We start from the raw sequence: 72,089 nt of genomic DNA on the forward strand, positions 1-72,089 counted from the left end.
TTAGATTCTTTGTTTCATATAAAAATCCACCACTTTCAAGTAAATTTAGAATATAGTATAAATGATTTACTTATTTTTAAAATTTTCAGTTGAGATTTACATCAAATTGAGATTTAAATCTGTCCTTGAACATAAACACATTAGCAGATGGGTTTACTTTGGCATCCGCCACCCCTGTATATTATAGAAACAGCATATTATAGAAACACATTGAAGTATTTAAGTGAGCTTGTCCGTTTTAAGTGTGTAGCCGCTGATTGAAGCAGTTAAATCCAGGCTGCCCGGCAGCACAGTGGTGAGCATGGTGCCGAGGATGTGCAGACTTTGGCCACGCTAAATTGCACCAGAATGTCATGTTGTTATTGTTGAATGGAAGCCGACGTATAAGCCAATGCAGTGAGTTTAAACTGCACTAACATCGCCATGAAGCTCCATATATATCTGTCAGAGATTTTCCACAGTAGACCTTCCACATGAGTCCGTGTCCGGGGAAAATTAATATTTTTTAACAACCTTACAGCGTTGTGCAAATTGGATACACAGCGGACTGGATTCTCCACTATCCCAGCCGCGTGTTTCTCGGCGGCGCGCCGTTCTTTGGCGGCGGGATTTTTCACTCCCGCCGCTTGTCAATGGGATTTCCCATTGAAGACACCCCACACCGCCGGGAAACCTCTGGGTGGGAGTGCGCTGACGGCGGGAAAAGTGTATCTTAACACAGGAATTACAAGAGCAATTAATGCTGTTATTAATTACTTTTGTTTGGGGGGGGGGGGGAGGAACATTCTCACAAGCTGAGATTTACTCATTCTGTGGGAAACTTGCTTTGTGAATACTGTTGCATAAGCGGCTCAGAAATGCTTTCATATATAACCACGTCGTGTTAAATTAGTATTTCTGTGCAATGTTTCTACTTTCTTTTTGTCGTCACTAATTTTGCGCAAACCCATTCCATATTTTTATTTTTGCTGTATGCCAGGCAGTGTTCAGCAACATTTTCAGAATTGTTTCTTCATTCCCTTCCTCATCTCGGGCATTCTGCTGAGTCCTATGCCGATGAGTCAGTTCAGTTCCTCGCTATTCAAAATGAGTCTCTTAAGTTGAAGTTTTTAACCTCTAACTATTAATAACAATCACCGACACTCGTCCCTGCACTGATATTGATGTTACTGTCAAGTTAAGAACAGGCATCTTATGGAATAATATGTTGTCGGCAAATAGGGAAATAATTTTCCAACTATAATCACAGCAGTGTCATACGTAGGGTATCTTGCATCTCATTAATAGACACTTTAAATTTGTCACCAGTATTAACATCAAAAACAGAGTGAACACGGATTGTAACTCCAGACTGAGGTCGTTTTAAAATGTTCAGCTGCGGCTTTTGTGCAGACACAGCAGACTGGAATTGAAATTCGAGTTCAACTGATCCGGCTACAAATAGTTAGAATAGATTGTACCGCAGTCCTGGATGCCTGTTAAGTTGCTGACTCCAGCTGTAGTTACTGCCCACTGAGCACACCCTCAGGTTAGGCAAAGCTGTATCTAAATGGAACCGCTGTGTGCCTGGTCTGCGGTACAGTGAACTGTTTTAGCACCTTATTCTGGGTAATTGGATTGTTGGACACGGTGTATTAATATTGTAAATGTGGAAATTAAATTAAGCTGGAGCCAATGTTACTTTAACCATTATCAGTATGATTAATATCAATTACAATCTCGAATATGTTCCAAAACATAAATGGACATCTGTCTGTTTGTCTAACAATGAGGATTTTCCAGCCTCTCCACAGAGATTCCCTATTTCACGCGGGTTTCTGCAGAATGTAATGAGAACCTGTTCCTCAATCTCTTTGCACCTGCTCCATCGTCTATTCGTAAAACACGTGTGAAGCATTTTGTATCTTCACCTTCCACTGAAAGATCCCATAAAATTTTATCCGGTCCCGGAATTATAACATACATAACGGGTTACATTCTAAACTCACATCCAGTACGAGTTCATTTGGTGTGATGTAACTTTATGAAATTGAAGTTGCACTTTTCACACATATTCTGGGCCCGCTGACAATTATTTCTTTTAACCTATAATCAATATTTGTTTTAATAATTCTGCTCGTATCATTTAAATTTATTTCTGACAACTCTCCAATTCACGTGCCATAGTTTAAAATAAAATATTATTATTATCGACACATAGAACAATCCGCCATGGGAAGATACATTTACATTAAAATGCGCAAGAAATATTCTGACCTTCACATCCCGCCTGTATTTAACGGTAAATGTTTCTGAGTCGGCTTATTCACCGGCAGCGGAACACGTTGTATACGGACAAGCATAGTGAGGTTAAGGAGGGATCATTCCCGATATAGGAATGTCGATATAGTTCCCAGGCCGCATTGCAGCTGTCTTGCATTTCTTGGTGCTCCCACATGTCTGCGGCCCGTGTTTTTCTGGGCGGTAGAGGTCCGGGGTTTGGAAGCAGCTGTGGAAGTATGTCTGACGCTTTGCTACAGTTTACTGTTTAAAATCCACTTACTGCATGAGGGTGTCGCTGGCAAGACCTGCGTTTATTGTCCAGCCCTCCTTGCCCTTCAGAGGTTGGTGGCGATGTGTCTTTATGCACCTCTGCAATCCCTGATGTTTATGTACATCCACCGTGCTGTTTGGCTGGGGGAGGCGTTTGTAGGTTTTTACCGAGCTACAGTGAAGGAATGGTCCACATCTTTCCCAGTTCGGATGGTGAATGACTTGGAGAGGGTCTGCCAGGTGTCGCTGTTCCCAGGAATCTACTGCTGACGTTCTCCTCGATGGTCGTGGTCGTTGGTTTAGCGGGAATGTCTCAGGGACGTGGCAAGTTTAATGAAACCGCTGACATGTGCCTTGTAGGTGATTTGCAGTCTTTACTGTGTCAGGAGTTGAGGGCGAATTGACTGAATTCGTGATGCTTGGGCCTCCGGTGCAGGCCGGGATGAATCACCCACGGGGCACTTCTGTCTGATAATTGTTGTCATAACTTTTGCACAGTTGTTGCTGGGGTCCTGCATCGCTGTGGATTGGGATATTTGTGTATACTCATTTGTCAGTGCGTTGTTTAATTGTCCAGCACCATTCAATGTATTTTTGCAGATGACACACTGACAAGTAAGTTCATGGGTGAGCTGCCCATCGATAGAAATGTGCTTTTATCTGGAGGTTCCCCTAATGATTCTGTTTTATGGCTTGTCATTGTCTGTGGCAATGCGCTTTTAGAGCAAACTAATGGAAAATAACTGAGGAAACATTACGAAGATTAACTCGGAAAAGGATTGTTTATAACTGGAGCAGGACAACAAAAGACGGAATGGAGTAAATACGTTTCGTATATTCCATTGAGACCATTGTGGCTGTGACATTCCTGAGTAGCTATTGGAATATGTTCCATAAGTCAGGCAATGGGTATCAAAAGATGGATTTATAGGCAGTATAACTATCAGGTTGAGTTCTTAAGGATGACTGAGGATTTCCAGGATCGGCCACACTTGACGAACACTCGATATTATAGAAAGCGGAGATACAGGATTTACATTATCGTTGTTAATTTTGGTATCAAGTGCCAAATTTCGGCAAACCAACAGCACCGAGGAATCTCTATCCAGTTTTAATAGTTTTTCATAGTTTTAATAGTGTATATACGAGCGGTTGGAAGCAATCAGGAGATTTGACAGACATGCTGGCTGACCAGTCTGCGAATATATATTTTTATTTTTTAAAATAAATTTAGCGGACCCAATTCATTTTTTTTCCAATTAAGGGGCAACGTAGCGTGACTAATCTACCTATTCTGCACATCTTTGGGTTGTGGGGGCGAAATCCACGCAAACCCGGGGAGAATGTGCAAAATCCACGCGATCAGAGACCCAGAGGCGGGATCGAACCTTTGACCACTGCACCGTGAGGCAGCAAGGCTGACCCAGTGCGCCACCGTTCTTCCCGTCTGGGAGTATATAAAGGAAAAATGAATAGTATTGAGCGAGCACGTAGAATGTGACCATGATTTATGGAGTCCCCAACATCATGGGGGGCGCCATTTTGAATAGTTAGCCGATTCGTGAGATTGTCAACATAGACCGACGGTATTGCAGGGTGACTATGGCAAATGTCATGATGATCTGTGGGAGACAATGACCTCAGGAATATTGGGAGCAGCTCACCATTTTGGCAGTTAAAACAATTCTGGGTAAATGTTGACACGTTACTGATATTAGCCATGTTACAATCGATTTAATCACAATTCCCGATGTTCCTTCTACCTGACATTCATGAAATTCAACCAGAAAGAAAATGTCGGATCCTGGATTTCGGTGAAATATTTTATCATTAGGTGTGAATTATGGTGGTGAATTAATAAAACAAATCACTGTGTTGCCTTTGTTTGTATTATTTTAAATTTAGAGTACCGAATTATTATTTTCCCAATCAAAGGACAATTTAGCGTGGTCAATCCACCTACCCTGCACATCTTTGGGTTGTGGGGGTGAAACCCACGCAGGCACGGGGAGAATGTGCAAACTCCACATGGACAATTACCCAGGGATGGGGTTCGAACCCATGTCCTTAGCGTCGCAGTCCGAGTGCTAACCACTGCACCACACGCAGCTCCAGGTTTGCCTTTGTGATGCTTGATTTGGACAGTTTCATTCATGTCGTGTTCCAGTGAGCACTAATTCTCAACTATTTCTTCCAGGCAGATCCGGGAGCAGCCAGGCTGATTCAGCAGGTAATCGCTTTCATTCTCATAGCTGATATTTTCCTGCCCAACGCATCCAACTGAATGTTAAATCTGTGAGACAATCTCAGTGCTTTTCTGTTTAATTATTGACACGTTATCAATTAATTCCTGTTGCGAGATTAATGCTGGATATTTCAGAGCGACAATTGATTGTGTCCGTGGGCTTAGAGAAAAATCAGACACAGCTGTCGGTCTGAAACAGATATTCAGTTCCCGAATTGCCAGCCAGCGCTGACATATCGTGGAATTTTACGGTCCTTCCGCCGTCGACATCATCCGGTTCCACCGAAGGCAGTGGGTTCACCGCATTTTCCCCTCCCGCCCCCTCCCTGAGCGGGCAGCACATTACATATCTGTCCCTTCTAGCGGTGAGCGGGAGGACGCAGCTGGCTCGGCGGTGATGGCAGATATCTTGTAATCCGCACTAGGATTGGAATCTCACTGTGTTCGGCCAATCCGTGTGATAGACCGCTGACTATTCCAATCTTGACCTGTGTAGAGAAAATAAATTCTTTGTTTAATATAAATTTACAGTACCCAATTCATTTTTTCCAATTAAGGGGCAATTTAGCGTGGCCAATCCCCCTACCCTGCACATCTTTGGGTTGTGGGGGGTGAAACCCACGCAAACACGGGGAGAATGTGCAAACGCCATACGGACAGTGACCCAGAGCCGGGATCGAACTTGGGACCTCGGCGCCGTGAGGCAGCAGGTCTCACCCTCTGCGCCACCGTGCTGCCCTGAGCGAAGAAATTCTGAGCCGATGCACACTCCAGGCTGACGCAGCCGGTAGGATTGTTTTTAAATATCCCACTATTCGCCCCGTGTTTATACCATTTAGAAAGATTCTCTCTTACATTTGCAATGTCTAATATTTGCTGCGTGTTTGTTGAGCTCCTGTAAACGGCCCGATGCTACCAATGATTCCGATATTTCCCGCTGCATCGGGGACCAATAACTGCATTTTATTTCTGTATTTTACAGAGGCGGTGAAGCTGAGACTGAGCAATGTGGGCAGTCGGTGCGCTGGGAGAGTGGAGATTCACTATCGGGGACAGTGGGGGACAGTGGATGATTATGAATGGGACAAAAAGGACGCCGCTGTTGTGTGTCGGGAGCTGGGCTGCGGCACCGCGCGCGCTGCACCGCGCAGCGCTTACTTTGGTGAAGGCTCCGGACCCATTGTGACGTGGCAGGTGCAATGCAAAGGGAGCGAATCCGCTCTGCGGGATTGTCCTTCAGAACGTTGGGATGCCTATTCCTCGCCGCATTCCAATGATGCCGGAGTAATTTGTTCAGGTAAAAATCTTTCTTTGTCTATTCTCTACCGAATGGAATCTGTTCACTGAAAATAGTGGCAGTGAATTTCAACTTATAGGATATCCTGATTAATAAAATGGGTTACTTCACCATCCAAGGCCTGCATCCTGTGCTGGGTTAACGGTGCGGGTAAACGCCCATTCGCTTTCATGTGCAGGGTGAAATTCGCGGCTCCATCAGCGGCAACATTTCGACCTTTAGTTTCTGAAGTAGAAAATGGACGTGAGAAACAGGGAATAGAGCCAGCGCTGCTATTGGTAGGTCAGGGATTACTTCCCCTCAATTTGGCTTTCTATCAATCAAGACGTCAACGTTATCACACTGGTGATAAAGTGCGTGTTTGCAACATGACACTGACGGTCTCTTTTAGACACACGGACAATTAAGTTTATCTGAAAGGAAAAATTATGGTCGCGAGAGAAGCAAAAACATTTGGTGGAAGGAGGTAAGTTGCTTGATTCGTGATGGAGCGGAAATGAGCCAATGTCCAAACTAATCGTGACAGATTCTCATTCAGCAGATGTGTACAGATTTGTAAATCATTTGTATCATTGTAATCTATTGTTGCTCAGCCCACAGATTTCCCAGATTGGTATCCCAAGGTGCACAGTGCGCTGGAAGACTGGAGATCCAGGTCGGTATAACCTGGGGAACAGTTTGTAACCTTGACTGGGACTGGAATGATGCCATGGTAGTCTGTGCTCAACTTCAGTGTGGAGTCGCCGTGTCTGTGAGAAGAGGGGGTGATTTTGGAGAGGGCACTGGACTGATACACAGCGATAGATTTCAATGCATAGGCAACGAGACAAGCCTGGTGGACTGTCCTCTTGTTCCAGTAAATCGGACCCAATGCACTCACAGCAACGATGTCAGTGTGATCTGTTCTGGTGAGTGTTGAATTATGAATAATAGATCATTTTTGTCCAATATTTCAGTAACTGAGCAAAAGACAATCCAAGTCCGAGATATTCAGTTCTAATCACTTATTTAGAGATCACGATGCCCGGCCAATCAGTGATTAATTTCATATTTCTGGCGTGAGCTTAAAAAGTAAGCACGGATATTGATAATGGTAAATGTCTATATTTTAATTGATCTTGTGAAAACGACAAATTATCATTGCTAATTGCACATTGATGTATCTTCTATATCGAACACTTCAATAGACAAGCTCTGTCTCCCCAGTCATGATCCACTTTATGGACTTTAACAATAGGTAATTTAGTAATTAACGGTGTTTACATTGTTAATAGAGAAAGATCTAGGGTATTGACAAAAGGAAAAAGGTGAAGAGGTATAACCATACAGTAATAGAATTGAAGTGTAGAAGGAGGCCATTCGGCCCATCACATTACCACCGGCCCTTGGACATAGCACCCCACTTAAGGCCGCAACTCCGCCCTATCCCCGTAACCCAGTAACCCTTCCTAACCTGGTTTGGATACTAAGGGCAATTTATCATGGCCAATCCACCGAACCTGCACATCTTTCCACTATGGGGGGGGGAACTGGAGCACCCGGAGGAAACCAATGCAGACAGGGGGAGAACGTGCAGACTCCGCACAGACAGTGAACCAAGCCGAGAACCGATCCTTGGACCTGTAGCTGTGAAACAACGGTTCTAACCATTGTGGTATCGTGCTGCGCCTAAAGTATATACGTCATTTTTTGCTGCCGGTAGAAATTAATGAAGTTAGCTCTGTAACATAATTGCAAATGCCCGGTTAACATTCGGATACCAGCACTTGAAATGGATAGTTTTCAAGCAGTGGAGTATAGAAATGAACAATACATGGAGAATTTTCCAATAACGTCATATCCCCAAGAATTAAAACTATTACGATAAACGGCCTCTTTCTGCATTTCCCGATCAGCGCCCTGTCTAAACATTGAAAGTCCTTCAACATTTTAAACATAATTCAGTCAACTCTGGACTGAGTCTGTACGATACGTTTTTCAAACAGGCCTAATCATGCAAAGCTTAATTAAACAGCTTATACTGAGTTGGAATCTATACAATGTCGCCTTTAAACCCTCTATAATCGGCAATATTCCATCAGGTTGATTTTCAGGATGAACACTCACGTTTGAGTTGAGGCAGCTACTTAAAAGTGTCCCGCACCATTTTAACTCCTTTAAAATGATTATTTGGTGAACGTGAGCAGTGGGTATAGGTGCCTTGGTATAATTTACTTTCCTTACTTTTGACGTGTGACTATTCTAATGGATATCTACAAGTTACGTGGGTCCGTGTTTATATCCGAAACAGGGCAACATGGTCCCCGATTGGTTGGTGGCCAGGACAGGTGCTCAGGACGGGTGGAGGTGTTACACGGAGACCGCTGGGGGACGCTGTGTGATGTTTACTTTGGTTTAGAAGCCGCCAGTGTGATCTGTGAGCATCTTCAGTGCGGGGCGGTAAAGAACATCACGAGAGGTGCTCCCTTTGGAAAGGGAAACGGCCCAGTGTGGAAGGAGAACTACAGGTGCGGCGGGAACGAGTCCAGGTTGTGGCAGTGTCCGCTTTCATCCGTGGACGATTTTAGCTGCTCCCATGGAAATGAAGCCAGTGTCATCTGCTCGGGTGAGTGCCCTCAATCCAGATAATCAGAGCAAAGTAAAATGTGGTACAGCAAGCGTTTTGGAAATGTAACTCACCTCATCGCAGCCCTGGAGTGCCCTCGCAGACTGTATTATTTCCCTTCCACATAATTGATCAATTCTCTTTTCAATGACATGATTGATCTCCACCTCCATTAGACCCACACTGTCCATTTCCGATCCAAACCACTCACTGCCTATGAAAGTACTCTGAGGTCACAATTGTTATTTTGTCAAGTATCTTAAATCTGCCACTCCTCCCATCCTCGCCCTATGCCGACGGGAACATTGCGTCCATATCTGTGTTACACAGAACTCTCGGGATTCTGAACACCCGGTCAAATCGGGAAGTAAAAAATCCTCAGCACTACATTGAGGGTAATTAGAGGAGAAGTCCCGCGTGTCCACTCCTGTATTTTCTTTCACTCAATATCACACAGTACAGATTATTGGCCACTCTCACATGGCTGTTTGCGGGACTTTGGTCTCCTCCTTAATGTCTCTATTTTTTTTAATTTTGCATATTCCAGCAGCTGTTTGAGACAATTCACCGTTGCAATGGCAGAATAATAGTTCTCGGTATTCGGCACTGCAGGCAAATTCTTTCCCACACTCTGAATTTACATCCCTAGACTGTAAGCATAATTTCAAAGGAGTTACATTCTCTTCTCATGTAATCCCAGTTAATGCCGCAATATCCCCTCCTCTCGTGCTAGCTGCCCGTACCGATTCTCTGCACGCGATTGATTTCCCCTAATGTTACCTCATAGCTCCAAAATGTTTTCCAAATCTGTCCTGACCATACCGATGGAACGAGCCAATTGAACTGGAAGGATATGGGACGCAACTGCGTTCAGCTGCAACCTATCCCAACATTCCCTGATCCCTCTTCCGCAGAACTGTTGCCCATATTGGAGGAAATTTATGTCCAAACCCCAGCATCTAATCTCTAGCTAGGTGTACATGCGTTTGCTAATGTTAAAAAAACAGAGTTGCATTTGCTGCAGTACCTAATAAGGATCTTTCTCCATATACCGGCCAACGTGCGAGCGAACTCTGGCTTTCGATAAACAGTATTTGCATGACTCTATCCCTCTTTGTCATTGTTTCTGACACGGACCACGAATGCTGACTGTTCAGCTTCCTGCCTGACAGTGCTCAGCATCCGCTCAGTCACACCCTTCACTCTTGCACCAGAGAAGCAGTCCGGGGTAAAGATGATCTAAATCTGCGTTAATTCGTTTCACTGTTACCATTGTTCTCAACGTCTCACTTCACACAGATGAAAATTGGTCACTGAGATTGATGAATGGGGGTAGCAGGTGTGATGGCCGAGTGGAGATTTACTACAACCGCAGCTGGGGCAGAGTCCAGGACAGCCTCTGGGACCTGAATGACGCGAACGTGGTCTGCAGACAGCTGGGATGCGGAGCCGCGATAGCCGCATATAGCTCTTCACAATACGGAGACGGTGAAGGGTCAGTGTGGGTGAATTATGTCCATTGTAAAGGAAACGAATCGCATCTCTGGAACTGCAGCTCATTCCCACCGAAGTCGCCTCACACTGACAGCATCGACGTAGGGGTTCTGTGTTCAGGTGAATAAACAGGTCACTGTGACTGAAATGAATGGGAAATGTGCCATGGGCAATGGGAACATGTCATTTCTTCCTCAGGGGCCTGTGGACCAATTATTTAACACTGGAGCCAGGATGAACATGGGCAGTAATAACACATATTTGGAACTATGCTGACAGATTGAACAACGTTATAAATCTCTAGGTCCCGCCCCACAGTAAATACAGACAAAGCCAATAAGGACCAATGACAACGATGACAAATGAATTGGTCAAAGGGGTAGGTTTCAACAGCGCAACTGAAAGGAAGAGGAAAGGTTTATGTAAAGGAATTCTGATATTGTCTGTCAAAAGCCAATGTCGGGGCTGTTGATTTTTTTTGTTCGTTCTTGTGATGTGGGCGTCGCTGTCTGGGCCAGCAATTGTTACCCAAATCTAATTGCCCTTGAACTGAGTGGAGTGCTAGACTATTTCAGACTGGGGGAAGTTAAGACTTAACCGCATTGGTGTGTGGGGCTATAGTCACATGTAGGTCAGAACGGGTTAGGACAACAGACTTCCTGCCTGAGGTACATTAGTGAATGAGATGTGTTTTTACGACAATCGACAATGGTGACATTGTCATCAATAGGCGTCCAATTACAGATTTTAGTTGAATTCAAATTCCACCATTTCGCAAAATGGGATTAGAAGCCGCGCCCCCAGAGCTATCCCCAGGTCTCTGCATTAGTAGTCCAGTAACAATACCACTACAAAGACGCCTCCTGATTAAGTATGGGGGATCGATTGATGTATTTGTGCATCTGAACATGACAATGATATTCTAAAGCTAAATTATATTATAGGATGAAAGTGCAGGATAGATCAAATAGGCGATTTTGGTAGGCGGGGGGGATTGTGTAAGGCAATGTAATTGCGGTGGGCATTTCTGGTGAGATCAAATTTGCGCGGTTCACTTTGGAAGGTGTTGTTTGCATTAGCGTTTTTGAAGGGAGCAAGATTGGTTTCCCAGCTAGGCATTTGGGAAATCCTCCTGTCTTGAAAGAACATGGATCTTCTGAAACTTTCAGCCGGAAGTGTGGTGAATTCGCGGGGAGGATCAGTGCTTGAGCGGTTAAGCCGCTTTTTCTCTCAATGATGCTACCAACCCATTGAACATTTTCTGATTTGTACCATTAAGAACGTTATGGCGATATCTGATGAAATATGGGCAGCAAAACAGTATGCAGTGAAAAACATAACATAAAATACTTGCTTAAAGGGATTGTGTTTAGACTAATTAATTAGCATAATTAGACATTTGCGGGCGAAACATTCTATCCAGCATAGAATGGGCCAATCCCGAAAACCACGGTGCAGATTTTATAAAATAAATTGAGAGTACCCACTCATTTTTTACAATTAACGGGCAATTTAGCGTGAGCAAATCACCATACGCTATTCAGGTTTGGGTTGTGGGTATGAGAACAACGCAGACACGGGCAGAATGTGAATTCTCCACATTGCCAGTGACCCAGGGCCGGGATTAATCCTGGGACCGCTGCGCGGTGAGGCAGCGGTGCTAACCACTGCACGCTTTATCAATTTACACATGATTTGTATCGGTTGATTCAGATTTTCGGAACAGGCATTTCCCTACGTCCCATTGAAGAGCAGTTCCACATTGTCTTCACGGCGTTATTTTCCAGTCACCATATTATACATTTAGGTAAGACTACAAAAGTGTTGGACAAGTATTCATTTACCTGTGAACAGCAGCTTGAAAGGGAGATTTTAATTCAGCCGGCTATTACACAATAGTTTGAATTAAACAGTGATATGAATTTGTGTTAGAAGGATAATATTCCACTGCATTATTTTCTATCAGGACACAAACAGTTAAGGCTGTCTGACGGGGCAAGCCGGTGTGCTGGCCGATTGGAGATTTATTACTCTGGGACCTGGGGCTCAGTTTGTGACGATTCCTGGGTCCTGACAGACGCTGACGTGGTTTGCAAACAGCTGGGCTGTGGAAATGCATTGCAGCTTCCATTTCCTGCTCCGTCTGGACCAGGCACAGGCACCATTTGGCTTGATGAGCTGGACTGCTCCGGGAACGAATCGTCTATCTGGCAATGCCCCCATGCATTGTGGGGAAACCACGACTGTAATCATAAAGAAGATGTGGAGATCATGTGCTCAGGTAAAGATCGTATTTCCTTCAGTTATAAGCGAAGTTTCATACTGAAGATATATCCCCGAATTTGGTCGGAACAGCACTGACGTAGGTTAGTCGGACTAACGCCGAGTGTGGCGTTTATTCTGCACACAAATAGCATTAAAACGTTGGTTCAGCCTACCGGATCTATGTTCCCTTCCGATTCTTTCTCCTCTCACTTCCGTTTATACTCTCAGTGTAAAAGCATCGGTGCTGTCCGCCTCAAATATCTTATGTTTTCTGAGTTTCACTTTCTTCCAACTTTCTGGCAATCAGAAGAAAAACATGTTCTCCTGAACTCACTGTTAATGTTATTCGTACAACAGATTGTCGTAACAGGGTCATACAGATCCACAGCACAGAAAAGACACCTCGGCCCATCGTGTCTGTTATATATTGTGCAGTCCTCTTCAGAATTAACTGCTTGCCCCATTTTCTGCCTTCTATAAATTTGGAACTTTTACTTGTGAGGGCAAAGTACGACTGGTTGATGTATATCATCAGGAACAGTAACACCAGCACCAATCCATGTGAACATCCCGTTCGTACTTCTGCTATTTAACTAACAGAATAATTTACAGCTAATTTTACAGAAACTTTCCTACTGACTCGCTGGTTTCTCATTTTCTGACATGAGTTAACAATGTGGGAACTTGTCAAAGTTCTGCTGACAATCCAGGCTGATTTAAAGGAACGCATTCATCATAGATTATCATAGAATTTTCAGTGAAGAAGGACGCCATTGGCCCATCGAGTTTCACCGGCTCTTGGAAAGAGCACCCTACCCAAGGTCAACACCTCCACACCCAATCCCCATAACCCAGTAATTCCACCCAACACGAAACTTTGCAAAGTTTCCTAGTCATTCAATGCGGTACATCATGTAAATATCTGGTTTGGAATTCACATTTACTTATTATGGACTGTATCGTTTGATTGCAGCTGCTCGTTTCTGTTAATTTTCTGAAATAATATCAATGAAAATGTTAACTCAACTGGCGCAACATATGTATTGCAGTGCACTGTGGATAAACAATTGGTCAATTGAACCAACAGGGTGTTTGTTATTTCATTGATAGAGCACAAAGAGCTACGTCTGGTTAATGGAAAGCATCGCTGTGAGGGGAGAGTGGAAGTGTTCTACAATGGGACCTGGGGCACAGTGTGCTCTGACAAACTGGAGAACCGTGATGCAGATGTGATCTGTAAACAGTTAGAGTGCGGCACCGCCGATTTCATTGACTATGACGCTAAATCATTTGGAATGGGTACCGGCCACATTTGGCTCGATGAGATCGAATGTCTGTCACATGAGACGACGCTTTGGCAATGTCAGGGAGACCCGTGGGGTCAACACAACTGTGAACATCGGGAAGATGCGGGTATTGTTTGTTCAGGTAACACAATGAACTACTTTGTTTGCAGATGTAATTTCACATATTAATGTCATCTTCATTCAACATGTCTGTCTTATCAACAGGGGGAAACACAATAAAGGGACCACACTACAGTCTCAAGAACTGCGGTGGAGAATCAGGTTCTCCTTCATCTTTTCTAACAGCTGCCTGATTGTATTCTGCACTTGTGTCACGTCAAGTGTAATAATTATTTTTTCTTTGACAAATTCAGGACAAATCTTGCGCTTGGCTGGAGGAGACACTAAATGCTCCGGGCGAGTGGCGATATTGTGTAACAACACTTGGGGCACGGTATGCGATGATTCCTGGGATATGAACGATGCCAGAGTTGTGTGCAGGCAGTTGGAGTGTGGTCCCCCTCTATTGGCCCCAGGAGGGGCCTCTTTTGGCCAGGGTAACGGTACTACCTGGCTGGATGAGGTGAAGTGCACTGGAAATGAATCCTTTCTCCCTGATTGTCCTTTATCAGTGTGGCCTCAAGCTGACTGTGATCACAAGGAAGACGCCAGTGTGGTTTGTTCAGGTAAGCATCGCACAGAGTGGTGGGAGCTTGAGCTGGACAGGGGTGTTTGGTTCTTGGTGCTGAATATGAAGCACGTATATAAATTAAGAATAACAGCTAAATTTCGAACATCAAACCCAAATAATTGTTTATTTTTTTCAACATGTTCCACAGTTCCGATTTTCTCTCCAACTTCTTCTCCATCCACGCCTGAAGGTACATCTCGTTGCTAGAAATCATTCAATATTATTGTTATTTTTATATTCGGGGAATAATTGGACATTGGAATTGCCTTATTGCGAGGATTTCTCAAAATGATAATCATGTAAACATTGAAAATTACACGGTGGAAGCTTTATCTGTGAAAACTTTCCTGAATCTTTAATACAGCTCCTGAAGGTGAAAGCACTTCCATTCCTCTTGTTATCTGCATATCACTCGGAGTCCTGTTGATCTGTGAGTTACTCGCCCTGGTGACAGTAATGCAGAGGAAGATGTCAATAAAAGGTGCGGCTCGAATCGAATTGTGCACCTCACACTGAATTTTGAATGTTGCTTTATCTTCTCTTCAATGTCTCTTTACCCAAACTGTACCCAGTCGGTTGTAAGACAGAAAATAACATGCTATTGGTCAGTCATTTCGTTCAAGGTATTCGAGAAACAGTAACATCATAGAATCATAAAAACTGTACAGTACAGAGGGAGACCAGTCGCCCCATCGAATCGGCACCAGCCCTCCTAAAGAGCACCCGACGTAGGCCTGATCCAACCCTCTATTCCCGTACCCGCAGCTAACCATAGGCACTAAGGGGAAATTTAGAATGGTCAATCCGACTAACCTCCACATCTTTGAATAGATTCAAAACATTACACTTAAAATTGGGTATTTTCATCAGCCGTCCAGGAGACTCGAAATTAGTTTCATTTTTGTAACAATAGATCAACACATGGAATGAAAATACTTTAAACTCTGAGCTCAGTATTTTCTTTAGCTGCTTATATATATTGTTCCATTCAGTATTCGTTGTAAGCCTGCAGAGTCTGTGCCGATGTCCACTGTCAACTTCTCTAAATGGAATCAGCCGCCATTTTCAGAAGTGATGGAACATTTTCTATCTTTTACATTCTGCATCCCAGCACAAAAAACACTCTGATATCAGTGGATCTCTGCTGGTGGTGCAGTGAGTACTGGGCCCACAGCCGAGTCAGAAGCTCCGCTTCAGGTCCAAAGACTTCATGTACCAAGCAAAATCAAAACAACTTGAAAGTTCTTTCCAAGGCCACAATGACACACAGGTAAAGTGGGGGAAAGTCCTGCTCCGTCAAGCTTGGTATGGATTTCTGACCGTCTGGCGACAGGCTGGCGACATTTTCCATACAGAATTTTGGCTATAGAATCTGATGAACCTTTGTCTTGTGAACCACTATGATTGGGGCTGAGAAACAAAACTGCTCCCTGTATCTTAACTCGCACCAAGTTATTTTGATTCATATCTGATGGACAGAGCAATAGTGGCCCGGAAATCCCTCCGTTACTGATCCTTGAAATCGAGTCAGTGGAAATATTACTGGGCCAATCATGCAGAGACACAAAGTAATGCTCTTAGTTCCGTGGTACAAATACAGCCTCGGCAAAGAGGGAGATTTGAAATGAGTCAATCTGGAATTATATGTCTAACTATGATTGTAACAATATGCTAATCGTTCCGCTCTCCCGCCAACAGGTCCTCTCACTGGCGGCTGGGACCCACCATCTGGTTTCTACCAACCAATTTATGCAGAAATATATAATACTCCACCTGACAAGGTTTGCATCCAGGCCCGTGATTCAGGTTTGCATTCAGGTCACATTATCTGAGGGGTGATTTGTTTTTGCCATAAAGGGAAGATGTTACCAATGATGAGTGTGTCCACAACCAGGAGTCACAGACTGAGGATTCAGGGTAAACTATTTCGGACAGAGATGAGGACACGTTTCTTCACCCAATGTGTGGTGAGCCTGTGGAATCCATTCCCACAGAATGTATTCACGAGGCGGCAAGATATAGCACTTGGGGAGAGTGGGACATAAATGGAAAAGATAGCAGAGGCAGTACTGCAGTTATTTACTAGTCATGGCTAAAGGTGTAATGTCAGATTCCTAGCGGAAAGCTAGGGATATTACTAATAAATAATATTACTAAATGATATTACTAATAAAGGATGAGAAGAATATCTCGGAAAATAAACATCAATCCGCTGAACATTATCGAGAGGAAAATTCCGACTAAAGGAGGGAAGAAAATCAATACAAATAAAAGAATATTAGAACGGTCAGCGCATCTTTCAAATAGGACCTCTCAGATAATCAACAACACTGAATTGTTTTAAAGGCGCCGGAGCAGATATGGTTTACACTGTAAATCTTGGTGTCTAATATTAAGCTAGAAATTATCACCTAATACACTAATGAATGAGACCAGAGCACAGCTGTCAGCTAGGTGATAAGTAGGTGCAATGTGGCCTCTGAGTCAGACGTTTTCAGGTTCAGGTTCCACCCCATAACTTGGACAGATAAATGAAGTCTGGCACTGCGGTGCATTGCTGAGCGGGGAGCTGTGCATCTTCGGATGTCAGCTTTCATTGGAGCTATTGAAGAGAGTAACATCATGTCCTCTGTTCTGAGTATAAAGTATCAATTGACCATGCTGAAGAAATCTTGAGAGTTTGCCGTTTGCCCTGACCAATAATGACCCCTGTCGCAAATTCACACAATCAGGTGACATGTTATTTTTGTTGAAATGCTGTGATGTCCGTGGTAATTCACAATTTGACTGCTGTGTTCCCATATTGTAACAGCGACTAATTTTAATTGCACATCTTTAGCTGCAAAGAGTTTAAAACCTGCTGATCATGAAAAACACGAAAAACAAGTAGTTATTTCATGAGTATGAAGTCACGTGGAAAGCAGAAGAATTAGTCCCAGTTGGTAGTGATCGAAGGACTAAATTCTGGGAATAAATGCATCCATATAGACGGAAGGAAGTTAGGAATGTGTTCTGCATGAATAGGCGCTAAGCTGAATGTTGTTTGTAATTTGTTGGATCAACTTTGAGTTTGGAGTCAAAACTACATTTTGACGATGGTCTCAAATTGTGGTAGGCGGAGATGTACTGACTTGATAGAATAGATATACGATTGGAAAATTAATTTTCACATAAGTAACTAACATAAATGGAAACTCTGTGAGAAAAGGCACCATGTCATGTATTAATTTAAAAATAATTTAAATGGCATACTTACTAAAAGGGATTAAGAACACAAAGGTAGAAAAGTAATCTGATGTAAAGTAAAAAGGTCAACTAAAACCAAATAAAACACAAATGTTAATTTCCAACACCGGGAAAACATACATTTCCGGACAAAGTCAGCAGGTGTGGCAGGATTCTGGGAGAGACCAACAAATCCAACACTTTGAGACCATGTGACTCTTCCTGCCAGACCATCTGACTGTGACATAATTTGATTTTCAGCATCCGCAGTGTGTTGCTTTTATAAAAGTTTATTTTCAACCAGGTATAACTGGAAGGTAGAAGAATGAAGATCAAAGTCAATCGAACTTTGGTTGGATGGAATTGGAGTAGATTGTATGGCTCTGAACAGGATATTACGAAAGTGCAAGAACAGTTCAGGGGAGGGCTGAACACAATGTACAAGAGCGTGAACAGTATTGAGGGGTGCTGTTTATCCAGAATGGCTGAACAGGAAGGAAGCAAAATGACCCCATTTGGTGCATTCTGGCTCTACCCTGAACCATTGCCCGCGGGTTCCACGATCTAAATCCACTTCTGATGTATTTACCTTTAGTGAAATTGAAACAGAGGGAATTATTGTGGGAGGGGAAGCGGTTCTGTATCAAACACCCAACGGCTGATGCAGACCTCACGGATTATGCCTTATATTATTTAATCCACTGGGATATCTGACACATTAACTATCCAAACGGACGGAACTGTTAGATGACAGAAGTGACATTTATTGTCCACCTGATGGACATAAGTAATGAACCAGTCATTTTCTGGAACATAGGGTTTACTGCAGAAACTCAGTATTAGTAAGGAAGTGGAGATAGGAAACTGATGACAGTGAAGGCCGATAAATATCAGAACTTGATAAATACATTCCAGGCTACTTACCAATGTGGCGCTAGATCTTGTTGATGCATTGTGCGTAATCTATTATGATTATTTGCACTTTGTAATTAATTATTGGAGGATAGCTCATGTAATCCAATTATCCAGAAGGAGAGGGAGAGTGAAAATGGGAAATGATAGATCAGTACACCTAACAGTCAGTAGTGGGGACAATTCTAGAGTCATTATGAAAAACTTAATAGCAGACCACTTATAAAACAGTGATAAAATCGTGCAGAGTCATCATGGATTTACGGAAAGGAAAACATGCTTATGAATACGACTGGAATGATTTGAGCATATAAACAGTAGAATTTATAAGGTGGGACAGTGGGCCTGGTTTACCTAGACTTTCAGAAGGCTTTCTACAATGTCCCTCACCCGATTATTAGCAAGTGACATTGAAGCCCAAACGATTAGGAGGAGGATATTAAGATGGATGGAATTTTGATTGGCAGAAAAGAAGCAGAAGAGTAGGGATAAAAGAAAAAAATCAGAATGGCAGTCATGCCCATTGAGGTATTGCATGTTTCAGTGCTGGGACCCAAGCTGTTCACAATATACATTAATGATTTAAAGAATGCAATATGCCCAACACCTCAGATGACACACGCTGGGTGAGAGGGTGAGCTATAAGGAGGATGGATACAAAGATGTTTCAGTGTGATTTGGCCGTGCTGAGTGGGAAAATTCAGGGAATATGCAGTGTTATGTGGATAAATGTGAGGTTGGCAGCAAAAGCAAGAAGACAGAATATTATCTGATTGGTTATAAATATAGAAAGGGGTTTGTGCAACGAGACCCGGGTGTCTTCTCACACCAGTCGCTGAAGGTAATCCTGCAGGTACAGCAGGTGGAACAGAAGGCAACTGGTTTGCTGGCCATAAAAGTAGAAGAACAGGATGTCATGCTGCAATTATAAAGTGCCTTCGTGAGACCACACCAGGAATATTGTACAGTTTTGGTCACCTTATCTGAGGGGTGATTTGTTTTTGCCATAAAGGGGATGAAACGAATATTTACCAGATGGATCCCTATAATGGTGGGTCTGACATATGAGGAAAGATTGAGTCCTTTACGATAATTTACGCTTGAGTTCAGACGAATGCAGAGCGTTTGTGGCATCTATCTGAAACCTATAAAATGCAATCAGGATTACTTCCTTCACTTGGATATGATATTGTGTAATTTGCTACTACAAAAAGTAATTGAGCCCAAAACACATATGATGATTTCCAGAACGAATTAGAAGGGCCGAATGGCCCACTCCTGCTCCTACGTTCCATATTTCTATGTCTCTCTATGTTCCTCTGTATAGTTGTCCTGAAAAGTTTGTGCAGTTTCTTCGCCTGATCTCCCAAAGCTGAATGTTCTTCCAAAGTGGAGTCATGTATCAATTCCAGGACATTGTCACAATGATGGTGAAGTTATTGATACCTCGCCTCTGATTGGTTGAAACATTATGTGTCGTGATGACTTTATGATGACTCCACCACAAACAACTGATCCATTAACCAATCACTTTCTGTTTAGCAGATTCTGCAACGATTAGCGCTCTCAACCAGATTGAATATTACAGCAGTCACAGTTTGGGTGACACTGATCCTGGATCCGCATATCCTGAAGATGAATGCCCAAATATGCAGGGTATGTAGAAATTTACTTTCCACCATCTCGTTTCAGATCTTCACTCTGTAATATCTGAAATACCAAAACAGATCAACTATTAAATGAGAGATTCAAGGATCTCAGGTATTGCACAATGATTTCAGTAACCGAAACATCTAAACTGCTTGAGTCTGAAACAACGTCTTATCATTTCTCCCAATAAAATAAATTAATTAAAAATAAACGCTTCCTTGTGATTCTACACAAGCCTATGGAGGCTGTGAAATGTTTGCAGGTTGGTGGGATGTACATTTTCTGCGAACAGTATGAATTTAAACTAAAATTGAAAATACTGCCGCACAAGCTGGCCCAATAATTCTCTCCACTCAAACTCAATGACATCATACTGTAATCGATCTACTTTCCTGCCCCGGTATTACTTGGGAGAGAATGATTACAGTATATCATTCTAACTGTCCTTTGCACGTAAGTAACATCAACTGCAAACACCTGTGCCTCTCAGCTCCTGTTTCTGCCGACTATGACGATGCTGAGACTGAAACCATTGACGCCCAGAGTGGACACATGCTGCAGGATCCTGGGTCTGATGATCGCATTACATTGGGAGAGTTCAGCGGTGATATCCACACTCTGGGTAAGATAATCCTTCTGTTCTTCTGTTTCTTTGAGAATCGCTCGGTTCCGTCGATGATTTTCCCCAGCTCCGCTGAGATAGGCTCTAGGATGAACGATGAGCCCAATGGACGACCTGCAGATTTTGCTACATCTGGGGCAGCTTGATCGGCTGGGAAAACAGGTTGTTTAACAGGAGGATCATCAACTTTTCACAATTCAAGTTCGGCTTTGCGCATTTCCACGAAGTCTCTTGATGTGCTTCATGCCATTCGGGGTGACCCTTCTACATTATTGGGCTTTCAAATTCCAGGTCATTCCATTGGTCGTCGCGCATGTTTCAATTTGCTTGGATGTTTGATGACATCCCTGTACTTTTCCACGTCCCTCTTGCTGTCTTCTTTTGCGACTGCGTTCCCAATAGATTATCAGCTCTGGTTATTCCCTCAGTCTCCAAGCTTCTTGTGAGGAATTGACTCTCTCTGGATTGAAGTTATTCTAATCGATCATGGAACAAAGTGGGATTTGCAATTGTTCATGTCGCGAATGCAAATAATTTAAAGAAAGCATCTAACTTTCAGCCCAATGTTTAACTGCAGTATGCTCATCCCCACAGTGTACAACAGTCATATCCTCATTGACCCAGCATTCTCGGTTCCTTCCACACCTTCTCACAATACCAATGTTATCTGTGTCACAGGCCGGGGGGTTTCTACCATCATTGGGCAGTGACCGTTTACATCTAAAGTTTACAAATCTCCATTGCACTGTTAAACGGTGATGGTTAGTTCCATTTCCCTCTGTATGTGGCGCGCTGCTGGGGCGTTCCATGTCCCGTATAATTTTGGGTCTCCTGGACTGTTCCCACGGTTCACTGAGAGAGAGTTTATGAGAAAAAACGGAGAATGTTTTTGTTAGAATTTTAAAAGGCCAGTTGCACTTGAAATGTTACGAAAGAGAAAACATGTAGATGTGATTTCTTTCGATGATCTCTTCTTTCTTTTCACCCATCTCAGATAATAGTCAACTCCACATACCTGAGGTGACGTCCACAGATATATGATTCTACATTAAATCTGATGGAAGACATCAGAACTTTTCCAAAATGTCATCGCTTTGATTATGCTTTGCTGCCCGATATCAATATTGTATTTGACTGAATGAGAGATTACTTCCTGTTGTGTTTCTTAGAATCACATTTCTCTCCTTATTTTGTGTGAAAGAATCTGCATTCTGTCTCTTTAGGAATGAAAAACAAAATAGAATGTATATCCAGTATTGCACTGCCCATGTTAAAGCTGTGTTAAATCGCACTGCATTGTGGAACCGAACTGGCATTATAATTAAATAACTGATGCTGTTTCATGTCAGGTGTATTGGAAGACCATTTGGCAAAATCCCTCACTCTTGCACCATTACATTAAGATTAGGAGTGATAAATGCATTATTTCTCTGTTTTATCTCCAGTTATTGATGATGTGGAGATGCCGGCGTTGGACAGGGGTGAGCACAGTAAGACGTCTTACAACACCAGATAAAAGTCCAACAGATTTGTTTCGAATTACTAGCTTTCGGACCTCAGCTCCTTTCTCAGGTGAAGGAGCTGCACTCCGAAAGCTAGTAATTCGAAACAAATCTCTTGGACTTTATTCTGGTGTTGTTAGACATCTTACTGCCCTGTTATTGAGCCCCTTCATCATGTATTCGAGGAACAGCGATCACTGCATTCTCCCAGCAGCCAAGTCCCACACATTCATTCCAGCACTGCCCCTGACAATCGGGTCCTGAAGGCTGTAATCAGAATTTAACGTAGTTTTCTCACTTTAATTCCCCAATTTGTATATTCATTTCCATTAGTGTTGCCCCACTCAGGAGATCATCGGCAGTATCACCCAGTATCACCCAGTACTGGAGAGAATTCTTCGACACAGGATCTGCTCACATTTGATTATCATAGAATTTACAGTGCAGAAGGAGGCCATGCGAATCATCGAGTCTGCACCGGCTCTTGGAAAGAGCACCCTACCCAAGGTCAACACCTCCACCCTATCCCCATAACCCAGTAACCCCACCCAACACTAAGGGCAATTTTGGACACTAAGGGCAATTTATCATGGCCAATCCACCTAACCTGCACTTCTTTGGACTGTGGGAGCAAACCAGAGCACCCGGAGGAAACCCGCGCACACACGGGGAGGATGTGCAGACTGCGCACAGACAGTGACCCAAGCCGGAATCGAACCTGGGACCCTGGAGCTGTGAAGCAATTGTGCTATCCACAATGCCACCGTGCTGCCCATTTGGAAGCAAATGGACGTGTTAGTGAGAGGCAGCATGGTTTTGTGAAGGAGAGGTCGTGTCTCACTAAATTGATAGAGTTTTTCGAGGAGGTCACAAAGATGATTGATGAAGCTAGGGCAGTGGATGTTGTCTATATGGACTTCAGTAAGGCCTTTGACAAGGTCCCTCATGGCAGACTAGTACAAAAGGTGAAGTCACACGGGTGAGCTGGCAAGGTGGATATAGAACTGGCTAGGTCATAGAAGGCAGAGAATAGCAATGGAAGGATGCTTTTCTAATTGCAGGGCTGTGACTAGTGGTGTTCCGCAGGGATCAGTGCTGGGACCTTTGCTGTTTGTAGTATATATAAATGATTTGGAGGAAAATGTAACTGGTCTGATTAGTACGTTTGCAGACGACACAAAGTTTTGTGGAATTGCGGATAGCGATGAGGACTGCCAGAGGATACAGCAGGATTTAGATTGTTTGGAGATTGGGCGGAGAGATGGCAGATGGAGTTTAATCCGGACAAATGTGAGGTCAGGCATTTTGGAAGGTCTAATGCAGGTAGTGAATATACAGTGATAGGTAGAACCCTCAAGAGTATTGAAAGTCAGAGAGATCTAGGTGTACAGGTACACAGGTCACTGAAAGGGGCAACACAGGCGAAGAAAGTAGTCAATAAGGCATACGGCATGCTTGCCTTCATTGGCCGAGGCATTGAGTATAAGAATTGGCAAGTCATGTTGCAGCTGTATAGAACCTTAGTTAGGCCACACTTGAAGTATAGTGTCCAATTCTGGTCGCCACACTACCAGAAGGATGTGGAGGCTTTAGAGAGGGTGCAGAAGAGATTTACCAGAATGTTGCCTGCTATGGAGGGCATTAGCTGTGAGGAGGGTCAAAGACAGAGTGGCTAGTCAGAGGCTTTTTCCCAGGGTAGAGGGGTAAATTACTAGGGGGCATAGGTTTAAGGTGCGAGGGGCAAGGTATAGAGTAGATGTACGAGGCATGTTTTTTACGCACAGGGTAGTGGGTGCCTGGAACTCGCTGCCGGAGGAGGTGATATTTAAGGGGCATCTTGACAAATACGTGAATAGGATGGGAATATATGGATACGGACCCAGGAAGTGTAGAAGATTGTAGTTTAGCCGGGCAGGATGGTCGGCACGGGACTGGAGGGTCTGTTCCTGTGCTGTACGTGTCTTTATTCTTTTTCCTTATAAACAGTGCCCTAAAGTAAACGAAAGGCATTTGAACAGGGCCCTCCAGTAAATCATTACATTTAAACCGTGTCCTCCAGCAAACAAAATGTATTTAAACAGTACCTGACATAAATCAAGTGCATTTAAACAGTGCACCTACAGTGAATCAACTGTATTTAAACAGTGCCCTACAGTAACTCAAATGTATTTATACCGTACCCTAAAGTAAATCAATCACATTTAAACAGTTCCCGACAATAAACCAAATATATTTAAACAGTGCTGTATAGTAAATCAAATACATTTAAATAGTGCGCTACAGTAAATCAAATGCATTTCAACTGTGCCCCACAGTAAATCAAATGTTCTTAAATATTGCCCTAGACAATACAAATGCAGTTGAACAGTGCCCTGCACTAAATCAAATGCATGAAGAAAGTGTGCCGCAGTAAACCAAATGCATTTAAACAGTGCCCGACTGTCAATCAAATGTATTTCAACGGTGCCCGACACTAAAGCAAATGCATTTAAACAGTGCCCTACAGTAAATAAAATGCAGTTAAAGTGCCCTGCTGAAAATCAAATGCATTTAAACAGTGTCCAACAGTAAACTAAAGGCAGTTAAACAGTGCCCGTCACTAAATCTAATGTATTTAAACAGTGCCCTACAGTAAATAAAATGCAGTTAAAGTACCCTACAGAAAATCAAATGCATTTAAACAGTGTCCAACAGTAAACTAAAGGCAGTTAAACAGTGCCCGTCACTCAATCTAATGTATTTAAACAGTGTCCTATAGGAAATCAAGTGCATTTAAACAGTGCCCAATTGGAAACCAAATGAATTTGAACAATGCTCTACATTAAAGAAAATGCTTTTAAACAGTGCCCGATAGTAAATCAAAGGCATTTAAACAGTGCGCTACAGAAAATCAAATGCTTTAAAATAGTGCGCTACAGTGAACCAAATGCCTTTAAACAGTGCCTGACAGTAAACAAATAGCATTAACAGCGCATTACAGGAATTCAAATGTACTTAAAGAGGGCCCTAGAGTAAATTAAATGCGTTTAAACAGTGCTCGACTCTAAATCAAATGTCTTGAAACAGTGCTCTACTGTAAATCAAATTTATTTAAACAGTGCTCTCCAGTAAATCAAACGTATTTAAACAGTGTCCTACAGCAAATCAGATGCATTTAAACAGTGCCCCACCGTAACCCAAATGCATTTAAACAGTGTCCTACAGTAAACTAAAGGCAGTTAAACAGTGCCCGTCACTCAATCTAATGTATTTAAACAGTCCTACAGGAAATCAAGTGCATTTAAACAGTGCCCAAATGGAAACCAAATGAATTTGAACAATGCTCTACATTAAAGAAAATGCTTTTAAACAGTGCCCTACAGTAAATCAAACGCATTTAAACAGTGTCCTGCAGTAAATCAAACGCATTAAAACAGTGTCCTACAGTAAATCAAACGTATTTAAACAGTGTCCTACAGCAAATCAGATGCATTTAAACAGTGTCCTACAGTAAATCAAACGTATTTAAACAGTGCCCTACAGTAAATCAAATGCATTTAAACAGTGCCCTACTGTAACCCAAATGCGTTTGAACAGTGATCTACGTCAAATCAAATGCATTTAAACTGGACCCTCCAGTAAATAAAATGTATTTAAACAGTGCCCGACAGTAAATCAAAGATAGTTAAACAGGGCCCTGCAGAAAATCAAATGCATTTGAACAGTGCCCCCGAGTAAATCCAATGTATTTGACCAGTGTCCTACAGTAAGTCAAACAGATTTAAACAGTGTCCTACAGTAAGTCAAGCACATTTAAACAGTGCCCCACAGTAAATCAAATGCTTTTAAATAGTGCCCGACAAAAACCAAATGCCCTTAAAGTGTCTTACAGTAAATCAGACAAATTTAAACAGTGAAATGAAATGAAAATCGCTTATTGTCATGAGTAGGTTTCAAAGGAAGTTACTGTGAAAAGCCCCTCGTCGCCACATTCCGATGCCTGTTCGGGGAGTCGGTACGGGAAATACGGGGAACAGTGCCCTGAAGTAAACCAAATGCATTCAACAGTGCACAACAAAAAATCAAATGTATTTAAACAGTGCCCGAAGATAAACCAAATGCATTTAAACAGTGCCCTACAGTAAGTCAAATGCATTTAAACAGTGCTCTACGGCAAATCAAATGCATTTAAACAGTGCCCTACAGTAAGTCAAATGCATTTAAACAGCGCCATGCAGAAAATCAAATGTATTTAAACAGTGCCCTGCGGTAAGTCAAATGCATTTAAACAGCGCCCTATAGCAAATAAAATGCATTTAAACAGTGCCCTACAGTATATCAATCGCATTTAAACAGTGCGGTACAGAAAATCAAATGTATTTAAACAGTGCCCTGCGGTAAGTCAAATGCATTTAAACAGCGCCCTATAGCAAATAAAATGCATTTAAACAGTGCCCTCAGTAAATCAATCGCATTTACAAAGTGCCCTCCAGTAAACCAAATGCTCTTAAATAGTGCCCTACAGTTTTTCAATCGCATATAAACCGTGCCTCAAAGTAAATAAATCACATTTAAACAGTTCCATGCAGTGAACCAAATGTTTTTAAACAGTGCTTTATAGTAAATCAAATGCATTTACAGTGCCCTGCAATAAACCAAATGCATTTCAACTGTGCCCTACAGTAAATTAAATGTGCTTAAATACTGCCATGCACAACACAAATGCAGTTGAACAGTGGCCCACACTCAATCAAATGCATTTAGAAAGTGCCCTGCAGTCAATCAAATGCAGTTAAACAGCGCCTCAGGGTAAATAAAATGCATTTCAACAGTGGCCTACATTTAACCAAATACGTTTATCCAGTGCACTACAGTAAATCAAATGCATTTAAACAGTGCCCGACACTAAATCTAATGTATTTAAACAGTGCCCTACAGTAAATAAAATGCAGTTAAAGTACCCTACAGAAAATCAAATGCATTTAAACAGTGTCCAACAGTAAACTAAAGGCAGTTAAACAGTGCCCGTCACTCAATCTAATGTATTTAAACAGTGTCCTATAGGAAATCAAGTGCATTTAAACAGTGCCCAATTGGAAACCAAATGAATTTGAACAATGCTCTACATTAAAGAAAATGCTTTTAAACAGTGCCCGATAGTAAATCAAAGGCATTTAAACAGTGCGCTACAGAAAATCAAATGCTTTAAAATAGTGCGCTACAGTGAACCAAATGCCTTTAAACAGTGCCTGACAGTAAACAAATAGCATTAACAGCGCATTACAGGAATTCAAATGTACTTAAAGAGGGCCCTAGAGTAAATTAAATGCGTTTAAACAGTGCTCGACTCTAAATCAAATGTCTTGAAACAGTGCTCTACTGTAAATCAAATTTATTTAAACAGTGCTCTCCAGTAAATCAAACGTATTTAAACAGTGTCCTACAGCAAATCAGATGCATTTAAACAGTGCCCCACCGTAACCCAAATGCATTTAAACAGTGTCCTACAGTAAACTAAAGGCAGTTAAACAGTGCCCGTCACTCAATCTAATGTATTTAAACAGTGTCCTACAGGAAATCAAGTGCATTTAAACAGTGCCCAAATGGAAACCAAATGAATTTGAACAATGCTCTACATTAAAGAAAATGCTTTTAAACAGTGCCCTACAGTAAATCAAACGCATTTAAACAGTGTCCTGCAGTAAATCAAACGCATTAAAACAGTGTCCTACAGTAAATCAAACGTATTTAAACAGTGTCCTACAGCAAATCAGATGCATTTAAACAGTGTCCTACAGTAAATCAAACGTATTTAAACAGTGCCCTACAGTAAATCAAATGCATTTAAACAGTGCCCTACTGTAACCCAAATGCGTTTGAACAGTGATCTACGTCAAATCAAATGCATTTAAACTGGACCCTCCAGTAAATAAAATGTATTTAAACAGTGCCCGACAGTAAATCAAAGATAGTTAAACAGGGCCCTGCAGAAAATCAAATGCATTTGAACAGTGCCCCCGAGTAAATCCAATGTATTTGACCAGTGTCCTACAGTAAGTCAAACAGATTTAAACAGTGTCCTACAGTAAGTCAAGCACATTTAAACAGTGCCCCACAGTAAATCAAATGCTTTTAAATAGTGCCCGACAAAAACCAAATGCCCTTAAAGTGTCTTACAGTAAATCAGACAAATTTAAACAGTGAAATGAAATGAAAATCGCTTATTGTCATGAGTAGGTTTCAAAGGAAGTTACTGTGAAAAGCCCCTCGTCGCCACATTCCGATGCCTGTTCGGGGAGTCGGTACGGGAAATACGGGGAACAGTGCCCTGAAGTAAACCAAATGCATTCAACAGTGCACAACAAAAAATCAAATGTATTTAAACAGTGCCCGAAGATAAACCAAATGCATTTAAACAGTGCCCTACAGTAAGTCAAATGCATTTAAACAGTGCTCTACGGCAAATCAAATGCATTTAAACAGTGCCCTACAGTAAGTCAAATGCATTTAAACAGCGCCATGCAGAAAATCAAATGTATTTAAACAGTGCCCTGCGGTAAGTCAAATGCATTTAAACAGCGCCCTATAGCAAATAAAATGCATTTAAACAGTGCCCTACAGTATATCAATCGCATTTAAACAGTGCGGTACAGAAAATCAAATGTATTTAAACAGTGCCCTGCGGTAAGTCAAATGCATTTAAACAGCGCCCTATAGCAAATAAAATGCATTTAAACAGTGCCCTCAGTAAATCAATCGCATTTACAAAGTGCCCTCCAGTAAACCAAATGCTCTTAAATAGTGCCCTACAGTTTTTCAATCGCATATAAACCGTGCCTCAAAGTAAATAAATCACATTTAAACAGTTCCATGCAGTGAACCAAATGTTTTTAAACAGTGCTTTATAGTAAATCAAATGCATTTACATTGCCCTGCAATAAACCAAATGCATTTCAACTGTGCCCTACAGTAAATTAAATGTGCTTAAATACTGCCATGCACAACACAAATGCAGTTGAACAGTGGCCCACACTCAATCAAATGCATTTAGAAAGTGCCCTGCAGTCAATCAAATGCAGTTAAACAGCGCCTCAGGGTAAATAAAATGCATTTCAACAGTGGCCTACATTTAACCAAATACGTTTATCCAGTGCACTACAGTAAATCAAATGCATTTAAACAGTGCCCGACACTAAATCTAATGTATTTAAACAGTGCCCTACAGTAAATAAAATGCAGTTAAAGTACCCTACAGAAAATCAAATGCATTTAAACAGTGTCCAACAGTAAACTAAAGGCAGTTAAACAGTGCCCGTCACTCAATCTAATGTATTTAAACAGTGTCCTATAGGAAATCAAGTGCATTTAAACAGTGCCCAATTGGAAACCAAATGAATTTGAACAATGCTCTACATTAAAGAAAATGCTTTTAAACAGTGCCCGATAGTAAATCAAAGGCATTTAAACAGTGCGCTACAGAAAATCAAATGCTTTAAAATAGTGCGCTACAGTGAACCAAATGCCTTTAAACAGTGCCTGACAGTAAACAAATAGCATTAACAGCGCATTACAGGAATTCAAATGTACTTAAAGAGGGCCCTAGAGTAAATTAAATGCGTTTAAACAGTGCTCGACTCTAAATCAAATGTCTTGAAACAGTGCTCTACTGTAAATCAAATTTATTTAAACAGTGCTCTCCAGTAAATCAAACGTATTTAAACAGTGTCCTACAGCAAATCAGATGCATTTAAACAGTGCCCCACCGTAACCCAAATGCATTTAAACAGTGTCCTACAGTAAACTAAAGGCAGTTAAACAGTGCCCGTCACTCAATCTAATGTATTTAAACAGTGTCCTACAGGAAATCAAGTGCATTTAAACAGTGCCCAAATGGAAACCAAATGAATTTGAACAATGCTCTACATTAAAGAAAATGCTTTTAAACAGTGCCCTACAGTAAATCAAACGCATTTAAACAGTGTCCTGCAGTAAATCAAACGCATTAAAACAGTGTCCTACAGTAAATCAAACGTATTTAAACAGTGTCCTACAGCAAATCAGATGCATTTAAACAGTGTCCTACAGTAAATCAAACGTATTTAAACAGTGCCCTACAGTAAATCAAATGCATTTAAACAGTGCCCTACTGTAACCCAAATGCGTTTGAACAGTGATCTACGTCAAATCAAATGCATTTAAACTGGACCCTCCAGTAAATAAAATGTATTTAAACAGTGCCCGACAGTAAATCAAAGATAGTTAAACAGGGCCCTGCAGAAAATCAAATGCATTTGAACAGTGCCCCCGAGTAAATCCAATGTATTTGACCAGTGTCCTACAGTAAGTCAAACAGATTTAAACAGTGTCCTACAGTAAGTCAAGCACATTTAAACAGTGCCCCACAGTAAATCAAATGCTTTTAAATAGTGCCCGACAAAAACCAAATGCCCTTAAAGTGTCTTACAGTAAATCAGACAAATTTAAACAGTGAAATGAAATGAAAATCGCTTATTGTCATGAGTAGGTTTCAAAGGAAGTTACTGTGAAAAGCCCCTCGTCGCCACATTCCGATGCCTGTTCGGGGAGTCGGTACGGGAAATACGGGGAACAGTGCCCTGAAGTAAACCAAATGCATTCAACAGTGCACAACAAAAAATCAAATGTATTAAAACAGTGCCCGAAGATAAACCAAATGCATTTAAACAGTGCCCTACAGTAAGTCAAATGCATTTAAACAGTGCTCTACGGCAAATCAAATGCATTTAAACAGTGCCCTACAGTAAGTCAAATGCATTTAAACAGCGCCATGCAGAAAATCAAATGTATTTAAACAGTGCCCTGCGGTAAGTCAAATGCATTTAAACAGCGCCCTATAGCAAATAAAATGCATTTAAACAGTGCCCTACAGTATATCAATCGCATTTAAACAGTGCGGTACAGAAAATCAAATGTATTTAAACAGTGCCCTGCGGTAAGTCAAATGCATTTAAACAGCGCCCTATAGCAAATAAAATGCATTTAAACAGTGCCCTCAGTAAATCAATCGCATTTACAAAGTGCCCTCCAGTAAACCAAATGCTCTTAAATAGTGCCCTACAGTTTTTCAATCGCATATAAACCGTGCCTCAAAGTAAATAAATCACATTTAAACAGTTCCATGCAGTGAACCAAATGTTTTTAAACAGTGCTTTATAGTAAATCAAATGCATTTACAGTGCCCTGCAATAAACCAAATGCATTTCAACTGTGCCCTACAGTAAATTAAATGTGCTTAAATACTGCCATGCACAACACAAATGCAGTTGAACAGTGGCCCACACTCAATCAAATGCATTTAGAAAGTGCCCTGCAGTCAATCAAATGCAGTTAAACAGCGCCTCAGGGTAAATAAAATGCATTTCAACAGTGGCCTACATTTAACCAAATACGTTTATCCAGTGCACTACAGTAAATCAAATGCATTTAAACAGTGCCCGACACTAAAGCAAATGCATTTAAACTGTGCCCGACAGTTGACCAAATACATTTATACAGTGCACCACAGTAAATCAAATGTATTTAAAAAGTGCCCGACACTAAAGCAAATGCATTTAAACTGTGCTCTGAAGAAAATCAAATGCATTTAATCAGGGCCCTACAGCAAGCCAAACGTATTTAACCAGTGCCCTAATCTAAAATCACTTGGATTTAAACAGTGTCCTGAAGTAAATCAAATGCATTTAAAAAGTGCCCTACAGTAAATCATATACATTTAAACAGTGCCCGACAGTTAACTGAGGCAGTTAAACAGTGCCCGTCACTAAATCTAATGTATTTAAACAGTGTCCTACAGGAAATCAAGTGCATTTAAACAGTGCCCAAATGGAAACCAAATGAATTTAAACAATGCGCTACATTAAAGAAAATGCTTTTAAACAGAGCTCGACAGTAAATCAAAGGCATTTAAACAGTGCGCTACAGAAAATCAAATGCTTTAAAATAGTGCGCTACAGTGAACCAAATGCCTTTAAACAGTGCCTGACAGTAAACAAATAGCATTAACAGCGCATTACAGGAATTCACATGTACTTAAAGAGGGCCCTAGAGTAAATTAAATGCATTTAAACAGTGCTCGACTCTAAATCAAATGTCTTGAAACAGTGCTCTACTGTAAATCAAATTTATTTAAACAGTGCCCTCCAGTAAATCAAACGTATTTAAACAGTGTCCTACAGCAAATCAGATGCATTTAAACAGTGCCCTACCGTAACCCAAATGCATTTAAACAGTGCCCTACGTTAAGTCAAATGCATTTAAACAGAACCTTACAGTAAATAAAAAGCATTTAAACAGTGTCCTACAGTAAATCAAATGCATTCAAACAGTGCCCTACCGTAACCCAAATGCGTTTGAACAGTGATCTACGTTAAATCAAATGCATTTAAACTGGACCCTCCAGTAAATAAAATGTATTTAAACAGTGTCCGACAGTAAATCAAAGATAGTTAAACAGGGCCCTGCAGAAAATCAAATGCATTTAAAGAGTGCCCCGAGTAAATCCAATGTATTTAAACAGTGTCCTACAGTAAGTCAAACACATTTAAACAGTGCCCTGCAGTAAATCAAATGCATTTAAACAGTGCCCTACAGTAAATCAAATGCTTTTAAATAGTGCCCGACAAAAACCAAATGCCTTTGAAGTGTCTCACAGTAAATCAGACAAAATTAAACAGTGAAATGAAATGAAAATCGCTTATTGTCATAAGTAGGCTTCAAAGGAAGTTACTGTGAAATGCCCCTCGTCGCCACATTCCGATGCCTGTTCGGGGAGTCGGTACAGGAAATACGGGAAACAGTGCCCTGAAGTAAACCAAATGCATTTCAACAGTGCACAACAAAAAATGTAATGTATTTAAACAGTGCCCTACAGTAAGTCAAATGCATTTAAACAGCGCCATGCAGAAAATCAAATGTATTTAAACAGTGCCCTGCGGTAAGTCAAATGCATTTAAACAGCGCCCTATAGCAAATAAAATGCATTTAAACAGTGCCCTACAGTATATCAATCGCATTTAAACAGTGCCCTCAGTAAATCAATCGCTTTTACAAAGTGCCCTCCAGTAAATCAAAAACTCTTAAATAGTGCCCTACAGTTTTTCAATCGCATATAAACCGTGCCTCTAAGTAAATAAATCACATTTAAACAGTTCCATGCAGTGAACCAAATGTTTTTAAACAGTGCTTTATAGTAAATCAAATGCATTTACAGTGCCCTGCAGTAAACCAATGCATTTCAACTGTGCCCTACAGTAAATTAAATGTGCTTAAACAGTGCCATGCACAACACAAATGCAGTTGAAGAGTGGCCCACACTCAATCAAATGCATTTAGAAAGTGCCCTGCAGTAAACCAAATGCATTTCAACTGTGCCCTACAGTAAATTGAATGTGCTTAAATGCTGCCATGCACAACACAAATGCAGTTGAAGAGTGGCCCACACTCAATCAAATGCATTTAGAAAGTGCCCTGCAGTAAACCAAATGCATTTAAACAGCGCGCCAGAGTAAATAAAATGCATGAAAACAGCGGCCTATAATAAACCAAATACGTTTATCCAGTGCACTGCAGTAAATCAAATGCATTTATACAGTGCACCACAGTAAATCAAATTTATTTAAAAAGTGCCCGACACTAAAGCAAATGCATTTAAACTGTGCTCTGAAGAAAATCAAATGCATTTAATCAGTGCCCTACAGCAAACCAAACGTATTTAACCAGTGCCCTGATGCAAAATCATTTGGAATTAAACAGTGCCCTACAGTAAATCAAATGCATTTAAACAGTCCCCTACAGTAAATCAAATGCATTTAAACAGTGCCCTACAGTAAATCAAACGCATTTAAACAGTGCCCCACAGTAAATCAAATGCATTTAAACAGTGCCCCACAGTAAATGAAATACATTTAAACAGTGCCCGACAGTTAACTGAACGTAATTAAACAGTGCCCGACATTAAATCAAATGTATTTAAACAGTGTACTACAGTAAATCAAAGGCACTTAAACAGTACTTTACAGTAAACCAAATGCATTTAATCAGTGCCCTACTGTACATCAATCGCATTTAAACAGTGTCCGAGAATAACCAAATGCACTTAAATAGTGCCTACAGTACATCAATCTTATTTGTTCTGGGCCAGGGTTTAGAGATTCCCAAAGTGTATCATGAAGTTCACCTCACGCTCCTGACCCAGAACTTTTAATAGACTGTGGTATGGGGAGCACACGGCCCACTCTACAGGAGTGGCACAGCAGAAATGGAAAATATATTTTAAAAAACAAATCGATGTTTATTCTATGAATTTAAGTTAACCTTTTCAAAACATACAGTGAACTTCTTAGCAACCATTAATTCAACTACAACCCCCAAATAATACAACACTAAGAAATGCTTACGCTGTCCTTTTAACATCCAGAAGACTTACAAAAAACAGAACCTTTAACAGAAGCACATCTGGTTAACGTCACTCCTGAAAACGTTTATAATTCTGACTTCACCAAATGATCAAGAGATAGACGCTTCATGGCAGAGAGATCAAGAGTACACCTGCTCTGTCTGGCTTCTGCTCCAACACTGAGACTAAAACACACCCTGCAGCAAACAGCCTAAAACGAAAGTAAAAAGCTGCCAGACAGCCCAGCTCCACCCATACTCTGACATCACTGATAAACACCCGTTTCTTAAAGGTACATTTCTTAAACACCCATTTCTTAAAGGTACTCTCACATGACATCTCCGCCCAAGAAAAAATATAAACCATCAACTTCAAGATGGTTTCATTTTTCACCTTGTCACTATCCTTTAAGAAATGCACGAAGTAAACACACTTTTGCGTTTCTAAAAACAACACACGCAAACAGGGATAATAATATAGTCCATTTGTGTTCTTCTTCCTTCAACTGAAGCCCTTCTCGATTGACAGTCACTTTCAACATGAAATTTTACTTAAATGTTTAATGAAATTCACTCATGCCAAGAAATCGCATTATTTCCCTACGTTTGAGGGTATCGGAAACTTCGCAATGAAAGTGACTTGGGTTTTTCCAAATTCACTGTTGGCTAGGTTTATCACCAAACCCGCCTCCAGAAGTCGATCGAATAATTCCATCAGACGTTTCAACTGTTCTTTCCATGTCTGGCTGAAAACTATCAGATCGTCGATGTATACCACACGATTGGGTATTCCTGAAACAACTTTGTTAGTTAACCATTTAAACGTGGTTCGGCGTTTTTCATGCCAAATGGCATAACTTTGAATTGTTATATACCATCTGGAGTCACAAAAGCTGAAATCTCCTTCGTCCTTTCGGATAAAGGTACCTGCCAGTAACCCTTAAGTAAATCCAGTTTGGAAATAAAAGCTGATTGTCCCACTTTCTCAATGCAATTCTCATAACGTGGGATAGGGTAAGAGCCCGTTCTTGTAACTGCATTAACCTTTCTATTGTCTACACACAACTGTTGGGTACCGTCTGGTATTGGTATCATCACTATGGGCGAGCTCCATTGGCTGCAACCCACTTCAATTATGCCATTTTAAAGCATAATCACCATCTCTTTGTTAACCTGTGCCAATTTTAAAGGATTAAGTCTACATGGATGTCGTTTGATTGGAACAGCATTTCCCACATCTACATCATGTATAGCCATTTTAGTACTTCCCAATTTATGTCCACAAACTTGCCCATGTGATAACTTTCAGGTCAGTCCGTTTTTCCTCTGGAAGGTAACTCTTCAATTTATCCCAATTTTTAAGAACATCCCCGTTTTCCAATATAATTTGAGGTGTGTCAAATTCACAGTCATCTGGATTTGGTTGGTCATTTTGAGTTAGAATCATTAAAACCTTTTTCTCTCCTTCCCTTTCCAAGCACCTTTTAAGCATATTCACATGACACACTCGGTGAGTCTTCCTTTTATCTGGTATTTTTTACCACGTAATTCATTTCACTTAATTTCCTTTCAATCTGATATGGTCCACAAAGCCTAGCTTTTAAAAGTTCACCTCCCACTTGGAACAATACTAAAGCTTGATCTCCACAGGCGAAACTACAAACTTTGGATTTCTTGTCCGCTACCCGTTTCATCGCATTTTGTGCAACTTTTAAATGTTGTCTAGCCAATTGACCTTCTCTATTTAATAGTTCCCTAAAATTTGACACGTAATCCAATAATGTAATTTCTGATTACTCACTCACCAATTTTTCCTTACTCAATTTAAGTGACCCTCGTACCTCATGACGAAAGGTTAGTTCAAAAGACTAAATTTGGTTGACTCAGTAGGTGCATCCATAATTGGAAACAGTACGAATGGAATTTCTTTATCACAATCCTCTCAATAATCGTGAAACTAAGCCCTCAACACTGTCTTTAATTTCTGACATCACCTTTCTAATACTCCCTGCGATTCTGGGTGGTACGCAGTTGATTTAAATTGTTTTATTCCTAAACTATCCATAACTTCTTTGAATAATCAGGAGGTAAAATTTGACCCTTGATCCGGTTGTATTTCTGTGGGTCGTCTATTGCTAGTAAATAATTTAAGGAATTCCTCCAGAATCTTTTTAGCTGTAATGTTACTGGATCGCCTCCGGAAACCTAGTAGACACCTCCATTATCGCCAAAAGATATTGATTCCAACATTTTGTTTTAGGAAGTTGTCCTACGCAATCAATTAGGACCCTTGGAAAAGGTTCCTCAAATGCTGCAACGGGTATTAAGGGCGCTGCTTTTATCACTGCTTGTGGTTTCCCTATCATTTGACATGTGTGACATGACTGACAACATTTAATTACATATTTCTGGCGGACACGCCAATAAAATTGTGTTTGTATTTTAGCTTAAGTTTTCCTTATTCCCAAATGACCTCCCACTGGTACCTCATGTGAAACTCGCAACACCTCCTTTCCATACCCAACAGCAATACTACTTGATGAACTTCTGCCCACTTTTCATCCGCCTGCATATGTAAAGGTCTCCATTTTCTCATCAAGCCATTACTTTTACGGTAATAACACTCTGTTATACACTCTTCCGTGTATGTTTCTGATACATCCGTTTTATTTCTACACCTTTTTGTTGTAACTCTGCCAATTTTCCTGAACTAAAAATATCCGCCTCATCCTCCACCTTTGTCAACCATCTGATCAAAAATCCTTTCTGATAATTGCACTTCAACTTCATCTTCACTCTCTGAATTCCCCTCCTGTCTTAACCAGTGATTTTGCGAACTTGTAACTACAGAATCCGGAAAAATACTTCAACACTTCAGTTGTCTGATTTTCCACTGGATTATCAACCACCGTGGGCATCACTCCCACCTGCGATTCAGCTATATCATTACCCAAGATAAACTGTATTCCTGGACAAGTTAGTTTCTCTATTACTCCTACTACCACCTCACGCCTCTTCACTGGACCTTCCAACCTTACCTTATATAATTGAACACTACTCCTCTCACCCTGAATTCCACATATTACCACCTTTTCTGGCAGCATTCTTCCCAAACTACATAACTCCTCATCTCCTACCATTAAAGATTGATTAGCTCCCGTATCTCTTAAAATTGTGACTTCTTTACCTACTCCTCATGATACACATGAGTAACCTTTACCAACACAAGTAAATTCTTTAAAGAGATCTGGCACCATTTGATAAATCTCCTCTTGATCAGGTGTACAATCTTTTGCAACTCCTTCGCTTCATTTGGGCTTTCCTTTACCACTTTAACTACCCCCACTGTCTTATCCTGTTTTACCACATCAGCCTTCCCAGCGCTTTTCTTCAAGCACCAACACTGTGACTTTACATGGCCTCGTTTATTACAGTGAAAACATTTGAACCTTTTCATGTCTCTTCCAACCTCCTGGATTTTTACTCTGAGGTACACTCTCCTTATTATATCCCATCACATCACCTTTACTTTTACCACTTGAGTATTTCTCATGTCTCCAGTTTCTATCCCTCACAGGCTGAAACTGATGTCGGAAACCAAGCTTTGATTTATGAACTAATTCATAATCATCTGCCATTTTGCTGCTAATCTCGCAATGTTAACCCTCTGTTCATGCACATGAGTGCATAATGCATCAGGAATTCAATGTTAAACTCCTCCAAAAGTATAATTTCTCTGAGAGCTTTGTACGTTTGGTCTATTTTCAAATCCCTTATCCACCTATCAAAATTAATTTGTTTGAGCCTTTCAAACTCCATGTATGTATGACCAAATTCTTTCTCTAATTTTCTAAACCTTTGTCAGCGAGCTTCGTGCCCGAGTTCATATGCACCTAAGATGGATTTTGTCACCTCCTCATACGTCCCAGATACCTCCTGCGGTAGTGATGCAAACACTTCACTGGCTCTACCTTCCAGCTTTGTTTGAATCAGTAATACCCACATGTCCTGGGGCCATTTTATTTGTTTAGCCACCTTATCAAATTAAATGAAAAAGGCTTCTACCTCCTTCTCGTCAAACCTTGGCAATGCTTGGACATATTAAAAAGAAATTCCACTAAGCCTTCAACTTTGACGCTCTTTCTCACTATCCTCATCACTATCATCCAACTGTACGTTTCCCTTTGCGTCTACCAATTTTAACTGACTGTCATGTTTCATGGCTATTTTCTGAAGTTCAAACTCTCTCTCTTTATTTTTTCCCCTGATCTGTATCTCCCTTTCTCTTTCTATTTGTTCTGCTGGGGCTATTCTTCCTTTTCTACTTTGTTCTCTCACCTTTTCTATTTCTTCTCTCTCTCTCATTCATTTCCGTCTCTCTCCCTTTCTTATTCCTCTCTATCTCTTTCTTTCTCCCTTTCTTTTTCCTACAGCAAACTAAAGGCATTTAATCAGTGCCCTACAGTAAATCAAATGTACAGAAACAGTGCCCCAGAATAAATCCAAAGTATTTAAACAGTGCACTGCAGTAAATCAAATATAATTAAATAGCGCACAACAGTCCATCAATTGTATTTAAACAGTGCCCTCGAGTCAATTAAATGCATTTCAACAGTGCCTGACTGTAAATCAAATACATTTAAACAGTGCCCTAAGTTAAATCAAATGCATTTAAACAATGTCCTACAGTAAACCAAACGTTTTTGAACAGTGCTTTATAATCAATCAAATGCATTTAAATAGTGCCCTGCAGTAAATGAAATGCATTTAAACAGTGACACAGTAAATCAAATGTATTTAAACAGGCGCTGCAATAAATCAAATGCGTTTAAACAATGCCCTACCGGAAACTAAATGCATTTAAAAAGTGCCATGAAGTAAATCAAATGCATTCAAACAGTGCCCCACAGTGAGCCAAATATATTTAAATCGTGATTTATAGTAAATTAATTGCATTTAAACAGTGCCTGACAGTAAATCAAAAGTAGTTAAATTTGCGCCCTAGAATAAATTAAATGCGTTTACACAGTGTCCGACACGAAATCAAACGCATTGAAACAATGCCCTACAGTAAGTCAAGTGCATTTAAACAGTGCCCGACAGCAAACTAAAGGCATTTAAACAGTGCCCTGCAGTAAATCAAATGCATTTAAACTGCTCGACAGTAAATCAAATGTATTTAAACAGTGCCCCAGAATAAATCCAAAGTATTTAAACAGTGTACTGCAGTAAATCAAATATAATTAAATAGCGCACAACAGTCCATCAAATGCATTTAAACAGTGCCCTCGAGTCAATTAAATGCATTTAAACAGTGCCCTACAGTAAATCAAATACATTTGAACAGTGGCCTAAAATAAATCAATTATATCTAAACGGTGCCAAATGTATTTAAACAGTTCTTTATAGTAAATTAAATGCATTTAAACAGTGCCGACAATAACTCAAATGTATTTAAACAGTGCCCCGACAGTCAATCAAATGTGTTTAAACACTGCGCAAGAGTAAAACAAATACTTTTAAACAGTGCACCACAGTAAATCAAATGCATTTAAACAGTGCCCTACAGTAAATCAAATGCATTTAAACAGTGCCCTACAGTAAATCAAATGCATTTAAACAGTGCCCGACAGTAAATCAAATGTATTTAAACAGTGCCCCAGAATACATCCAAAGTATTTAAACAGTGTACTGCAGTAAATCAAATATAATTAAATAGCGCACAACAGTCCATCAAATGCATTTAAACATTGCCCTCGAGTCAATTAAATGCATTTAAACAGTGCCCTACAGTAAATCAAATACATTTGAACAGTGGCCTAAAATAAATCAATTATATCTAAACGGTGCCAAATGTATTTAAACAGTTCTTTATAGTAAATTAAATGCATTTAAACAGTGCCGACAATAACTCAAATGTATTTAAACAGTGCCCCGACAGTCAATCAAATGTGTTTAAACACTGCGCAAGAGTAAAACAAATACTTTTAAACAGTGCACCACAGTAAATCAAATGCATTTAAACAGTGCCCTACAGTAAATCAAATGCATTTAAACAGTGCCCTACAGTAAATCAAATGCATTTAAACAGTGCCCAACAGTAAATCAAATGCATTTAAACAGTGACATAGTAAATCAAATGTTTTTAAACAGGCGCTACAATAAATCAAATGCATTTAAACAGTATCCTACCGTAAATCTAATGCATTTAAACAGTGCCCTACAGTAAATCAAATGCATTTAAACAGTGCCCAGCAGTAAATCAAATGCATTTTGTTCCCTCCAGTAAACTAATTGCATTTAAACAGTGCCTGATACTCAAATGCATTTAAACAATGCCCTCCTGTAAATCAAAAGCATTTAAACAGTGTTCTACGTTAAATCAAATGCATTTAAACAGTGCCCTACAGTAAACCAAATGCATTTAAACAGTGACATAGTAAATCAAATGTTTTTAAACAGGCGCTACAATAAATCAAATGCATTTTAACAGTATCCTACAGTGAACTAAATGCATTTTAAAAATGCCCTGCAGTGAATCAAATGCATTCAAACAGTGCCCTACAGTATACGAAATGCTTTTAAACAGTTTCTGACAGTTAACTAAATGTATTTAAAGATTGCCCAACACTCAAATGCATATAAGTAGTGCCCTACAGTAAATTAAATGAATTTAAACAGTGCCCTGTTGTCAACCAAATGCGTTTAAATAGTGCGGTGAAGTAAATGAAATGCATTTAAACTGTGCCCTCCAATAAATCAAACGCATTTTAACAGTGCCCATAGTAAATCAATGCATTTAAACAGTGCCCTACAGGAAATCAAATGCATTAATACAGTGCCCTACAGTAAACCAAATGCATTCAAACAGTGCCCTATAGTCAATCAAATGTATTTAAACAGTGCCCGACAGTCAAACGGACCTTATTTAAACAGAGCCTTACAGTAACACACCAATTAAAAGTGCCCTACTGTAATCGGACTTAAAATGTGCCCGATAATAAATCATGTTTTTAAACATTAAACATGTTTATGTAAAGCGAATTGCTTTGGAGACCTAAAAAACAACTTTCCCGAGGCCAGTATATGCCCTTCCAAAAACTGAACGGGATCCAGCCAAAATAATACTGTTCCATATTTCTATACAGCATATTAATTTTGCTCCATTTTAATATGCAGCCATATTAAAACGGCTCCATATTAATACTGTTCCATATTAATACTCTTCCACATTAATACTGTTCCATATTAATACTGTTCCATATTCGTGCTGCTTCATTTTAAGACCGTTACAAATGAGTACTGTTCCATATTAATGTCCAGCATATAAACATTGTTCCATATTAATACTCGCTCATATTATAACGTTTCCATATTAGTAGTGTTCCATATTAATACTGTTCTATATGATTGCTGTTACATATTAATATCCAGCCATGTTAACGCTGTTCCATATTAGTACTGTTCCATATTAATATCTGGCCATTTTAATATCCGGCTATATTAACACTGTTCCATAGTAATACAGTTCCATATTAACATCCAGCCACATTCCATATTAATAATAATTATCTTTGTCACAAGTAGTCTTACATTAACACAACAACGAAGTTACTGTGAAAAGCCCTTCGTCGCCACATTCTGGCGCCTGTTCGGGTACACAGAGGGAGAATTCAGAATGTCCAATTCACCTAACAAGCACGTCTTTCTGGCCTTGTGGGAGGAAACCGGAGCACCCGCAGGAAATGCACGCAGACACCGGGAGAACATGCAGGCTCCGCAAAGAGAGTGACCCAAGCTAGGAATCAAATTTGGGACCCTGGAGCTGTGAAGATATGGTTCCATATTAATACTGTTCCATATTAGTACTGTTCCATATTAATATTCAGCCATATTAATACTATTCCAAATTAATACGGTTCCAAGTTAATATGCAGCCATATTAATACTGCTCCATATGAATAATGTTCCATATTAATATCCAGCCACATTAATGCTGTTCCATATCAATATGGTTCCATATTAATATGCAGCCAGATTAATACGTTTTTGCTCAATGCCTGCTACCACGCCCCCCACATGGAGGTTGGACATGGCCCGACTTGCCCAGAATGCTTTGTGCAAGAAAATATCACAGGCCACAGATGACTATATTATTAATAACTAGAATGGGGAAGTCCCGCCCTTCACGCTCTGGGAGGCCACGAAGGCTGTGATCAGGAGTGATATCATGGCCAAGAACGCACGTAGAGACAAGGTAGAGAGGGCGGCGAGGTGACAGTTGTGGACTCCATACTGGAGGTAGACAGGCGATACTCTGAGGGCCCGACCAAAGAACTCCTGGCGGAGAGGAAAAAGCTACAAATGGACTTTGATCTGCTCTCCACGAGGGAAGCATTGCAGTAACTCCGCCAGGTACGGGAGACCCTTTACGAACACGGAGATAAAGCCAGCCACTGCTGGTTCGCCAGCTGAGAAAGCAGGCAGCCACGGGGGTAATAGCTCAGATTAGAAGCAGCAGACCGAATCCAGTGGCAGAGCCAAAAAATGTCTACGAGGCATTTGAGACCTTCTACCGGGAGCTATTCACGTACAAGCCCTCAGCTTAGGGATGAAACAGTTCATCGATGGACGGGACACGCCAGTTGTGAGACAGGCTGAAAATAGGACTGGAAGCACCAGTAAAACTGGGAGAAGGATAGCGCAGTGGTGAGCCCTCGTTCCTCATGGTCCCGCCCGCCCCACACATCCCTGTGACGATGGATGTGGCTGTCCTGCAACCCAGTTGTGTGTAGAAGCTGGGATTCGTCTTTCTGGAGCGCAGGAGGTTAGGGGGAATTTAAACAAGTCTTCAACGTCATAAAGATTTTTTTAAAATGATAGAAATGGATAGATCCTCTGCCCCCAATTGCTCGACTGCATAAATCCCACCTTAGTTAGTGTCCCAATCCACCGGACTTTCCACAATACCATATCCAGCAATGCTCAGGAAGAATAATTGTTTTCCTATCCAGCCGACTGTTCTTTATTGAAGAAGCTGGTGAACTTTAGAAGGACAATTCTGCCTTCCTATCCACACTGCTGTTCACACATCAGTGCACCACGTCGAGATATACTTTGGACTGACTTTTCTGTGTCATTTTTGGCTCTATTGTTCATAAAAACAGATCAAGCTGAGCTGTACGAGATCTGCGTGTCCCCAGTGCACTCTGCTGAACACATCCAGATATAGTCTGGAGTAATATTTCGCTCTTCCGTTCTAACCTGGTGCTCCAACGGACACATGCACCTGCCCTGCAGCCGAACATGTATGTGTTTCATTTCCCAACCACTGTCCACACCCACTGACCCAAGCTGTACTTCAGAAGCCAATCTGCCTGTGCCATTCGCCTTGGATTGTTTCGAAATCCCACGTCAGGCTCGAATGCAGGTTACGATTCTTTATAGAATCATAGAATCCCTACAGAGCGGAAGGCGGGTCATTCGGCGCAACGCGTCTGCACCAGCCCTTAGAAAGAGCAACCTATTTAAGCCCACACCGCCACCCTATCCACATTCTCGCAACCCAAACTAACCTAAAGGGCAATTTAGCACGGCGAATCCACCTGACTTGCACATATTTGGACTGTGGGAGGAAAACAGAGAACCCAGAGGAAACCGTGTCAGAGAAAGTGCAAACTCCACATGGACAGACATCCGAGGCTGGAATTGAACCTGGGTTGCTGGCGCGCTGAGGCAAGCGTGCAAACTACTGTGACACCGGATTGCAGCCTCCTGGACTCTGCACTGCACAGATTCACCGTGTAGGACAATCTCTGGGGTCTCTGACAGCCTCTTTTTTGTTTTACAATGAAATACACAGTTCTTAAAATTTAGAGTAGTCAATTATTTTTCCAATTTATGGTGGCTAATCCACCTACCTCTCACATCTTTGAGTTGTGGGGTGAGACTCACGCAGAACCGGGGAGAATGTGCAAACTCCATGCGGCCAGTGACCCGGGGCCGGGTTCGCAATGTGGACTGGGAACTTAAGGAAATTAGGAGAGCAAAAACGGAACATGAAAGGATACAGGCAGGTAAAATGAACGAACGTCCTAAGTAATTTTACCAGCTCATTAAGGGTAAAAGGATAACTCGGGAAATAGCCGGAAAACATGGGCTATCGCTTCTCGGCCTTTTGGTTCAGATCAAGTGTAGTATCTGTTCTTATCAGTTTAATATCTGGTATGTCCCCTTCGGGGGACCGAATATTAAATTGATTTTTGGGACACGGAGATGGTTCAGGGGCTTTCTTGCTCCGCTCCAGGCATCAACCTGGTCTTGCAATGTTTCCAGGAATGGTGCCTTCACCCCGCTTTGGGCACAAATAGTGCAAAAGCAGAAAATGGCGCAAAACCTGGCTTCCCCTCTCCTGTCTTGTCCAGTTGTCTCATCCTGACCAATTAAAAAAATTTCAGGCTCCAGAGCATTGCTAGCTTTTCTGCTGGCGGGCGCTTCGCGCACTAATGTCGTGAGCCTATGGGCTCGCGGACTTGCGGCAGCCAGGCTCCGTTTTCAGCTGATATGCCAAACAGATTTCCTGCTGCTTTTTACAGGCCACTCACCCTCACCCTCGGATGCCTACTTGCCTTCTCCTCACTTCAGTTACCACGTCCCTTCATCCTGCACAACGGGGAAGTGTGGCGACAGACTGAACGGCATCCTGATTTGGATGTAGGTATACCTTCACGGCGTCTCTTTTCGTTCTCGTGACTCCACGACCAACACGCCAGGGTGGAGCTCAGGGAGGCTAGACATTTCCCCCTGTTGGCTTCCGCCAGTACTTGCTGCTTGCACGGATTGCCCTTTGTTCGGCAAAGGTGGAGATTTCTTCGACTCCCTCCGTTGGGTGTCACTGGGCCTTCACAGCGTCTCCATTTAATCTGGTGACGACAGGGGGCGGCTTGCCAGACGATGTCTTCCTGTTGTGTTTTACTGGTTCTGCATGCACAGACTCCACCGTGCTCGGCCAAGCTGGAGGTCTCTTGACCAACAGTGACCGTAGACTAAAAGTTCCAAAGCACGGTCGAGCGCAGCAAGGTGCTCCTGAATGGCGGTGGATGAGGAGGTCAAGAGCCATAGCCGGAAAATATTGGCTATCGCTTCTCGGCCTTCTGGCTGAGATCAAGTGTAGTCTCATTTGATCGAGGGAAGCTGAGGATCTCGATGACGATCGTGGATTGGAGAACTCGGAGGGATTGAAGTCGTCAAAGAGGAAACGTTTGGAGCCCGGCTGCTATTGGTGGATCTACATACTGGCCTAAACTTCTGGTTTAGGCCTAAGGCCGATACAGTTCAGACCCAACGTACGAGCTATGGATGCAGCTGCATCCCGACCACCAGGCTGGGGAGTGCGAAACACTGTCCGAGTCACAGTGAAGAAAACGGAAGGAGAGTCAGCTGTGGACAGGAAACATTTCGTGAAGAGGGTGCTGCTCGAGTGTTGAGGGTTTAAAGCAACAGAGATCTTCTGCTTGCAAAACTTCCCCAACAATGTTTGTTTTGATGTCACCTTCAAGAGCGTCGCAGCGTGCATCAAATTCTTGATTGTCTTCAAGGAAAATGGTAACCAGAGTCCCTTGTCGATCCTGACTGCGGATCCTCTGTTTACGCTACCGTCGCAGCGAAATCGGGTTGCTACACTGCACACGTACAACCCCCACGTCCCTGTGTCTGATGTGCCTACGTTCCTCGCCAGGTACGCTGAACTGAAAAGTGACAGCGTGCAAGTGAAAGACACCTTCGGCATCTGGACAAGTGAGCACCAGGTCAAGGTGACTCTATGAACAGACAGCAAATGAACCATCCTGCATCCCCCCTCCAATTTCGCTATTGGAGTAAATCGTGGCTACCTCGACTACGTGGGACAGCCACGAGTATGCCACACCTGTGGCAAAACGGGGCATGTTGCAGCAAACTGCAGTGTGACCTTCTGCAAAAACTGCAGGCAGGAGTGACACATGATTAAGGAATGCAAGGAAGACAAGTACTGCAACCTGTGTGAGGAGGCCGGCCATCTTTACAGGGCCTGCCCGAAACGCGGGGCGACATACGCTCAAATCATCAGCAGCGGAGTTAAAAAGGCGACCAGAGAGGAGGAGCATACACCCTCCACCGCAAAAGACAGCACGGCTCAGAATGAGGAAAAGCAACAGAAGCGCCCCCAACAAAAAGAGGAGGCCCCAGCACCTCCTGACAACCCAGCCCCAGCCCCATCTGATGAGGAACACTCAATGGAAGAGGAAGAGGATGGGACAAAGAATAAAGAGCCCTGGGAAACAGTGAACAGGGACAAACGAAAGCGGAAACAAAAAAACAAACTGAAGAACCCCCCGAGGGGTAGTGGCAAAAAGCGACAACTTTCAGCCGGCGCACTTAGCGCCGACACCTCATCCGATGAGTGAAAACAGGACAAGAATCGGCCTCAAATAAACAGACAAAGCACCAACGTGGAACGGGAGGCACAGACCCTCCAGACCACCGACCGGGAAGAAAACAAGGTCACAGACCAAACCCCGATAGTAACGAGCAGCAACAACCCAGGTGAAGACCGGCCTGCAACCCCAACACCTACTGACTGCCACGACGAACCCCAGGAATACAGCCCCCCCCCCCAATGCATCTGCATCAAAACCACGGGGCCAGTATGGACCAGAACAGCTTCCTCAGCCCTGCACCTGTGCTAAAGTTTGCGAGCACTACCGGCATGCTGGGGAACATTCAACAGCTGGAACAGCCAACTGTATAGACTCTGGACTCTTGAGACTGGTAAATCTACCTTTTTATAATGGGTTTAAAAATTGCATCCATAAATGTGCGAAGCATCAAAGATACTTCGCGGTCTGTAGCCACACTCAACTATTTGGCAAATGCAAAAGCTGACCTACTGTTCCTGCAGGAGTGCGGAATTCCGCACCTCAGCAACTACAGGCGCTGGTCGAGCTGGTGGTCCCACGGACCATCCATCTGGTCAGGAGGAAACGACTGCCGCTCCTCCGGCCAGGGTATTCTGCTGCGGGGAGGCAACTTCACCATCTCTGACGTTAAGGAGGTGGTGGGCGGGCGCCTCCTCGTAGCAGACGTGAAATACAAAAACACCCCTCTCAGACTTATTAATGTGTACGCCCCGGCCGTAAAAAGTGAGCGGCTGGCAGTCCTTCAGCAACTCCCACTGCTGTTGGCCACCTCCAAGCCGGTCATCGTGGGTGGTGACTTCAACTGCATCATCGATGCGGCTGGACGATCCAGCAAAGCCGACAGCAAACTAGACGCTACGTCCAGACTCCTGATGGAAACGGTAAAAGACGCCAAGCTGCTCGACGTCTGCAGCAACCCTGCAGACGGCGCACCGCGTAGATACACATGGTCACGGCCAGACGGGTCCGTCCGCTCCAGGATAGACTTCTTTTTTGTGTCCCGAGCTTTCACGGTCAGGTCCACCGACGTAACGCCGGTGGTCTTCTCTGACCACTGCCTCCTACTGGCCGACTGCCACCTGCAGGAAGACCAGGGGGTAGGCAGGGGGACATGGAAGCTAAATGTAAAACTGCTGACCCCTGAGAACATCGAGGAACTCAGGAGGGATTACAAAGGTTGGAGAACCGTGAAACCCCTCTTTGAGGCCCCACATCTCTGGTGGGAAGCAATCAAGGGGAATATCAAGAGGTTTTTCATCCTCAAGGGCGTTCAAAAGGTGAGAGAGAGACGAGGGGTCATGTCCAGGATCCAGAAAAGTATGCAAAATTTGCTCCAGCTGCAGTCGATGGGGGTGGATGTCATGGAGGATCTCCAAGAGGTGAAGAGCCAGCAAGCCTCGGAGGCCTCCAAGGTTATCTTCCGTTCCAGAGTCCGCTCCGTGGAGCAGGACGAAAAGTGCTCACGCTTCTTCTTCCAAAAGGTGCACAGAGAGACCTCTGTGATCAGCAGCCTGAAGGAAGAAGATGGCTCTGAAAAGTCATCGCAGTCTGACATCCTGAGGATCAGCCAATCCTTTTATGCCGGACTGTATGACCTGAAGCCAACAGATAGCACTGTTTCCCAGACCTTCCTGTCGACTATCACGGAGGTCATAGGCGACAGCGAGCTGGAAAACCTGGACAAACCACTAACTCTGGACGAGCTGACAAAGGCCGCCAAGTCCTTCGAGATGAGTAAAACTCCCGGAAGCGACGGCTTACCGGTTGAGTTGTATTCGGCTCTGTGGGACTGGATGGGCCCAGACCTGCTGGAAGTGTACGAGAGTATGCTTCTGGAAGGCAGCATGTCAGAGTCCATGAGGAAAGGCATCATCACCCTCATCTACAAGCAGAAGGGGGAAAGGGAAGAAATTCGAAATTGGCGACCCATTTTACTGTTGAATGTGGACTACAAAATTCTAGCCAAGGTCATCGCCAATCGGATCAGGTCTGCTCTGGAGTCGGTGATCCACCCTGACCAGACCTGTGCTGTACCCGGCAGAAAGATCTCTGATAGCCTCGCGCTACTCAGGGATACGATCGCCTACCTGCAGGACAGGGGGGTGGACACTTGCCTCATCAGCCTTGACCAGGAGAAGGCTTTTGACAGAATATCACACACCTACATGATGGAGGTGCTCTCCAAAATGGGGTTTGGGGAGGGAATTCGCAATTGGATCAAACTGCTCTACACAAACATCTATAGCGCAGTCTCAATCAATGGCTGGGAATCAGAAAAGTTCCAGATCAAATCTGGAGTCAGGCAGGGCTGCCCTCTCTCCTCTGCCCTTTTTGTGTGCTGCATAGAACCTTTTGCCGAGTCCATCAGGAGGGATCCGGGCATAAGAGGAGTGACGATTCCAGGCAGTGGAGGCATGCAAGTCAAGGCCTCCCTGTACATGGACGACGTTGCCGTCTTCTGCTCGGATCCTGCGTCTGTGCGCAGGCTCTTGACCAACTGCGACCAGTTTGAACTGGCCTCGGGAGCCAAGGTAAACCGGGGCAAGAGCGAGGCCATGTTCTTTGGGAACTGGGACGACCGGTCCTTTGTCCCCTTCACTGTCAGGTCAGATTACCTGAAGGTGCTGGGGATATGGTTCGGAGCTGCTGGGGCGTGCACCAAAAACTGGGAGGAGCGCCTAGGAAAGGTAAGACAGAAACTGGGCTGGTGGGAGCAACGCTCCCTCTCCATTGCGGGCAAAACCCTGGTCATCAGGTGTGAGGTACTCTCGGTGCTACTGTACGTGGCGCAGGTCTGGCCCATAACCCGACCCTACGCCACAGCAGTCACCCGGGCCATCTTCAAATTTATCTGGCGATCCAAGATGGACCGTGTCCGAAGGGACACCATGTACAAACCTCTGGAGAAGGGAGGGCGGAACGTACCCAACGCCTCCCTCATCCTGTTGGCCACCTTTGTGTCCAGCTGCATCAAGCTGTGCGTGGACCCCCAGTATGCAAACACCAAGTGTCACTACATACTGAGGTTCTACCTGTCCCCGGTGTTGCGAAGGATGGGCCTGGCCTCATTGCCGCGGAACGCTCCAAGTAGTTGGACCGTACCGTACCACCTGTCCTTTGTGGAAAAGTTTTTGAAGGAAAACACCTTTGACCACAAGGCAATGAAGCAGTGGTCAGCACGTAATGTCCTCGAGGCCCTCAGGGAAAAGGAGACCGTGGAGGACGTTGGATGGTTCCCTGAGCAGACTGCCAGAGTCATCTGGCAGAACGCCTCATCACCAGAACTTTCAAACAAGCACCAAGACCTAGCTTGGCTGGTGGTGAGAAGGGCCCTCCCTGTCAGATTCTTCATGCACACCCGAAGGCTCTGCACCAATGCACGCTGCCCTCGGAGTGGCTGTGGGGGAAATGAGACGGTCACACACCTCCTTGTGGAATGTGCCTTTGCAAAGAAGGTCTGGAGAGAGATGCAGTGGTATTTGTCAAGGTTTATCCCAAACAGATCTGTGACACAGGACTCTGTGCTCTACGGACTGTTTCCAGGGACACACACCGAGACAAATATCAACTGCTGCTGGAAGGTCATCAACTCGGTAAAAGACGCTCTTTGGTCTGCCCGAAACTTGCTGATCTTCCAGTGCAAAGAATTGTCCTCGACCGAGTGTTGCAGACTGGCACATTCCAAGGTCCAGGACTACGTGCTGAGGGACGCACTCAAGCTTGGGGCAGCTGCCGCCAAGGCGCAATGGGGAAAGACCACAGTGTAAAGTCTTTCCAGCAAATGTACACCGAGGGGCGCGTAACAGTGTAAAGCCCCTCGGTCTGGGCAATCAACACTCCAATGTATAAAAGAAACATGCCACTGTAAATATTTAAGAAGGAATTGTAATGTAAAGAGTGATATGTGTACGACAATATCAAAATTGAATGAAAGAAAGTCAAGGCAACATGTAACCCTGCCGAAAATGTACAGTCAAGACAATTTGAAATGTTTCTGAAATGCTCATGAAAAATTTTTATGAATAAAGTATATTTTTTTGAAAAAAAAAAAAAAAAAATCTGTTCTTATCAGTTTAATATCTGATATGTCCTCAATCTGGGGACCGAATATTAAATTGATTTTTAGGACTCGGAGATGGTTCAGGGGCTTGCTCCTTCCGCTCCACGCATCAATCTGGTCTTGCACTGCTTCCGGGAATGGTGCCCTCTCCCCGCTTTGGGGCGCAAAATGTATAAAAGCAGAAAATGCCGCAAAACCTGGCTTCCCCTTTTCTCTCTTGTCCAGTTGTCTCATCCTGACCAATTTAAGGCCTTTCAGGCTCCAAAGCATTGCTAGTTTTTCTGCTGGCGGGAGCTTCGTGCACGAATGTTGCGAGCCGATGGACTCGCGGACTTGCGGCAGCCAGGCTCCGTTTTCAGCTGATATGCCACACAGATTTCCTGCTGCTTTTTACAGGCCACTCACCTTCACACTCGGATGCCGACTTGCCTTCTCCTCACTTCAGTTACCACATCCCTTCATCCTGCACAACGGGGAAGTGTGGCGACAGACTGAACGGCATTCTCTTTGGATGTAGGTATACCTTCACGGCGTCTCTTTTCGTTCTCCTGACTCCACGACCAACACGCTAGGGTGGAGCTCAGGGAGACTAGACATTGCCCCCTGTTGGATACCGCCAGTACTTGCTGCTTGCACGGATTGTCCTTTGTTCGGCAAAGGTGGAGATTTCTTCGACTCCCTCCGTTGGGTGTCACTGGCCTTCACAGCGTCTCCATTTCATCTGGTGACGACAGGTGACGGCTTGCCAGACGATGTCTTCCTGTTGTGTTTTACTGGTTCTGCATGCTCAGACTCCACCGTGCTCGGCCAAGCTGGATGTCTCTTGACCGACAGTGAGCGTAGACTAAAAGTTCCAAAGCACAGTCGAGCGCAGCAAGGTGCACCTGAATGTCGGTGGACGAGGAGGACAAGAGCCATTGCCGGAAAATATGGGTGATCGCTTCTCGGACTTTTGGCTAAGATCAAGTGTAGTCTCATTTGATCGAGAGAAGCTGAGGATTTCCATGTAGATCGTGGATTGGACAACTCGGAGGGATTGAAGTCGGCAAAGAAGAAACGTTTGGAGCTTGGATGCTATTGGTGGATCTACATGCTGGCATAAACCTCGGGTTTAGGTCTAATGCCGATACAGTTTCACACCCAACGTACGAGCTATGGATGCAGCTGCATCCCGACCACCAGGCTGGGGAGTGCGAAACACTGTCCGAGTCACAGTAAAGAAAACGGAGTGAGAGTCACCTTTGGACCGGAAACACTTCGTGAAGAGGGTGCTGCTCGAGTGTTGTGGGTTTAAAGCAACAGAGATCTTCTGCTTGCAAAACTTCCCCAAGAATGGTTTCTTTGATGTCACCTTCAAGAGCGTCGCAGCGTGCATCAAATTCTTGAACGTCTTCAAGGAAAAAGGTAACCAGAGTCCCCTGACGATCCTGACTGCGGAGCCTCTGTTTACGCTACCGGCACAGCGAAATCGGGTTGTTACACTGCACACGTACAACCCCCACGTCCCTGTGTCTGATGTGCTCACGTTCCTCGCCAGGTACGCTCAGCTGAAAAGTGACAGCGTGCAAGTGAAAGACACCTTCGGCATCTGGACAAGTGAGCACCAGGTCAAGGTGACCCTAAGAACGGACAGCAACGGAGTCATCCTGCATCCCCCCTCCAATTTCGCTATTGGAGTAAATCGTGGCTACCTCTACTACGTGGGACAGCCACGAGTATGCCACGCCTGTGGCAAAACGGGGCATGTTGCCGCAAACTGCAGTGTGACCTTCTGCAAGAACTGCAGGCAGGAGGGACACATGACTAAGGACTGCAAGGAAGACAAGTGCTGCAACCTGTGTGGGGAGGCCGGCCATCTTTACAGGGCCTGCCCGAAACGCGGGGCGACATACGCTGAAATCATCAGCAGCGGAGTCAAAAAGGCGACCAGAGAGGAGGTGCATACACCCTCCACCGAAAAAGACACCACGGCTCAGAATGAGGAATAGCAACAAAAGGGCCCCCAACAAAAAGAGGAGGCCCCAGCACCTCCTGACAACCCAGCCCCAGCCCCATCTGATGAGGAACACTCAATGGAAGAGGAAGAGGATGGGACAAAGAATAAAGAGCCCTGGGAAACAGTGAACAGGGACAAACGAAAGCGCAAACAAAAAAACAAACTGAAGAACCCCCCGAGGGGTAGCGGCAAAAAGCGACACCTCTCAGCCGCCGCACTTAGCGCCGACACCTCATCCGATGAGGGAAAACAGGACAAGAATCGGCCTCAAATAAAGAGGCAAAGCACCAACGTGGAACGGAAGGCACAGACCCCCCAGACCACCGACCGGGAAGGAAACAAGGTCACAGACCAACCCCCGATAGTAACGAGCAGCAACAACCCAAAGAACAAAGAAATGTACAGCACAGGAACAGGCCCTTCGGCCCTCCAAGCCCGTGCCGACCATACTGCCCGACTAAACTACAATCTTCTACACTTCCTGGGTCCGTATCCTTCTATTCCCATCCTATTCATATATTTGTCAAGATGCCCCTTAAATGTCCCTATCGTCCCTGCCTCCACTACCTCCTCCGGTAGTGAGTTCCAGGCACCCACTACCCTCTGCGTAAAAAACTTGCCTCGTACATCTACTCTAAACTTTGCCCCTCTCACCTTAAACCTATGCCCCCTAGTAATTGACCCCTCTACCCTGGGGAAAAGCCTCTGACTATCCACTCTGTCTATGCCCCTCATAATTTTGTATACCTCTATCAGGTCGCCCCTCAACCTCCTTCGTTCCAGTGAGAACAAACCGAGTTTATTCAATCGCTCCTCATAGCTTATGCCCTCCATACCAGGCAACATTCTGGTAAATCTCTTCTGCACCCTCTCTAAAGCCTCCACATCCTTCTGGTAGTGTGGCGACCAGAATTGAACACTATACTCCAAGTGTGGCCTAACTAAGGTTCTATACAGCTGCAACATGACTTGCCAATTCTTATACTCAATGCTCCGGCCAATGAAGGCAAGCATGCCGTATGCCTTCTTGACTACCTTCTCCACCTGTGTAGCCCCTTTCAGTGATCTGTGGACCTGTACTCCTAGATCTCTTTGACTTTCAATACTCTTGAGGGTTCTACCATTCACTGTATATTCCCTACCTGCATTAGCCCTTCCAAAATGCATTACCTCACATTTGTCCAGGTTAAACTCCATCTGCCATCTCTCCGCCCAAGTCTCCAGACAATCTAAATCCTGCTGTATCCTCAGACAGTCCTCATCGCTATCCGCAATTCCACCAACCTTTGTGTCGTCTGCAAACTTACTAATCAGACCAGTTACATTTTCCTCCAAATCATTTATATATACTACAAAGAGCAAAGGTCCCAGCACTGATCCCTGTGGAACACCACTGGTCACAGCCCTCCAATTAGAAAAGCACCCCTCCATTGCTACCCTCTGCCCTCTATGGCCTAGCCAGTTCTGTATCCACCTTGCCAGTTCACCCCTGATCCCGTGTGACTTCACCTTTTGTACTAGTCTACCATGAGGGACCTTGTCAAAGGCCTTACTGAAGTCCATATAGACAACATCTACTGCCCTACCTGCATCAATCATCTTAGTGACCTCCTCGAAAAACTCGATCAAGTTAGTGAGACACGACCTCCCCTTCACAAAACCGTGCTGCCTCTCACTAATACGTCCATTTGCTTCCAAATGGGAGTAGATCCTGTCTCGAAGAATTCTCTCCAGTAATTTCCCTACCACTGAAGTAAGGCTCACCGGCCTGTAGTTCCCGGGATTATCCCTGCCACCCTTCTTAAACAGAGGAACAACATTGGCTATTGGATTTCGGCGGCAGCGGTGCGCAGGGGCCTTCTTGGAGGTGAGTAGTGAGTTTAAAAGCACTTACCTTTACAGGAGCAGCCCTTTGGATTTCGGCGGCAGCGGTGCGCAGGGGCCTTCTGGGAGGTGAGTAGTTAGTTTAAAAGCTCTTACCTTTACAGGAGCAGCCCATTGGATTTCGGCGGCAGCGGTGCGCAGGGGCCTTCTTGGAGGTGAGTAGTGGGTTTGGGGGCGCTTGCCTTTGCAGGGGCAGCCCTTTGGATTTCGGCGGCAGCGGTGCGCGGGGGCCTTCTGGGAGGTGAGTAGTTAGTTTAAAAGCTCTTACCTTTACAGGAGCAGCCCATTGGATTTCGGCGGCAGCGGTGCGCAGGGGCCTTCTTGGAGGTGAGTAGTGAGTTTGGGGGCACTTACCTTTGCAGGAGCGGCCCTTTGGATTTCGGCGGCGGCGGTGCGCAGGGGCCTTCTGGGAGGTGAGTGGTTGGTTTAAAAGCTCTTACCTTTACAGGAGCGGCCCTTTGGATTTCGGCGGCAGCGGTGCGCAGGGGCCTTCTGGGAGGTGAGTAGTTAGTTTAAAGGCTCTTACCTTTACAGGAGCAGCCCATTGGATTTCGGCGGCAGCGGTGCGCAGGGGCCTTCTTGGAGGTGAGTAGTGAGTTTAAAGGCACTTACCTTTGCAGGAGCAGCCCTTTGGATTTCGGCGGCAGCGGTGCGCAGGGGCCTTCTGGGAGGTGAGTAGTTAGTTTAAAAGCTCTTACCTTTACAGGAGCAGCCCATTGGATTTCGGCGGCAGCGGTGCGCAGGGGCCTTCTTGGAGGTGAGTAGTGAGTTTAAAAGCACTTACCTTTACAGGAGCAGCCCTTTGGATTTCGGCGGCAGCGGTGCGCAGGGGCCTTCTGGGAGGTGAGTAGTTAGTTTAAAAGCTCTTACCTTTACAGGAGCAGCCCATTGGATTTCGGCGGCAGCGGTGCGCAGGGGCCTTCTTGGAGGTGAGTAGTGAGTTTAAAAGCACTTACCTTTACAGGAGCAGCCCTTTGGATTTCGGCGGCAGCGGTGCGCAGGGGCCTTCTGGGAGGTGAGTAGTTAGTTTAAAAGCTCTTACCTTTACAGGAGCAGCCCATTGGATTTCGGCGGCAGCGGTGCGCAGGGGCCTTCTTGGAGGTGAGTAGTGAGTTTAAAAGCACTTACCTTTACAGGAGCAGCCCTTTGGATTTCGGCGGCAGCGGTGCGCAGGGGCCTTCTGGGAGGTGAGTAGTTAGTTTAAAAGCTCTTACCTTTACAGGAGCAGCCCTTTGGATTTCGGCGGCAGCGGTGCGCAGGGGCCTTCTGGGAGGTGAGTAGTTAGTTTAAAAGCTCTTACCTTTACAGGAGCAGCCCATTGGATTTCGGCGGCAGCGGTGCGCAGGGGCCTTCTTGGAGGTGAGTAGTGAGTTTAAAAGCACTTACCTTTACAGGAGCAGCCCTTTGGATTTCGGCGGCAGCGGTGCGCAGGGGCCTTCTGGGAGGTGAGTAGTTAGTTTAAAAGCTCTTACCTTTACAGGAGCAGCCCATTGGATTTCGGCGGCAGCGGTGCGCAGGGGCCTTCTTGGAGGTGAGTAGTGAGTTTAAAAGCACTTACCTTTACAGGAGCAGCCCTTTGGATTTCGGCGGCAGCGGTGCGCAGGGGCCTTCTGGGAGGTGAGTAGTTAGTTTAAAAGCTCTTACCTTTACAGGAGCAGCCCATTGGATTTCGGCGGCAGCGGTGCGCAGGGGCCTTCTTGGAGGTGAGTAGTGAGTTTAAAAGCACTTACCTTTACAGGAGCAGCCCTTTGGATTTCGGCGGCAGCGGTGCGCAGGGGCCTTCTGGGAGGTGAGTAGTTAGTTTAAAAGCTCTTACCTTTACAGGAGCAGCCCATTGGATTTCGGCGGCAGCGGTGCGCAGGGGCCTTCTTGGAGGTGAGTAGTGAGTTTAAAAGCACTTACCTTTACAGGAGCAGCCCTTTGGATTTCGGCGGCAGCGGTGCGCAGGGGCCTTCTGGGAGGTGAGTAGTTAGTTTAAAAGCTCTTACCTTTACAGGAGCAGCCCTTTGGATTTCGGCGGCAGCGGTGCGCAGGGGCCTTCTGGGAGGTGAGTAGTTAGTTTAAAAGCTCTTACCTTTACAGGAGCAGCCCATTGGATTTCGGCGGCAGCGGTGCGCAGGGGCCTTCTTGGAGGTGAGTAGTGAGTTTAAAAGCACTTACCTTTACAGGAGCAGCCCTTTGGATTTCGGCGGCAGCGGTGCGCAGGGGCCTTCTGGGAGGTGAGTAGTTAGTTTAAAAGCTCTTACCTTTACAGGAGCAGCCCATTGGATTTCGGCGGCAGCGGTGCGCAGGGGCCTTCTTGGAGGTGAGTAGTGAGTTTAAAAGCACTTACCTTTACAGGAGCAGCCCTTTGGATTTCGGCGGCAGCGGTGCGCAGGGGCCTTCTGGGAGGTGAGTAGTTAGTTTAAAAGCTCTTACCTTTACAGGAGCAGCCCATTGGATTTCGGCGGCAGCGGTGCGCAGGGGCCTTCTTGGAGGTGAGTAGTGAGTTTAAAAGCACTTACCTTTACAGGAGCAGCCCTTTGGATTTCGGCGGCAGCGGTGCGCAGGGGCCTTCTGGGAGGTGAGTAGTTAGTTTAAAAGCTCTTACCTTTACAGGAGCAGCCCATTGGATTTCGGCGGCAGCGGTGCGCAGGGGCCTTCTTGGAGGTGAGTAGTGAGTTTAAAAGCACTTACCTTTACAGGAGCAGCCCTTTGGATTTCGGCGGGAACCGGAAGTTCGACCTCTGGCAAGTTTCCCCCCCCCCCCCCCCAATAAATTCTGGTGGAGAGGAAACCCGAGACACTACACGTGTAGTGTCTCCCACCCACCCTCCTCCTCTAACCTAATAATAAGACCCATTGGTGGAAGGTAAGTGCCATATTATATTATATATTATTAGCATTGTGCAGGCCAAGGATTGGAGGTGGAGGAGCAGTCTCTGTCAGCGAGAGAACCTGAGAACATCTCAGAAGGTAAGCAAGTGATTTTTACTTTTATACCTTTTTTCAAATTGTGTGTGTCGGGGGGGACACAGAAAAGCTGTGACCTGAGTGGCTGGTTGGGATTCTAACCTAAATTTTTTTGGCTATTTGGGAACTAATTAAACATAATAACTTAATTATAATTTAGAGGATATCTAAGCCAGAGATCGGAGGATATTATAGTTAGCTATCGCATTTCTATTAGAAATCTAGTGCTAGGAAACAGATAGTTGACAGTAACTTTGTAATTTAAAAAAAAAAAAAAGTATTTATAAAAAAAAAGACAAATTTTAATTTTAATTAATTGACGCAATGTCAGTTAGAGGGGTGCTGTGCTCTGACTGTGAGATGTGGCAGGTCCGGGAGGCTTCCAGCGTCCTGGATGGCTTCATCTGCAGAAAGTGCACCCAACTGCAGCTCCTCACAGACCGCATGGTTCGGTTGGAGCAGCAATTGGATGCACTTAGGAGCATGCAGGTGGCGGAAAGCGTCATAGATCGCAGTTATGTAAGTGTGGTCACACCCAAGGTGCAGGCAGAGAAATGGGTGACCACCAGAAAGGGCAGGCAGTCAGTGCAGGAATCCCCTGTGGTTGTCCCCCTCTCGAACAGGTATACCCCTTTGGATACTGTCGGGGGGGATAGCCTATCAGGGGAAAACAGCAGCAGCCAGAGCAGTGGCACCACGGCTGGCTCTGATGTTCAGAAGGGAGGGTCAAAGCGCAGAAGAGTAATAGTTATAGGGGACTCTATAGTCAGGGGAACAGATAGGCGCTTCTGTGGACGTGAAAGAGACTCCAGGATGGTATGTTGCCTCCCTGGTGCCAGGGTCCAGGATGTCTCCGAACGGGTAGAGGGAATCCTGAAGGGGGAGGGCAAACAGGTAGAGGTCGTTGTACATATTGGTACTAACGACATAGGCAGGAAGAGGCATGAGGTCCTGCAGCAGGAGTTCAGGGAGCTAGGCAGAAAGTTAAAAGACAGGACCTCGAGGGTTGTAATCTCGGGATTACTCCCTGTGCCACGTGCCAGTGAGGCTAGAAATAGGAAGATAGAGCAGACAAACACGTGGCTAAACAGCTGGTGTAGGAGGGAGGGTTTCGGTTATCTGGACCACTGGGAGCTCTTCCGGGGCAGGTGTGACCTGTATAAGATGGACGGGTTGCATCTAAACCGGAGAGGCATAAATATCCTGGCCGCGAGATTTGCTAGTGTCACACGGGAGGGTTTAAACTAGTATGGCAGGGGGGTGGGCACGGGAGCAATAGGTCAGAAGGTGAGAGCGTTGAGGGAGAACTAGGGAATATGGACAGTGTGGCTCTGAGGCAGAGCAGACGGGGAGAAGTTGCTGAACACAGCGGGTCTGGTGGCCTGAAGTGCATATGTTTTAATGCAAGGAGCATTACGGGTAAGGCAGATGAACTTAGAGCTTGGATTAGTACTTGGAACTATGATGTTGTTGCCATTACAGAGACCTGGTTGAGGGAAGGGCAGGATTGGCAGCTAAACGTTCCAGGATTTAGATGTTTCAGGCGGGATAGAGGGGGATGTAAAAGGGGAGGCGGAGTTGCGCTACTTGTTCAGGAGAGTATCACAGCTATACAGCGAGAGGACACCTCAGAGGGCAGTGAGGCTATATGGGTAGAGATCAGGAATAAGAAGGGTGCAGTCACAATGTTGGGGGTATACTACAGGCCTCCCAACAGCCAGCGGGAGATAGAGGAGCAGATAGGTAGACAGATTTTGGAAAAGAGTAAAAACAACAGGGTTGTGGTGATGGGAGACTTCAACTTCCCCAATATTGACTGGGACTCACTTAGTGCCAGGGGCTTAGACGGGGCAGAGTTTGTAAGGAGCATCCAGGAGGGCTTCTTAAAACAATATGTAAACAGTCCAACTAGGGAAGGGGCGGTACTGGACCTGGTATTGGGGAATGAGCCCGGCCAGGTGGTAGATGTTTCAGTAGGGGAGCATTTCGGTAACAGTGACCACAATTCAGTAAGTTTTAAAGTACTGGTGGACAAGGATAAGAGTGGTCCGAGGATGAATGTGCTAAATTGGGGGAAGGCTAATTATAACAATATTAGGCGGGACCTGAAGAACATAGATTGGGGGCGGATGTTTGAGGGCAAATCAACATCTGACATGTGGGAGGCTTTCAAGTGTCAGTTGAAAGGAATACAGGACAGGCATGTTCCTGTGAGGAAGAAAGATAAATACGGCAATTTTCGGGAACCTTGGATGACGAATGATATTGTAGGCCTCGTCAAAAAGAAAAAGGAGGCATTTGTCAGGGCTAAAAGGCTGGGAACAGACGAAGCCTGTGTGGCATATAAGGAAAGTAGGAAGGAACTTAAGCAAGGAGTCAGGAGGGCTAGAAGGGGTCATGAAAAGTCATTGGCAAATAGGGTTAAGGAAAATCCCAAGGCTTTTTACACTTACATAAAAAGCAAGAGGGTAGTCAGGGAAAGGGTTGGCCCACTGAAGGATAGGCAAGGGAATCTATGTGTGGAGCCAGAGGAAATGGGCGAGGTACTAAATGAATACTTTGCATCAGTATTCACCAAAGAGAAGGAATTGGTAGATGTTGAGTCTGGAGAAGGGGGTGTAGATAGCCTGGGTCACATTGTGATCCAAAAAGACGAGGTGTTGGGTGTCTTAAAAAATATTAAGGTAGATAAGTCCCCAGGGCCGGATGGGATCTACCCCAGAATACTGAAGGAGGCTGGAGAGGAAATTGCTGAGGCCTTGGGGTTGCAGGCCCAGGTGAAGACCGGCCTGCAACCCCAACACCTACTGACTGCCATGACGAACGCCAGGGCTACATCACCCCCCAATGCATCTGCATCAAAATCACGGGGCCAGTACGGACCAGAACAGCTTTCTCAGCCCTGCAACTGTGCTAAAGTTTGCGAGCACCACCGGCATGCTGGGGAACATCGAACAGCTGGAACAGCCAACTGTATAGACTCTGGACTCTTGAGACTGGTAAATCTATCTTTTTTATAATGGGTTTAAAAATTGCATCCATAAATGTGCGAAGCATCAAAGATACTTCGCGGTGTGTAGCCACACTCAACAATTTGGCAAATGTAAAAGCTGACCTACTGTTCCTGCAGGAGTGCGGAATTCCGCACCTCAGCAACTACAGGCGCTGGTCGAGCTGGTGGTCCCACGGGCCATCCATCTGGTCAGGAGGAAACGACTGCCGCTCCTCCGGCCTGGGTATTCTGCTGCGGGGAGGCAACTTCACCATCTCCGACGTTAAGGAGGTGGTGGGCGGGCGCCTCCTCGTAGCCGACGTGAAATACAAAAAACACCCCTCTCAGACTTATTAATGTGTACGCCCCGGCCGTAAAAAGTGAGCGGCTGGCAGTTCTTCAGCAACTCCCACTGCTGTTGGCCACCTCCAAGCCGGTCATCCTGGGTGGTGACTTCAACTGCATCATCGATGCGGCTGGACGATCCAGCAAAGCCGACAGCAAACTAGACGCTACGTCCAGACTCCTGATGGAAACGGTAAAAGACGCCAAGCTGCTCGACGTCTGCAGCAACCCTGCAGACGGCGCGCAGCGTAGATACACATGGTCACGGCCAGACGGGTCCGTCCGCTCCAGGATAGACTTCTTTTTTGTGTCCCGAGCTTTCACGGTCAGGTCCACCGACGTAACGCCGGTGTTCTTCTCTGACCACTGCCTCCTACTGGCCGACTGCCACCTGCAGGAAGACCAGGGGGTAGGCAGGGGGACGTGGAAGCTAAATGTAAAACTGCTGACCCCTGAGAACATCGAGGAACTCAGGAGGGATTACAAAGGTTGGAGAACCGTGAAACCCCTCTTTGAGGCCCCACATCTCTGGTGGGAAGCAATCAAGGGGAATATCAAGAGGTTTTCCATCCTCAAGGGCGTTCAAAAGGTGAGAGAGAGACGAGGGGTCATGTCCAGGCTCCAGAAAAGTATGCAAAATTTGCTCCAGCTGCAGTCGATGGGGGTGGATGTCAAGGAGGATCTCCAAGAGGTGAAGAGCCAGCAAGCCTCGCTCTACACCTCGGAGGCCTCCAAGGTTATCTTCCGTTCCAGAGTCCGCTCCGTGGAGCAGGACGAAAAGTGCTCACGCTTCTTCTTCCAAAAGGTGCAGAGAGAGACCTCTGTGATCAGCAGCCTGAAGGAAGAAGATGGCTCTGAAAAGTCATCGCAGTCTGACATCCTGAGGATCAGCCAATCCTTTTATGCCGGACTGTATGACCTGAAGCCAACAGATAGCACTGTTTCCCAGACCTTCCTGTCGACTATCACGGAGGTCATAGGCGACAGCGAGCTGGAAAACCTGGACAAACCACTAACTCTGGACGAGCTGACAAAGGCCGCCAAGTCCTTCGAGACGAGTAAAACTCCCTGAAGCGACGGTTACCGGTTGAGTTGTATTCGGCTCTGTGGGACTGGATGGGCCCAGACCTGCTGGAAGTGTACGAGAGTATGCTTCTGGAAGGCAGCATGTCAGAGTCCACGAGGAAAGGCATCATCACCCTCATCTACAAACAGAAGGGGGAAAGGGAAGAAATTCGAAATTGGCGACCTTTTTCACTGTTGAATGTGGACTACAAAATTCTAGCAAAGGTCATCGCCAATCGGGTCAGGTCTGCTCTGGAGTCGGTGATCCACCCTGACCAGACCTGTGCTGTACCCGGCAGGAAGATCTCTGATAGCCTCGCGCTACTCAGGGATACGATCGCCTACGTGCAGGACAGGGGGGTGGACACTTGCCTCATCAGCCTTGACCAGGAGAAGGCTTTTGACAGAATATCGCACACCTACATGATGGATGTGCTCTCCAAAATGGGGTTTGGGGAGGGAATTCGCAATTGGATCAAACTGCTCTACACAAACATCTATAGCGCAGTCTCAATCAATGGGTGGGAATCAGAAAAGTTCCAGATCAGATCTGGAGTCAGGCAGGGCTGCCCTCTCTCCTCTGCCCTTTTTGTGTGCTGCATAGAACCTTTTGCCGAGTCCATCAGGAGGGATCCGGTTATAAGAGGAGTGACGATCCCAGGCAGTGGAGGCATGCAAGTCAAGGCCTCCCTGTACATGGACGACGTTGCCGTCTTCTGCTCGGATTCTGCGTCTGTACGCAGGCTCTTGACCACCTGCGACCAGTTTGAACTGGCCTCTGGAGCCAAGGTAAACCGGGGCAAGAGCGAGGCCATGTTCTTTGGGAACTGGGCCGACCGGTCCTTTGTCCCCTTCACTGTCAGGTCAGATTACCTGAAGGTGCTGGGGATATGGTTCGGAGCTGCTGGGGCGTGCACCAAAAACTGGGAGGAGCGCATAGGAAAGGTAAGACAGAAACTGGGCTGGTGGGAGCAACGCTCCCTCTCCATTGCGGGCAAAACCCTGGTCATCAGGTGTGAGGTACTCTCGGTGCTACTGTACGTGGCGCAGGTCTGACCCATAACCCGACCCTACGCCACAGCAGTCACCCGGGCCATCTTCAAATTTATCTGGCGATCCAAAATGGACCGTGTCCGAAGGGACACCATGTACAAACCTCTGGAGAAGGGAGGGCGGAACGTACCCAAACCCTCCCTCATCCTGTTGGCCACCTTTGTGTCCAGCTGCATCAAGCTGTGCGTGGACCCCCAGTATGCAAACACCAAGTGTCACTACATACTGAGGTTCTACCTGTCCCCGGTGTTGCGAAGGATGGGCCTGGCCTCATTGCCGCGGAACGCTCCAAGTAGTTGGACCGTACCGTACCACCTGTCCTTTGTGGAAAAGTTTTTGAAGGAAAACACCTTTGACCACAAGGAAATGAAGTAGTGGTCAGCACGTAATGTCCTCGAGGCCCTCAGGGAAAAGGAGACCGTGGAGGACGTTGGATGGTTCCCTGAGCAGACTGCCAGAGTCATCTGGCAGAACGCCTCATCACCAGAACTTTCAAACAAGCACCAAGACCTAGCTTGGCTGGTGGTGAGAAGGGCCCTCCCTGTCAGATTCTTCATGCACACCCGAAGGCTCTGCACCAATGCACGCTGCCCTCGGAGTGGCTGTGGGGGAAATGAGACGGTCACACACCTCCTTGTGGAATGTGCCTTTGCAAAGAAGGTCTGGAGAGAGATGCAGTGGTATTTGTCAAGGTTTATCCCAAACAGATCTGTGACACAGGACTCTGTGCTCTACGGACTGTTTCCAGGGACACACACCGAGACAAATGTCAACTGCTGCTGGAAGGTCATCAACTCGGTAAAAGACGCTCTTTGGTCTGCCCGAAACTTGCTGATCTTCCAGTGCAAAGAATTGTCCTCGACCGAGTGTTGCAGACTGGCACATTCCAAGGTCCAGGACTACGTGCTGAGGGACGCACTCAAGCTTGGGGCAGCTGCCGCCAAGGCGCAATGGGGAAAGACCACTGTGTAAGGTCTTACCAGCAAATGTACACCGAGGGGCGCGTAACAGTGTAAAGCCCCTCGGTCTGGGCAACCAACACTCCAATGTACAAAAAAAACTGGCACTGTAAATATTTAAGAAGGAATTGTAATGTAAAGAGTGATATGTGTATGACAATATCAAAATTGAATGAAAGAAAGTCAAGGCAACATGTAACCCTGCCGGAAATGTACAGTCAAGACAATTTGAAATGTTTCTGTAATGCTCATGATAAATTTTTATGAATAAAGTATATTTTTTTGAAAAAAAAAAAAAAAAAAATCTGTTCTTATGTCCTCAATCTGGGGACCGAATATTAAATTGATTTTTAGGACTCGGAGATGGTTCAGGGGCTTGCTCCTTCCGCTCCACGCATCAACCTGGTCTTGCAGTGCTTCCAGGAATGGTGCCCTCTCCCCGCTTTGGGGCGCAAAATGTATAAAAGCAGAAAATGCCGCAAAACCTGGCTTCCCCTTTTCTCTCTTGTCCAGTTGACTCATCCTGACCAATTTAAGGCCTTTCAGGCTCCAAAGCATTGCTAGCTTTTCTGCTGGCTGGAGCTTCGTGCACGAATGTTGCGAGCCGATGGACTCGCGGACTTGCGGCAGCCAGGCTCCGTTTTCAGCTGATATGCCACACAGATTTCCTGTTGCTTTTTACAGGCCACTCACCTTCACACTCGGATGCCGACTTGCCTTCTCCTCACTTCAGTTACCACATCCCTTCATCCTGCACAACGGGGAAGTGTGGCGACAGACTGAACGGCATTCTCTTTGGATGTAGGTATACCTTCACGGCGTCTCTTTTCGTTCTCCTGACTCCACGACCAACACGCTAGGGTGGAGCTCAGGGAGACTAGACATTGCCCCCTGTTGGATACCGCCAGTACTTGCTGCTTGCACGGATTGTCCTTTGTTCGGCAAAGGTGGAGATTTCTTTGACTCTCTCCGTTGGGTGTCACTGGCCTTCACAGCGTCTCCATTTCATCTGGTGACGACAGGTGACGGCTTGCCAGACGATGTCTTCCTGTTGTGTTTCACTGGTTCTGCATGCTCAGACTCCACCGTGCTCGGCCAAGCTGGATGTCTCTTGACCAACAGTGAGCGTAGACTAAAAGTTCCAAAGCACAGTCGAGCACAGCAAGGTGCACCTGAATGTCGGTGGACGAGGAGGACAAGAGCCATTGCCGGACAATATGGGCTATCGCTTCTCGGCCTTTTGGCTCAGATCAAGTGTAGTATCTGTTCTTATCAGTTTAATATCTGATATGTCCTCAATCTGGGGACCGAATATTAAATTGATTTTTAGGACTCGGAGATGGTTCAGGGGCTTGCTCCTTCCGCTCCACGCATCAACCTGGTCTTGCAGTGCTTCCAGGAATGGTGCCCTCTCCCCGCTTTGAGGCGCAAAATGTATAAAAGCAGAAAATGCCGTAAAACCTGACTTCCCCTTTTCTCTCTTGTCCAGTTGTCTCATCCTGACCAATTTAAGGCCTTTCAGGCTCCAAAGCATTGCTAGCTTTTCTGCTGGCGGGAGCTTCGTGCACGAATGTTGCGAGCCGATGGACTCGCGGAGTTGCGGCAGCCAGGCTCCGTTTTCAGCTGATATGCCACACAGATTTCCTGCTGCTTTTTACAGGCCACTCACCTTCACACTCGGATGCCGACTTGCCTTCTCCTCACTTCAGTTACCACATCTCTTCATCCTGCACAACGGGGAAGTGTGGCGACAGACTGAACGGCATCCTCTTTGGATGTAGGTATACCTTCACAGCGTCTCTTTTCGTTCTCCTGACTCCACGACCAACACGCTAGGGTGGAGCCCAGGGAGACTAGACATTGCCCCCTGTTGGATACCGCCAGTACTTGCTGCTTGCACGGATTGTCCTTTGTTCGGCAAAGGTTTAGATTTCTTCGACTCCCTCCGTTGGGTGTCACTGGCCTTCACAGCGTCTCCATTTCATCTGGTGACGACAGGTGACGGCTTGCCAGACGATGTCTTCCTGTTGTGTTTTACTGGTTCTGCATGCTCAGACTCCACCGTGCTCGGCCAAGCTGGATGTCTCTTGACCAACAGTGAGCGTAGACTAAAAGTTCCAAAGCACAGTCGAGCGCAGCAAGGTGCACCTGAATGTCGGTGGACGAGGAGGACAAGAGCCATTGCCGGAAAATATGGGCGATCGTTTCTCGGCATTTTGGCTAAGATCAAGTGTAGTCTCATTTGATCGAGAGAAGCTGAGGATTTCCATGTCGATCGTGGATTGGACAACTCGGAGGGATTGAAGTCGGCAAAGAGGAAACGTTTGGAGCATGGCTGCTATTGGTGGATCTACATGCTGGCCTAAACCTCGGGTTTAGGCCTAATGCCGATACAGTTTCACACCCAACGTACGAGCTATGGATGCAGCTGCATCCCGACCACCAGGCTGGGGAGTACGAAACACTGTCCGAGTCGCAGTAAAGAAAACGGAGCGAGAGTCACCTTTGGACCGGAAACACTTCGTGAAGAGGGTGCTGCTCGAGTGTTGTGGGTTTCAAGCAACAGAGATCTTCTGCTTGCAAAACTTCCCCAAGAATGGTTTCTTTGATGTCACCTTCAAGAGCGTCGCAGCGTGCATCAAATTCTTGAACGTCTTCAAGGAAAAAGGTAACCAGAGTCCCCTGTCGATCCTGACTGCGGAGCCTCTGTTTACGCTACCGGCACAGCGAAATCGGGTTGTTCCACTGCACACGTACAACCCCCACATCCCTGTGTATGATGGGCTCACGTTCCTCGCCAGGTACGCTCAGCTGAAAAGTGACAGCGTGCAAGTGAAAGACCCCTTCGGCATCTGGACAAGTGAGCACCAGGTCAAGGTGACCCTAAGAATGGACAGCAACGGAGCCATTCTGCATCCCCCCTCCAATTTCGCTATTGGAGTAAATCGTGGCTACCTCTACTACGTGGGACAGCCACGAGTATGCCACACCTGTGGCAAAACGGGGCATGTTGCCGCAAACTGCAGTGTGACCTTCTGCAAGAACTGCAGGCAGGAGGGACACATGACTAAGGACTGCAAGGAAGACAAGTGCTGCAACCTGTGTGGGGAGGCCTGCCATCTTTACAGGGCCTGCCCGAAAAACGGGGCGACATATGCACAGATCATCAGCAGCGGAGTCAAAAAGGCGACCAGAGAGGAGGAGCATACACCCTCCACCGAAAAAGACACCACGGTTCAGAATGAGGAAAAGAAACAGAAGGGCCCCCAGCAAAATGAGGAGGCCCCAGCACCTCCTGACAACCCGATCCCAGCCCCATCTGATGAGGAACACTCAATGGAAGAGGAAGAGGATGGGACAAAGAATAAAGAGCCCTGGGAAACCGTGAACAGGGACAAACGAAAGAGAAAACAAAAAAACAAACTGAAGAACCCCCTGAAGCGTAGTGGCAAAAAGCGACACCTCTCAGCCGGCGCACTTAGTGCCGATACCTCATCCGATGAGGGAAAACAGGACAAGAATCGGCCTCAGATAAAGAGGCAAAGCACCAACGTGGAACGGAAGGCACAGACCCCCCAGACCACCGACCGGGAAGAAAACAAGGTCACAGACCAACCCCCGATAGCAACGAGCAGCAACAACCCAGGTGAAGACCGGCCTGCAACCCCAACACCTACTGAGTGCCACGACGAACCCCAGGGCTACACCACCCCCCCCCCCCAATGCATCTGGATCAAAATCACGGGGCCAGTACGGACCAGAACAGTTTTCTCAGCCCTGCAACTGTGCTAAAGTTTGCGAGCACCACCGGCATGCTGGGGAACATTCAACAGCTGGAACAGCCAACTGTATAGACTCTGGACTCTTGAGACTGGTAAATCTATCTTTTTATAATGGGTTTAAAAATTGCATCCATAAATGTGCGAAGCATCAAAGATACTTCGCGGTGTGTAGCCACACTCAACTATTTGGCAAATGTAAAAGCTGACCTACTGTTCCTGCAGGAGTGCGGAATTCCGCACCTCAGCAACTACAGGCGCTGGTCGAGCTGGTGGTCCCACGGGCCATCCATCTGGTCAGGAGGAAACGACTGCCGCTCCTCCGGCCTGGGTATTCTGCTGCGGGGAGGCAACTTCACCATCTTCGACGTTAAGGAGGTGGTGGGCGGGCGCCTCCTCGTAGCAGACGTGAAATACAAAAACACCCCTCTCAGACTTATTAATGTGTACGCCCCGGCCGTAAAAAGTGAGCGGCTGGCAGTCCTTCAGCAACTCCCACTGCTGTTGGCCACCTCCAAGCCGGTCATTCTGGGTGGTGACTTCAACTGCATCATCGATGCGGCTGGACGATCCAGCAAAGCCAACAGCAAACTAGACGCTACGTCCAGACTCCTGATGGAAACGGTAAAAGACGCCAAGCTGCTCGACGTCTGCAGCAACCCTGCAGACGGCGCGCAGCGTAGATACACATGGTCACGGCCAGACGGGTCCGTCCGCTCCAGGATAGACTTCTTTTTTGTGTCCCGAGCTTTCACGGTCAGGTCCACCGACGTAACGCCGGTGTTCTTCTCTGACCACTGCCTCCTACTGGCCGACTGCCACCTGCAGGAAGACCAGGGGGTAGGCAGGGGGACGTGGAAGCTAAATGTAAAACTGCTGACCCCTGAGAACATCGAGGAACTCAGGAGGGATTACAGAGGTTGGAGAACCGTGAAACCCCTCTTTGAGGCCCCACATCTCTGGTGGGAAGCAATCAAGGGGAATATCAAGAGGTTTTTCATCCTCAAGGGCGTTCAGAAGGTGAGAGAGAGACGAGGGGTCATGTCCAGGCTCCAGAAAAGTATGCAAAATTTGCTCCAGCTGCAGTCGATGGGGGTGGATGTCAAGGAGGATCTCCAAGAGGTGAAGAGCCAGCAAGCCTCGCTCTACACCTCGGAGGCCTCCAAGGTTATCTTCCGTTCCAGAGTCCGCTCCGTGGAGCAGGACGAAAAGTGCTCACGCTTCTTCTTCCAAAAGGTGCACAGAGAGACCTCTGTGATCAGCAGCCTGAAGGAAGAAGATGGCTCTGAAAAGTCATCGCAGTCTGACATCCTGAGGATCAGCCAATCCTTTTATGCCGGACTGTATGACCTGAAGCCAACAGATAGCACTGTTTCCCAGACCTTCCTGTCGACTATCACGGAGGTCATAGGCGACAGCGAGCTGGAAAACCTGGACAAACCACTAACTCTGGACGAGCTGACAAAGGCCGCCAAGTCCTTCGAGACGAGTAAAACTCCCGGAAGCGACGGCTTACCGGTTGAGTTGTATTCGGCTCTGTGGGACTGGATGGGCCCAGACCTGCTGGAAGTGTACGAGAGTATGCTTCTGGAAGGCAGCATGTCAGAGTCCATGAGGAAAGGCATCATCTCCCTCATCTACAAGCAGAAGGGGGAAAGGGAAGAAATTCGAAATTGGCGACCCATTTCACTGTTGAATGTGGACTACAAAATTCTAGCCAAGGTCATCGCCAATCGGATCAGGTCTGCTCTGGAGTCGGTGATCCACCCTGACCATTCCTGTGCTGTACCCGGCAGAAAGATCTCTGATAGCCTCGCTCTATTCAGGGATACGATCGCCTACGTGCAGGACAGGGGGGTGGACACTTGCCTCATCAGCCTTGACCAGGAGAAGGCTTTGGACAGAATATTACACACCTACATGATGGATATGCTCTCCAAAATGGGGTTTGGGGAGGGAATTCGCAATTGGATCAAACTGCTCCACACAAACATCTATAGCGCAGTCTCAATCAATGGCTGGGAATCAGAAAAGTTCCAGATCAAATCTGGAGTCAGGCAGGGCTGCCCTCTCTCCTCTGCCCTTTTTGTGTGCTGCATAGAACCTTTTGCCGAGTCCATCAGGAGGGATCCGGGCATAAGAGGAGTGACGATTCCAGGCAGTGGAGGCATGCAAGTCAAGGCCTCCCTGTACATGGACGACGTTGCCGTCTTCTGCTCGGATCCTGCGTCTGTGCGCAGGCTCTTGACCACCTGCGACCAGTTTGAACTGGCCTCGGGAGCCAAGGTAAACCGGGGCAAGAGCGAGGCCATGTTCTTTGGGAACTGGGCCGACCGGTCCTTTGTCCCCTTCACTGTCAGGTCAGATTACCTGAAGGTGCTGGGGATATGGGTCGGAGCTGCTGGGGCGTGCACCAAAAACTGGGAGGAGCGCATAGGAAAGGTAAGACAGAAACTGGGCTGGTGGGAGCAACGCTCCCTCTCCATTGCGGGCAAAACCCTGGTCATCAGGTGTGAGGTACTCTCGGTGCTACTGTACGTGGCGCACGTCTGGCCCATAACCCGACCCTACGCCACAGCAGTCACCCGGGCCATCTTCAAATTTATCTGGCGATCCAAGATGGACCGTGTCCGAAGGGACACCATGTACAAACCTCTGGAGAAGGGAGGGCGGAACGTACCCAACGCCTCCCTCATCCTGTTGGCCACCTTTGTGTCCAGCTGCATCAAGCTGTGCGTGGACCCCCAGTATGCAAACACCAAGTTTCACTACATACTGAGGTTCTACCTGTCCCCGGTGTTACGAAGGATGGGCCTGGCCTCATTGCCGCGGAACGCTTCAAGTAGTTGGACCGGACCGTACCACCTGTTCTTCGTGGAAAAGTTTTTGAAGTAAAACACCTTTGACCACAAGGCAATGAAGCAGTGGTCAGCACATAATGTCCTCGAGGCCCTCAGGGAAAAGGAGACCGTGGAGGACGTTGGATGGTTCCCTGAGCAGACTGCCAGAGTCATCTGGCAGAATGCCTCATCACCAGAACTTTCAAACAAGCACCAGGACCTAGCTTGGCTGGTGGTGAGAAAGGCCCTCCATGTCAGATTCTTCATGCACACCCGAAGGCTCTGCAACAATGCACGCTGCCCTCGGAGTGGCTGTGGGGGAAATGAGACGGTCACACACCTCCTTGTGGAATGTGCCTTTGCAAAGAAGGTCTGGAGAGAGATGCAGTGGTATTTGTCAAGGTTTATCCCAAACAGATCTGTGACACAGGACTCTGTGCTCTACGGACTGTTTCCAGGGACACACACCGAGACAAATATCAACTGCTGCTGGAAGGTCATCAACTCGGTAAAAGACGCTCTTTGGTCTGCCCGAAACTTGCTGATCTTCCAGTGCAAAGAATTGTCCTCGACCGAGTGTTGCAGACTGGCACATTCCAATGTGCAGGACTACGTGCTGAGGGACGCACTCAAGCTTGGGGCATCTGCCGCCAAGGCGCAATGGGGAAAGACCACTGTGTAAAGTCTTTCCAGCAAATGTACACCAAGGGGCGCGTAACAGTGTAAAGCCCCTCGGTCTGGGCAACCAACACTCCAATGTATAAAACAAACATGCCACTGTAAATATTTAAGAAGGAATTGTAATGTAAAGAGTGATATGTGTACGACAATATCAAAATTGAATGAAAGAAAGTCAAGGCAGCATGTAACCCTGCCGGAAATGTACAGCCAAGACAATTTGAAATGTTTCTGTAATGCTCATGATAAATTTTTATGAATAAAGTATATTTTTTTGGAAAAAAAAACATCTGT

General features: G+C 45.2%; 3 non-coding genes and 2 pseudogenes across 3 annotated transcripts; all 5 read left to right on the plus strand.

Moving 5' to 3' along the window:
• Positions 1–44,898: 44,898 nt before the first annotated feature.
• Positions 44,899–45,088, plus strand: LOC140397846 (U2 spliceosomal RNA). Its single transcript, XR_011937271.1, has one exon. It is a non-coding gene; the product is annotated as a U2 spliceosomal RNA (small nuclear RNA).
• Positions 45,089–51,221: 6,133 nt separating this feature from the next.
• Positions 51,222–51,403, plus strand: LOC140397191 (U2 spliceosomal RNA). Its single transcript, XR_011936753.1, has one exon. It is a non-coding gene; the product is annotated as a U2 spliceosomal RNA (small nuclear RNA).
• A 13,369-nt stretch (positions 51,404–64,772) lies between these two features.
• LOC140397410 (U2 spliceosomal RNA) lies at positions 64,773–64,937 on the plus strand (annotated as a pseudogene).
• A 785-nt stretch (positions 64,938–65,722) lies between these two features.
• LOC140397856 (U2 spliceosomal RNA) lies at positions 65,723–65,913 on the plus strand. The gene has a single exon (XR_011937281.1). It is a non-coding gene; the product is annotated as a U2 spliceosomal RNA (small nuclear RNA).
• Positions 65,914–72,061: 6,148 nt separating this feature from the next.
• LOC140397190 (U2 spliceosomal RNA) overlaps positions 72,062–72,089 on the plus strand; it is a 176-nt pseudogene continuing 148 nt past the window's right edge.

Source organism: Scyliorhinus torazame, chromosome 20 (assembly GCF_047496885.1).
Source record: "Scyliorhinus torazame isolate Kashiwa2021f chromosome 20, sScyTor2.1, whole genome shotgun sequence".
Lineage (NCBI taxonomy): Eukaryota > Metazoa > Chordata > Chondrichthyes > Carcharhiniformes > Scyliorhinidae > Scyliorhinus > Scyliorhinus torazame.